A 72,089-nucleotide genomic window follows, 5' to 3' on the forward strand; every position below is an offset into this window, starting at 1 on the left:
ACTAAAAGGGTTGTTTATTTGGGATTGTGTAATTGTTGTACAGCTTTTTACATCGGCCGTACTGAAAGGCCTTTGAAAAATAGGATTTATGAACATATATATGCTATAAGCAGATTAGACTTGAAAAATGCCTTGGCTAGGCACATTAAATCCTACCCCTCACATGAATTTAATTTCTTAGTTTTGGAGAAAGTTAATGAAAATGAAAGAGGGGGTCCTAGTGATCTAAAACTGGATGAAAAAGAACTGATTTGGCAAGTAAAACTGAATGCTGTTAGCGAACCAGGTTTAAATGAAGCTATTTCCTTTAAAAGTATTTTAAAATTGAGGGCTTTGCTGAGATGAATTTTCTTTTCTTTTATTTGTATATAAATATTTTTATATTCATAATTATTCTTGTACCTATATGAATATATGTACATATATTTCAGGAGTGTGTTGGTTTTGTATATTTAAACACCCGTATCTTTACGTATTTGTATACTAATATTTCTGACATCCAAAATGAATTGTTTATGGGTTCTTTAAATGTTGGCTTATATTTATGTACTTAATATATGATGTCATAAGGTTGATTGTCTATTTAAATGGTAATTAATTTGATTGTCAGTTGTCTGAAGAAGTTTTCTGAAACAGTAAACGAAAGCACTAACTTTATTCCTGGTATTGGAGTGTTTTCTTTCTTTTTTTGGATTTAGTTCATTGTTTTTAGTTTTTTCTTACTTCTGACTTAAGTACCATGAAGTTGGTTTTGGAGAAGTTTTTTACAGAGGTTTCCTTACTGGGGGCGGGGGTGGGATGTGGATGTCAAGGGTGATTTGCTTATGGTCAGACCTGACCAATAAGGGGGTGACCACTGGTGTGGAGCATCTATCTCCCATGTTGGTAATGACCAGGTCTAGAATATTGGAGCCCTTGGTGGGACAATGGATTAGTTGATCCAGGGCATTGGAATTTATGAATTCCAAGAACCATTGGGAAAAGGTGTTGGTACCCAAGTAGTTTTCCCAGTTAATGGCAGGGTAGTTGAAATCACCCAGTATTAGGGTGTTTGGTTGTATCTTAATATTTTCCAGTATGTTTACAAAGGTGTAGTGAGAATCTTGGGGCATGGTGGGGATCTGCAGCAAGCTACAATTTGGATTGGAGTCTTACCTACTGTTAATTACACCTGGAGAATTTCAGATGCATTGTGTTGAGCAACTAGCCTGGAGGTGTGAATATCCTTGATGAATATGGACACTCCTCCACCTTTAGTGCTTCGGTCTTGGTTTGGTGGCCGAAAAGTGTGGTAAGAGTTGTAGCCTGATATTGCAGGGGTGCTCCCTGTAGTCTTGAACCAGGTCTCAGTTACTGCACAGATATCGATGTTCTCCATTTTTAGGAGTGCCTCGAGAGAGTGCATTTTGAGGTTTAGACTTTTAGCATTGAGTAGCATTACTTTCAGATTTTGCATGCTTGCATCTGTTATGGTGGTGGTTTTGTCCTTGAACCTTGCCTAAAATAGGCACCATAGGGGTGGCAAGTGCTTTAGCCAGTAACCTGAATCCCAGGGGTGACAAGTGCAGACCATCTCTGGCAACCATCTTGGTTTGTCGATCATGTCATCCCAGGCAGACAGATACTGGATCCCCTCTGAATGACACAAGAAGCTCAGCCAATTGTTGAAGTCAGTCATTTTGTCCTTATACTGTGATATCATTGTGGGTGAAGGCAGGATGCTACTCAAAGCTAGGGTCATACATACCTGGGCCACATGATCCGAGAGCTCTTCCATGTCTCTTTTCATGTACTCCAGGGAGGTACATCTCAAGTCATTCACTCCAACATGGACAATGACAGAGTCGTATTTGTACTTGTTGTGGAGTGACTTGAGTGCATGCATTATGTGGTGGATCCTGGCACCTGATAGGCAGCTGACTGTAATTTTCTCCTTGCTCAGCCTGGTGAGTGGGATATCAGTGTGCCTGACTATAGCATCACCTATGACTAAAGTGTTGGGTACGTTGTCTTGCCTTAGGGGCTGTTGTTGGGTGGCACACTGGTGTTGTGAGCTATGTATCACTTTGGTTGTGACTGGTGTTTGGGTTTCAGCTTTGGAGGTCCTTGTTGCTTGGGCAGGTTAATATTAATGTTAAGGGCCTCCGCATATGTGGGTTTAGTGTTTCTATGTGTGGGTGTTGATGGTGTGGGTTTTGAAGGGCTATGTGTTGCTTGAGGTGTAGTGCAGGGGGTTAACCTTCTCCTCTTGACTGTCTAGCACAATCTTGGCTGGAGAGAGCTTTGCTTCCAGTTTGGCTATGTAAGTGCATCTCTCACAGGTTGTAGTGTTGGGTGGTAGGAGAAGAGGGTTGTCTGTGTACATGAGGCAGTTGCTGCATTGCCCCAGTATGCCCAGATTCACCAGGTGGACAGGAGAAATCACCAGAAACTGACCCTTGGACATGCCTGTTTAGGTGCTTTTCTTGTAAAGTACAAGAGCTGTTTTCCCTTACCTTTGCAAGGTACTTTGCAGTTATAGGCTGTTTAGTGCCTACGATTAATTTCTCCTTATTAACAAGGAGAGTTGAGTGCTTATATCAGTTTAACACTTCCTAGTGCTTTCCAGCCGTTTCTAGAAGAAGTGCTAATCACAGGGGTTCAGATTTTAGTGCTACTACTGAGAAACAAGCTAGTTCTAAGGGAAAATTTGAAGAGCAGACTTTCTGGCACCTGGAATAGTTTAACCATAGCCCCACGGTGCTGCATGATGTGAAAAATGCACAAACACACATGTTTTTAACGAACCAGATAAACGAAAGGCCACAAACTGTTTTTAAGAAAGAAAGTTGAAAGGGATAGAAAACAGCCTAAAATGGCTAATAAAATTACGATTTCAGAGCTGGAACCCACTCCTCTAGTGTTAGATAGACAGTGCAATGCTCACCACTCCCACTGGTAAGCAGTAGGACTTCCCTCTACCACAGCAAGGTCTGGATAGTTCTGAACACAGAAAATAAAGTTCTGAAATCAGCAAAGCCTGGGATCTGGACTATACTAGCTAGGAAAGGTGGGAAACAAGAAAACAAGATTTTTTTGTTTTATTTGTTTTGTTTTTTTTTGGTTAAAACAGGCTAAACAGGCTAAACAATGCAATAATAAAGTAAGTAAACACAGAAAAGGCTAACCCACTTGAGCGTGTAGCCCTAAACAGTAAATGCAATTAAAACTCTACAAAATTAGCAATTTAAAACTTTTTGAATGAAGCAAGGCAAGTGCACAACTGAAAACGATTTAAGAGGCAGTAATCCAGTAGAATAAGTAGCTAGTCTACATATACAGAAAAGTATATATATACAGAAAAGCAGCTAAAACACACTAAAACAATTCAGATGCAGTGCAACCTAGAGCACTTGAGTTGTAGAAATATTAAGGCAAATGCCATTTTAATAAATGCACTAAAATATACTCTATATTTCCAAAATGTTTGAGAAGCACAGTAAGAACACAAGGAGGTTCAGGCAATTTTTTTTTTGTAAGAAAGTGAGAAAGGAGGAACAGAAGGATAGAAGCTAAGTGGGGTGGCCTTCTCAGATGTTCTCTCTGTATTAGGTAGAATAAGCTAATGACCCTAGACTGGGAAGAGTGTCCCAGATCAAATTTACAGTAGGGACGGGCAACTGCAAAGCCACCAAGTATAACAGCAAGACACCAACAGGCAGGGAGGGTGAGGAACAATACTAAAGCTAGAAGACTACACTCTTTTAGACAGTAAACACTACAGAAATGTTTATCACAGCAGTAGGCCACAAAATGAAAGTTTTTAAACAGATAAAGGAGTAAGAAGACTCTACAGAATGCTTTTAACTGCAAAAAATCAGTTATATGATACACTCCTTGGCAGGAAATCAGAAGAAACAAATAGGTGCTTAACAAGTACAGAAAATACCTTTCACATAATGAAACTAGCTATAAAGCTTTACAAACAGTGTGACAGTAAAAAAAACATATTTCTCAGGCCCTGTAAGGCAGTCAATTTTAGTTTAACCATGCAGATTAGTTAATAGCAATAAAATACAGTAAAAAGTATGTAGCAGGCAGTAAAAAGTGCTATATATAAATTGCTCGAAGCAATAACCAGTATAAATAAGCCAAAAAAACAGGATACTTATTGTTATATATCTCAGATCAGAGTTGCAGTCAATGCCCCTCCTCCACTCGGCATCCCAGAATAGGGCATCCTTTTGCTCCGCCACGCTCTGCAACATCCTTCCATGAGGGCCTCCCAGGTGTTTAGTAGCTGGGGACTCTGTCCCATAAGTTGAAGATCAAATGAAGACAACTTCAGACAAAGAAGTTATGTAGTCACCATAACGTTCCATCTGAGTTGTTCTTCATTTGTCTTTAACCATCCCTCCCTCCTTCCCCCTTCCTTGCACAGACTATGTGGTGGTCTAGCGAGTAGAGGATGTGGTCACCTCCATGGTGCCTCTTACTCTTTTCTTATTTGCTTTGGCAGACTTTTGGTATGGAGCAAGGGATTGAGTTGGGTGTGACTGCTAAGTTGGGCAGCAAACTTGATCTGAAGGGAGGAAGGAGACAGCGACTTATGAGTAAGGGGAGGAGCTTTGAGCTCAGATCAGATGCTAGATATGCAACCAAGTCAGATCTGAGACAGATCCGGTAACCCACAGGTTGAAGACAGATGAAGAACAACAAACTCAGATGGAACATTATGGTGAGTACATAACTTATTTTTTTACTAGAATAAATGAAAACAATACAGTAATAGACTCCCAAGAAAAATGAAAAGTTTCATTAAGAAATATAGTAAGAAAAAATTACAGATCTATTTAATCTTATTGGCAAACCTATTTCAATATCTATATTAAAACTACACACTAAAAATTTAAAAATAAACAAAGCTCCTGGTAATGATGGTATCATTCCTTAAAGTTATAAGTTAATGCCAAAAGATCCTTTAAATATATTACTTAAAGTCCTCAATATGGTTAAGAATTTAGAAAGTGTCCCCCTTGATGGAAGTATTCTCATATTACTCCAATAGTAAAAACAGATAAAGATCCAATAAAATGTTCGACGTGCAGACCAATTTCTTTGTTAAATGATGATTATAAACTGTTTATGCCCATGCATACAGATAGCTTGAAACAGTTTATTCCTCTTTTAATTGATAATGATCAAACAGGTTTTATTTTAAATAGAAATGTATATGATAATATTAAAAGAATAGTGTCTCTAATTGACCTCGCTAACAAAACAAAAGAAAATGTAACTATAGTAATTCTCAATATTAATTGTGCTTCGATTTGGTAAATTGGAATTATCTTTCACTAGTACTAGAAGAAAGTAACTTTTCCTATAAATTTATGCAGCTCATTAATCTTGTATATATTAACTCTCAGGCATACATTAAAATAGGCTCATTTCAGAACCAATGACATTTTCTAAAGGTACTAAACAGGGATGCCCACTTTCACTTTGTTTACTTTAGTTATTGAACCATTTGCTAATCTTATAAGATCACATCCAGACATTAAAGGCATTTCTGGAGATTAAGATCTAATGGTTAAAGTCCAATTATTTGCCGATGATATTTTATTGACCTTAAATGATTATAATAAATCTCTCACAACTCTTATTACTCTAATAGAGACTTTTCAAAGAAAATCCAGACTTACTTTCAACAAAAATAAGACAAAAATATTACCTATAAATTATGGTAAAAAGGACATATGAGAATATTTTAATAAATATGTAGTTCAAGAAAGAGAGATAAAATATTTAGGAATAGTTATTGCAGTAAATGTTAAAAAAAAAAGAAGTTAACATTCCATCTGTGTTGTTCTTTCATTCATCACTGATGGGTTCAGTTCCACTGCTAAAAACAGGGATTTCCAAGACAAAAACTTTAGGTCGCACTCCTCAGCAGGTTCAAAAGGTTTTTGAGTCAAAGACTGAAGGACTAAAGTGAGGTTTCATAGTTCCATAGGCTGTCTGACAGGAGGCCTGATATGAGAGGTTCCCTTCAGGGAGGCCTTGCAAAGGCATAAAGAGATAAGAAGAGTACCATCTATACCACTGTAAAAATAAAAAATTGCCACTAGGTGTACTTGTACAGTAGAGGCAGAGGCTCCATTATCAAAAAACATAGCCAGGTATTGAAGTAGCGCAGTTACTGGAGCTGAATAAGAATTTAGCCTGTTACCCTTATACCAGATGGAGAACCTTTTACATTTATCCTGATATAGTTTTCTGGTGGATGGTTTATGAGAGGCCAGAATGATGTCTCGAACTCGCGAGGAGAGATTTGCTTGCCTGGCAGTTGATGGAAGTGGAGAAACCAAGCAGCCAGCTTGAGACTGGATAGATTTGGGTGACTCAGCTCTTGGGGGTGAGTAATTAAATCTGTTGAGGGTCCAGAATCCATGGTGGGTATATTAGGTGGGGCCGAAGAAAGGGGACTCAAACTTGCTGAGGCCAGAATGGAGCTATGAGGATCACCTTGCATCTCAACTGAAGAGCTTTCTTGAGAAATTGTGGAATCAGGGGGAATGGGAGGATAAGTGTAAAGATGTCCCGTGGGCCAATCATGGATTAGAGCATCCCTCAGTGACTCCACCTCTGGGGGAAGTAGGGCAAAATAACTGCTGCACTTGTTTGATGGAGAGGCGAACAGGTCGCAGCAAGGCTGGCCCCAGTGCCTGAAGATTTCTGTCACCACCTCGGGGTTGAGAGACCACTCGTGAGGCATGAGGATGCATCTGTTCAGTTTGTCCACAAACACATTGGAGTTTCCCGGGATCTGTATTGCTATTAGAAAGAAGTTGGAAGCTATTGCCCCACTGCCAAATTCTCATGGTTTCTCGACATAACGGGTAGGACTTGGTTCCTCCTTGTTTGTTGATATACCTGACCACTGACATATTGTCAGACTGAATCGCAATTGCCCTGGAAAAGAGAGAGATGAATGAAAGGCATGCAACACTAACAGCACAGCTGTCAGTTCCAGAACATTGATATGCAGGTGGGCCTCTGAGGTGGACCATGTGCCTTGGACTGTCTTCCCCTAGAAATAGCACCCCCTACCCGATCAGGGAAGCATCCGTGGTCACAATGGCTCTGGGCTGAGGGGATTGGAATGGGCGACTCCAAAGTTCTACATCTGGCCTCATCCACCAAAGGAAGTTCTGTTTGCAGGAGTTGATTATTTGAATCTGGTAATAGATGGGGTGATAGTTTGGGAATCATTGACAAAGAAGCAGCCATTGCAGGATCCACATATGTAGCTTTGCTAGAGGCACTATCGGGATGGAAGCTGCCATAGAACCTAGGGCCTGAAGAACTTCTCTTACTGAGACTTTTGTTTGAGAGAGTATCACTCGAAGCTGAAGCCTCAAATGGTGGATTCTGTGAATTGGGAGTGATACTAGACAGGACTGAGTATTGAACACTGCTCCAATGAACTCTATTTATTGTGTAGGAGTAAGGTTTGACTTCTCCCAATGTATCGTTATTCCCTACAATTTTGCCAGAGAGAGAGAGAGAGAGAGAGAGAGAGAGAGAGTATAATGCAGTGCTATTACCAGAAGATGCTTGGTGAGGGCAGTGAGGAGTCAGTCATCCAGATATGGAAACACCTGGAATCCTTGTAGTCTCAAGTGAGCTGTGACCACTGCCATGTACTTCGTGAACACTCTGGGGGCTGTAGAGAGACCGAACGTCAGGGTGCGAAATTGATAATGACTGGCCTCTAGCCAGAAGCAAAGCAGACTCCTGGAGTGTTTGTCCATTTTGATGTGGTAATATGCATTGCCAAGATCTATCGAGCATGTTCAATCGCCTTCCCTTAATAAAGGGAGAATGGACTGAACCATGACCATCTGGAATTTGGTTTGGGGGACAGACTTGTTTAAACTGCTGAGATCCAAAATGGGTTTCCTGTCCCCTGTCTTTTTTGGCACTAAAATGAATCTTGAGTAGAATCCAGATCCATGTTGGTCTGGTGGGACTGGTTGGATGACTCTTTTTTGAGACAGCTTTATTATCTCTGAAGCTGCTTCTTCCCTTTGACTGGGTGGAATGTCGGGAAGTTTTTTTGGAAGATTTGGCTGACAAGAAAGGGGAATGGTGTAACCTCTGTGATGATACTCTGCACCCAACGATCAGTGGTAATGGATTGCCAGGCAGCTTGGTGCAGAGAGAAATGACCCCCGACTGCTTCCAGAGGTAAGCAATCGGGCTGCTCCTCAGGAGTGCTGATAAGGATGTCCAGAGAAGGAGTCCCTGGAGCCATGGTTATGAGGACCCCTTCTGCCTCTGTATGGGCATCTTCTGGAATTGTTACCCCCTCTGCCTCTGTGGGTATCATCACCAGATGCTGCACAGAAAGGACCCTGAGATTTTTTTGTGCCACATTTTTCCCACTCCTCTGATTCCCAGAGAAGGTATGTTGAGGTTTGAAAACCTTAGGCCTACAGTAGTCAGGGTCTTTCCATCTTGCTCGCACCTGGCTAGCATGTTCTTTACTTTGGAGCCAAAAAGGGACCACGCTTCAATGGGAGCATTCAGAAAAGAAGACTTGAAGGGATCTGCAAGGTCACAAATGTGCATTCAGGCATGACGCCTCATGACAATGCCTGAACCCGCTGCTCTAGCCACCCCCTTCAGTCGTATGTGAAAGCAACCTCATGGACGAGTTGGATATCAATTCCAGGGTTTTGAGCTGTGAGACCACTTTGTCCCTGACCTCATTAGACAACTGTCCTGTGAGTGTCCCAGAGAGTTCAGAGATCAAGTCCCACTGGAGCCTCATAAAATGTGCCAAATAGTTCAGGGACTGTATGGCAAAGGTACCTGATGCAAAAACACACTTCCCAAGTCTGCCCACTGCCTGGGACTCCCTGTTGGGTGGATGGACAGTGGGACTTTTCCTCAGCCAAGTCCTTTTTTGTGGCCACTGCCACCAGCATGGCATCAACTGGTAACCCTTTGGACCAATGGGGGTTCCCTTGGGAGGGGAAAGAATGATGTCTGGTCTCTGAGGGATCACCTCAATGGAATCAGGGTTCTTCCAAGCATGTTGCATGATGAGCTGGATGAGTTCATTGGCAGGCGGGGTCACCCAAGAGGTATAAGACTGGACATGGAAAGCCTGCAGGAACACAGACTCCTCAGACAAAGGATTGGAGGGCTTCCAGTCACCTCTCTGCTTAAGTATTTCCAGGATGTCTCTGAAGAAGACATCATCAGGAGGCAACCGAGGGGATCATTCACCATCATCATAATCAGTGTCTTCAGTTAAGGACTCCTTGGGTGAGCCAACATGCTTTCTCTTGCATGCCCTCTTCCGAAGGGGCTCCTCAGTCGGGGTCTCTGAGGAGGACTCGGAAGAGGGGTGTCCTGCAGCTTTTCTGCCCGGAATCCCAGGTAGGTGGTCTGTGACAGCTGTAGCTAAGGGGGCAAAAACTGGGGTTCCAACATCAAAGGAGTGCTGCCAGAAGCAAGATCCCTCTCCATCATGCAGAAGGCAGGCCCACCTGAAGAGGGATGGGAACTCAAAACCAAGAAAGACAACCTTATAACCAGGGTCACACCCCCACTCCCATGAGCCTGCCTCCATGGATGGAGCCTCAAACAGGATTGGTGTGGACGTGTTGCTATTGGTGCCGAGGATGGAACCGAAGAGAAAGACAGCTCCGTGCCACAGGTCAAAATGCCCATCCCCCAATCCCCAGATTGAGGAAGGACCAGTTCCACAAGAACCGAAGACCAAAGGGATAAACTTGGAGCTGGAGTGATATGCACTGTAGGTGCTGAGGAGGTGGGTTCCAAGAAGGATGTCAGAGCAGAGGGCTTTGGAACTGGAATGGTTGAAGGAGGAGAGTAAGATGGAGTCCGTGGATAAGTCAACCCAAATCCTACAGGTGGATGGGTCTTAGAACGTGTGGGTAACCCCCTGGCTAACAACAGCTGGTCCACAAGACACACCACATCATGTTCAGACAGGCTTCTCATAGATCTAGTGGATACTCCAGATGGAGAGTCAGGACGTTCAATGACAGGGCTATACACTTGGCCCAGAAACAGATCTATGGAAGGGGAGGATTGGGTCCGTAGTGCAAGGTCTACCGGCACTGAGGTCTCAAGTTTCAAGACCGGTAGTAGAGGAGCCAGTTCCAGTGAAGTCGGTAAAATGCTCAGTGCCAAAGTGGCACTCGGAGCCAAAATGGTCAGTTCCAAAATGGTAACTAACAAAGTCATTGAAGGTGTGCCCTGAGCCGAAGTGGCTGCAGGTGCTGAAGTCAAAATGGGAATAGTAAGGTCTATAATCGGTGCCAAAACTGGCTCCAGTATCAAAGGTTTTGAGATGCTCGGGGACAAGGAAGATGGAGCCATAGAGGCAGATTTATGCTCCAAAGACAACTTTGGGGCCTTAGATTTTGCAGGCTTGCCTTGATCACCTGATGGTGAGGAAGGAACCAAGTTGGACCTTTTTTTGTCTTTAGTAGGAAGGGTTGAGACCTCCATTGCAGAAATGGCCTCTGAAAAGGGGGTCTTGAATAACCCCTTCAGAATAAGTTTATTTTTGCATCCATTAAGAGTGGGTTGATGGAAACTCTGACAAATGTCACATGGAGGCTGCACAAAAATGTGGAGCACTTCCAAACAGTACACACAGTCATTGTGAGAATCACTATTAGGTAGCTTGCCATTACATGAAACACAGTGCTTAAAAGCTGAAGTACCCTTCTTATCAGACATGTTTAGAAAGAGACACTACAGGCCAACAGTATGATCCAGTTAGTCAAACAATGTTCAACGAAGTCACAATTATCAATACAGATGTGTAGAGAAAATAGAAAAAACCTTACTAAAAACCAAAGCCAATAGGTGAAACAGAAAATACAATACCAGGAATGATATTGAAGGAATACCACAAGGGTAAGGGAGGAAAAGTCTTATGAACAATGCTACTTAAAAGTTTACCAATGTTAATACGGATAGAGTAGAGAAGAAAAAATAAGATTAGACAGAAGAAAACACTCTAGAAATACTAATCACTCAATAAAATATGAAGATTTAGAAAAACATTCACACAAATATCAAACAAAGTTCCACTTAGCTGAGAGCTCGGTTAAAACGCGGCTTTACAGCTAAGTGCCACACGAGATCTGAGGTAACAGTGAGAAGGGCATTCTGGGTACAGACTTAGCTCAAGAGTATTTTTGGCTGGCGCAAGCTTGGTAAAAAGGCCGACTCGATTCCGAGGGCTTGGAACCAAACCCATCAGTGATGAATGGAAAGAAGACTAACAACATCAGATTAATAGATATCAACTACAAAGCTAGTTTGTCACCTGTAGAAAGTCTTATAATTAATTGGAATAAATACCTTTTTACTATGGACGAGAGGCTCTCTATAATTAAAATGATTATTCTCTCCAAAATGTTATACACAGTACAATCCTTATTTTTATCTCCTTCTAAAACCATTATAAAAAAGTTACATTTTTTAATTTTAAGATTCTTATGGTTTCCTAATAAACCTAGAATAGCACTAAGTAACCATATTAGAGATTGGTCAAATGGAGGTATTGGGTTACCAGACTTAGAATTATACTCTATTGCATCTATTAGCAAAACAATAATTCTATGGTCAAATAGTTTTTATATTGTTAAATAGAAAGATATTCTTGGAAACTTCTTGACTCGATCAATTTTTTTGAGGCATCCAAACCAATCTTTAACCCCAAATAATTCTATGTATTGGTTATTAAAAGAACAACTTGCAATTAATATCAATTCTAAAGTCAATTCTGACACTATTAATATAACAAGTACTCTGAGAAACTTCATTTATAAAAACCCAGTCTCTAAAGCATGTTTTTTCTCATTTTTCCAATAGCTTATACTCAAAATATTACTTCTTTAAATTTATCTGTAATGATTACTTTTAAAGAAAACAACCTCATTTATTGGTCTCAATTGCTAAATAAAGAAAATGTTTTCTCCGTACAGTATATAATCAATAGGTTTAATTTATATAAAGCTCTATGACTACATGTTCAAAACTGTGTACATGTTGAATGAAGAATTGAAGTTATGCAACCATCTGTAAGAAGTCTGTACCTAACTTTATTTTTATAATGATTCTTGTACAACAAAAATAAATGGAAATAACATATTATCCAAAATATATAAAACAGTAAGAAAATAAGTACAATATGTTGAAGAAGTGCATTGGAATTATTTAAAACTTACAAATAATAAATCTCCCAGTGAAGAAGATAAACAATTATTTCTATTACCATCCAAACTAACATCTTTACTTAAATGAAATTGTTTTTGTGGAAATTTTTTATACAGGTCTTTTTGCATACCACATAAAATAGCAATAATATCTAAAACTAAAATTGCTTGTTGAAGGTGAAAATTAGACATTAAAGCTGATTGGGAACAAATATTTTTGAATGTGTTGAAATTAAACCATATTGGAAAAAAAATCAATAATTTCTTACAGGCTTTATTTTCTGACAAATTCATCCTAACCAAATCCTTGGCTCTTTTTAATACTCCAATACCCATGTGTGTTACAAAACTGAAATATCCAATTCTGTGAAGCTTATTGACAATAACAAGAAAGTGGAAAAGTGATAGTACTCCCTTCTTCAATTAATTTCAGAACATTGCCTCTGAAGTAACTCATCTGGGGATTATTATAATAAGATCAAGATCCACAACAATCACTTCCTCATACAATGCATGGAAAAGACTAAGTGAACTCTTAAACAAGTAATGATTGTTTTCTTAGGAATAATTGAAATTGTATATTATGTATGTACATATGAGTTAGCAGACACCCCTCTAAATAGTTGTTTTAATTAGTTGTTTTATATGTTTTTTATGATAGTTAAAGAATTGATTTATGTTCAGTTTTTCCTTTCACTATGTTAATTGTTTCCTTTTTAATGAAATGTTATTATTGTTTGTTTTCAAAAAAATTCAAATAAAATGTTTGAAGAACAAAAAAGAAAGGTCTCCTTGCCCAATGCATGTGCAAGGGATTTTACAAATGGAAAAGTCACTAATAATAGCAGATTTGCCTAAATAGTTGGAATCATGAATTACAACAGGGAATTTATAGAGGATTACGCAGCTGTGGCAGCTCCTCTATACAAAATGTTGCAGGAACAAAATAATTCTACCCTTTTAGAGTGAGGACCACATGAGGACAAAGCATTTTCACAGATAAAGGTAAAGTTACCATAAGCTACAGAATTAATAGCACCCATACCAAAGTTGACATTTGTGTTACAAGCAGCAGCCGGAAAGAAAGCATTATCTGTTGTATTGTTACAGGAATGGCCACATGGTAGTGACAACAAGATAAAAAAAATTACGTCCTGTCAGCTTCTGTAGTCGTAAAATGACTCCAGTGGAAATGGGCTACCACTTTATGTATACAATGATTAGCCATTTATTAGGGTATTAAGCAAAGTGAGTACTTAACTATATTTTCCAGAATTATAGTACAAACATCACACCAAGCAGTCAAAGCTCTGGTAGACAATTTTGAAATAAATGAAATAACAGATGGTATTATCCAAGCAGTCTTTACAAAATGGATGGCACTTTTTGGAATAAAAACTGTCACCATACAGACATGGGACAGATATTATTTGTCAAATCACATGGGCTATGAAGACAGACAGCATAACTGCTTAGACAAAATAATGACACCTGATGTACAATTTTTGGCATCTGACTTTGACCATTTTAAGCCATCTGTCTTTGTCAATGGAGCAAAGTTTTGTGACAAAGGTAAATACTGGACAGGATTTGCCTTGGTTCCAGAAAATCACAAGTTGGGGTCTCCTGAACTACTCAAGTTACCAGGACACATATCAGCTCAGAGAGCTGAATTAGAGGCAGTACTGTATGTGCTTAAATATTACAATCCTGTTAACTTTTTCTCAGACAGTGCCTATGTTGTAAATTATTTAAGACTGCACATGGACACTTGGTTAAGGCGAAAATTTGTAGACAGTGCAAGCAAACCACTGCAACATGCTGAAGTATTAAAAGACATATATAAAATAATGACAATGTCAAACCAGCAGGGGCAATACAGTATCTTAAAGGTAAAAGCACATCAGAAACCAACAAGTAAAACTTTCAGGTTAAATGTATTAGCTGACACATTAGCAAAACAAGCAGCACAGAATGGAAAAGAACTTTCAGGATATGCATATACTAATACAGAAGTCAGTGCCTTAAAAGACCTAGACATAGAGTCAATTGAAGAAGGTTCATAGGTAAGTACTAGGCTATTAGCCCTAGGGCCTATATAAGCCTAGCCAAAAAGGTACCCTGGCTTTCACCACCCAAGAAAAGACCTTATAAATATCCAAAAACAACAGGACTTAAAAGAAGAAACTGATCAGTAGATGCTAGCAGGAATACCACCAGAGGAGTATTATGCATACACTACTTCTAAAGGATTGCATTTGCCATATGTGCCTTTTCAGTTGGCAAGGCAGTTGGTCAAGTTAAATCACCAAATACTGGGATATCTATGAGCTGATAAACTATGAGCAGTTGTAAAAGAAAAATACTGGAACCCAAGTTTAAAAAAGATCTGTAGGTTAATTGTAGAGGAATGTCTAATCTGTCTGCAGGTAAATGCTAAAAGTAAAAAAAAAAAAAAGTTATGTACCTACCATAACGTTCCATGTTAGTTGTTTTCATCTCGCCTTCTTTCTTGCTGGTTGGGAATGGAGCTGATCCTCGGCTCTGACTTGGTCATCTTCAATAGCTCGAGAGCTGTTCACTGGCTCGAGGCTACCCCTTATCCCATGATGCGTAGCGATAGCTACCCAGATCTCGTTTGAAATAGCTAACTCCAGACATAACAACAGAATAAACCAGTCCAAAAAAAATAGGTTGACTTTACCTGCCATATTCTCTAAGTCAATAGAGAAAAAATAAGAGAACACACAGCCAGTGAAACAGTAACTCCTCTCGGTCCACTAGGACAGGAGAACGGAGGGTGGGACGCAAGAAAGAAGGCGAGTTGAAGACAACCGACATGGAACATTATGGTAGGTACATAACTTCTTTATGTTAAGTTGTCTATCTCACCTTCATTCTTGCTGGTTGGGACAGCATCCCTAGCACCTAATATCCTGGGTGGCTCAGTGGAACAGACTCTTCAGAACAGTGGAACCAAAGTCGGCTCTGCTCCTGGAGACCATATCCAGCTTGTAATGAGAAATAAAGGTATGAGGGTTTGCCCACGTGGCAGCTGCACAGATAGAATCCATGGGCAACCTAGACTGGAAGGCTACAGAGGTGGCCAAGGCCCTAGTAGAATGACCTTTTGGTTTAATAGGTAACTCCTTGTTTCTTAAATGATAAATTAAAGTAATAGTGTGTGACAACCATCTAGACAAGGTTACCTTGGAAACTGGGAGACCTTGTTTGCCTAAGGCATAAAAAAGGAATAATTGGTCCGACTTCCTTATTTCTTTAGTTCTGTGCAGGTAAAAACACAATTATCTATGAAGGTCCAATTGGTGCAGTTTGTACTCTGCCTTGTTGGTATGATTAGGAAAAAACACAGGAAGATCTATAGATTGGTTTAAATTATTTTCTGAGCAGACTTTAGGAAGAAATGAAGGATTAGTCCTCAGGGCAATCCTGTCCTTATGAAAAAACAAGTAGGGAGGATGAACACATAGTGCCTGAAGTTCGGAGATGCATCTGGCTGAAGTAATAGCTACCAGAAAGAGTGTCTTCCAAGATAGAAACTTGATGGAGCAGGACACTGCTGGTTCAAAAGGAGGCAGAATTAAGGAAGTTAGGACTAAATTAAGGTCCCAAGGAGGAGGGGGATCTCTCACTGGAGGCCTAAGAAGAATTGTCCCTCTCAGAAAAGCTTTACAGAGCTTATGAGATGTAATCTTAGAATTTGACAAATCAACATGAAAGTTAGAAATGCCGCTAATTGTACCCTGATCGTAGCGGAAGTGGACCCGGAGTGAAACAGTTGTGCTAGGAATTCCAGAATTTCATGGACTGGGGCTGAAAAGGGATCCACATTCCTAGCCTCTGCCCAACAAGAAAAACATTTCCATTTGCTAGCATAAGTTTTTCTCATTGTAGACTTGTGAGAGGAGACGATAATCTCATGTACTGCTGGGGAAATGCTGGGAAGCCTGGCTAAGGTTGGAAGTGGAGCAACCAAGCTGTGAGCTGGAGAGTTTGGAGGGATTGATGCAACCCGCCTGATTGATGAATCAGGAGATCTGGAATTGGGTCCAGAGTCCAGGGTTGGTCGAGAAGGTAATGGTGCAGGAACAAGAACCATATCTGTCGAGGCCATTAGGGGCCAATGAGGATCATTTTGCAACCCAACGATTTTGCTTTCTGTATGAGTTTCGGTATCAGGGGAAATGGAGGAAAAGCATAAAGAAGTCCCTGAGACCAATCGTGGACTAAAGCATCTCTGGGTATGTGACCTGGAAGCAGAAGAAGGGAGAAGTAGTTGCTGCATTTGCTGTTGAAGGGGGTGGCAAAAAGAATGCAGCAAGGCTGTCCCCATTTGCAGAAAATAAGATCCGCAACTTCCTGATTCAGAGGCCACTTATGAGGCATGAGGATAGCTCTGCTGAGCCTGTCCGCTATGACGTTGGATCTCCCAGGGATGTGCATCACAATCAGAAAACGTTGGGAGGAACTCACCCACTGCCAAAGTCTGAGTGCTTCTCGACACTGGGGGTAGGATCTGGTTCCGCCCTGCTTGTTGATGTACCACACCACTGACATGTTGTCTGTTTGAATTGCAATGGTCCCGGAAGGAAGAGAGTTTTGAAGGGCTTGCAACGCCAGGAGCACGGCTCTTATTTCTGGGACATTTATGTGCAGATGGTACTCGTGAGGTTGCTAAGTGCCTTGGACTGTCCTGCCCAGATAATAGCCCCCCACCCTGTCATCATTGTGGCTACCGGAGGGGGTTAAATGAAAGGTCTGCCCTGAGTAATTAGTGGGGAGACCATCCACCAAGAAAGATGTCTTTTGCATGCATTCATGATCAGGATCATGTGAATCATGGGTAGCTCTTGGAAGGACTACTGAGTGAACAGAAGCCACTGAAGAATTCTCATATGATAGCGCACTAATGGGATTAGAAGAATGGCTGCTGCCATGGAACGTTGAGTTTGAAGGACGTACCTGACTTGGATCCTTTTGCTCTGCATCAGAATCTGTACTTGCTGATGAATTGCGGACAACCTTTCTAGTGGTAGCCTTGCAAACATATCCCTTGTGTCTAAGGCTGCTCCTATGTAAGCGATAGATTGACAGGGCAACAAAGCAGATTTTTCAAAATTTATTGTAATGCCTAGCTGGGAGCAGATTGTGATTGTGTAGTCCCGTGCTTGCAGGGGTTGATGCCTGGTGGTAGCAGTGAGGAGCCAGTCATCTAGATATGGAAACACCTGGAATCCTTTATGTCTCAGGTGAGCCGTGACCACTGCCATACATTTGGTGAGCACCCTGGGGGCTTTGGTGAGACCAAAGGGCAGAGCTCTGAACTGATAATGACTGGCCCCCAGCCGGAAGTGAAGATATCTCCTGGAGCGCCTGTCCATCTTGATATGGTAGTACGTGTCCTGAAGATCTGTTGAGCACATCCAATTGTCCTGACCCAGAAAGGGTAGAATGGACTGTAGCCTGACCATCTGAAACTTTGTTCTTTGTACAGACCTGTTTAGTCTGCTGAGATCCAGAATCAGTCTCCAGTCCCCTGTCATTTTTTGGTACTAAAAAGAACCTTGAGTAAGTTCCAGATCCGTGCTGGCCTGCCGGGACTTCCTGAATGGCTCTTTTTTCTAGCAGTTTTGAAACTTCTATTACTGCTTGCTCCTTCAGATTGGGTGGGACATCTGGAAGGGTCTTCCTTGACTGTACGGGGAGTTGATAGAAGGGAATTTTGTAACCTCCGTATATAATGGACCGCACCCATTTGTCTTGTGTTAAACTTTGCCAGGCTTTTGGATACAGTGAAAGTCTTCCCCTGACTGCCTCCAGAGGTGAGCAGCCAGGCAACCCTTCAGGGATGCTGAAAGGGCTTATCAGAGAAAGATTCTCTGTTGCCCTGGTTCTGAGGACGCCCTCTGCCACGAGGGCGGCGTCGATTATTGTTGTTTCCCGCTCTGCCTCTGGAGGAAAATTCACTACCTGTGTCAGGCAAGGCTCCCTGAGATTTACAGAACCACATCTTCCCACTCTTCTGACCCTTGGGGTAAGGTCTAGAGGGAGTGGAAAAATGGACTTCTATGGCAGAAAGAGTCTTGCCTTCTTGCTCATACCTAGTCAAAGTGTCTTTCATCTGTGGTCCAAAAAGAAAGGAACCATCAAAAGGAGTGTTGGTGAAGGATGCTCAAAAGGGTTCCATAAAGTTACACAGCTGCATCCACGCATGCCTCCTAAAGGCCACACCCATACCTGCGGCTCTACTCGCCCCATCGGCTTCATAGGAAATGAACCTCATGGAGGAGTTAACAACAGAATTAAGTGTCGCTAGCTGGGAAGCTACTTTGGCTTGTGCTCCCTCAGCTGTTGGATCTTGAAGGGTAGGTATCTCCGAGCTCTTTAAGGAGATCCCTTTGAAGTTGGGTAAAATGACATAAGTAGTTCAGTGACCTCATAGAGAAGGTTGCTGAAGTGAATATTCACTTCCCGTATCTGTCCATTGTCCTAGACTCCTTGTTAGGGGGATGGACAGACGAAGAGGTCTCCACTAACTCTTTTTTTGGTGGCTGCTGCTATCACCATGGCATCAACAGGAATACCTTTAGAAAGGAATTGCTTTAGCTGAGGTGCTGTAATGAATTTACCAGGTCTCCTCGGAGTTGGTTTCACTGTATCCGGAGCTGACCAAGCCTTTTGAGCCACCACTGTCATAAGTGGATTGAAAGGCAGAGAAACCCAGGAGGTGGAGGGTCGGGTACCAAAAGCATCCAGAAATACATACTCATCCTCGGTGGGGGCTAGGGGAGTCCAGTTCCCCCCTCTGATTAAGCATTTCTAGGATGTCCGATAAGGAAACATCTTCATTGGGGGATCTCGGGGACCTTTCCAAATCATCTAAGTCTATATCAGAAGTGACAGACTCGGGGGAGTCAATGTGCTTCCTCTTACACTTTTTCTTCCAAGTTGGCTCCTCTGAGTGATCAGGAGAGGCCTCAGAAGAGGAGGAAACACCCAATGGGGTGTCCTGGAGCATTGGTTCCCTACGCTTAGGCTCTGGAGGAAGAGCAGAGGTTGGCACAGGCACTACAGGGGATGGAGCCAGTGGGGCTGAAAGTGGAGCTGACTCAGAGGACAGCACACTCCACATGACATCAAAGGCGTCTCTGCCATGATGCAGAGAAAGCTCTGGTTCCAAAGAAATAGGAATCTTTCTCCACACTGAGGGGGATGGCTCTGAGGCCGATGTTTGAGCTGAGCTCACCTACGTCGAAGCTTCGAGAGGGAGAATGGGGTTGGACAAGGGTCCGATGCCATTCACCCCCTTGGAGCCAACAAGGGAGCCATGGTTCCCAGATCCCTCGATGGAAGGTACTACCGAGGGAATCAGAGCCGATGTCAGAACCGAAGGAGATAGAGTTATCGGAGCCAACAGTTCCACTATTTGAACCCCAACGAACTCCGGCTCCGAACTCATTGGAGTTAGAGGAGGAACATCAAGAGAAGTGGATAAGCCGATACCTGTTGAGGAGGGCTGGACAAAAATTTAGCTAGTGCCTGCGACTTTAGCTACCTACTGACTACTCTCTCCACATCATGATCTGACAGCCTAGAGGATCGAGAGGAGTGAGAGGATAGGTGACTACGCTCGCTCTGAAGCAAAGGATACAGAGGAGCCGAATGCACTGACTCTAAGGAAGGGGACCTCAGCCTTTTGTGGCTCCACGATGGCTCCTAAGCCTCTGATGGAGCCGATAGGGAGATTGTCTTGTCGGTGCCAGCTGGAACCGACGTAGAAGGTAAATCCTGTATCGAAGTAGGCTCTGAAATTGGAGCCAATGGCTTAGTGGATTTAGGGGATTTCACTGGCTGTGAACTCTTGGCCGGTGAATCCTGGGGTTTTAACAGACCCCTGAGAATCAACTTATTCTTACACTCCTGAAGGACTCTTGGACTAAAGGCATGGCAAACAGAACAAGAGTCCTGCAGGTGCACAGCGCCTAAACAATAGACACAAGAAGTGTGCCCATCTGTCAGAGACATCTTCTGACAGAATGAGTCACACTTCTTAAACCCAGAAACCTTAGCTTCCTTGGACATACTGTAGTGGATAAGGAGGCAAACCAATTTAACCAACAATAAAAAGAGCAATTTTCAGTTCTACAAGAACAAAAAACACACCTACTGAAAAGGCACACAAAAGGATATAGATAAAGTTTTTTTTTTAAAAGGTAACAGGAAAGCCTCTAATTTAAATGGCTAGCCTATAAGAAAAAGCAGAAGGGGAGGGGTGAGGGAGAACTCTCTAAGTTAAATGAGTTCTACAAGAGGAGGGATAGTATAGAATAAACAATTACCTACTACAGTAAAAACACTATCACTAAAAATAAGATATTAGAAGAGTTAAACTCTAATAAGAATTTACACAAAAAACTCTATAAAAGCCTGAGCCAGAAAAATGACACCTCGCAGCTGAAGTGGCAAATGAGATCAGGGTAGCTATTGCTAGGCATCATGGGATAAGGGGTAGCCTCGAGCCAGTAAACAGCTCTCGAGCTATTGAAGATGGCTAATTCGGAGCTGAGGATTGGCTCCGATCCCAACCAGCAAGAATGAAGGCAAGATAGACAACTTGACATCCTCAGTTACATCAAGTACAGTCAGCATATGGGCCATGGTATGCAGTTCAAATAGATTATGCAGGTCCCTTGTCAACTACAAAGGGAGGGTACAGATACCTACTAGTAGTAATGGACTTTTTTTCAAAATGGGTAGAGGCAATTCCCACTAAAACCATGACAGCAAAGGCAACAGCAGAAGCTTTATGGAAAAATATTTTCTGTCATTGGGATGGCCAAGAATTATTGAATCAGACAATAGTCCACAATTTGTCAGTGACCTAATAAAGCAAATGAGTAACCTGTTAGGAATTCAGCAAAGATTTCATGTGCCTTATCACCCACAGTCAAATGGAATTGCAGAGCAAATGAATCGTATGCTCAAGGAGCATGTCAGAAAAGCATGTCTTGAAAAGGGAAATGCATGGGTGCAACATTTACCATGCATACTTATGGGCATAAGGGCAACACCTAACAGTAAGACAGGAATATCTCCTTATGAGATCATGACAGAAAGAAAAATGCCATTACAGTTACCTTTTGATGCTGATACACCAGACGGTAGACCTATGTTAGAAACCAGTAAGCATCAGCAATGGTTAAAACAGCTTACAGAAATATGTGACTATAGTGTAAGAGAGCAAGCTTTCCACTTATGAAAAAAGTCCCACTATTATCACCAGAAGAAATCCTTCCCTGTGGAACAAAGGTATTAGTAAAAATGTTTCAGAAGTAAGGACCATGGGATAGCAATTGGCAGGGACCTTTTGAAGCAGTGAAACAAATAGGTCCATTGGTGTACAAAATAAAAGGCAAAAAGAAAAACAAAACAGTGTTAGTGCATAAAGATCAAATGAGAATAATCAAAAGCAGTAAAGAGACAGTCACACTGCCTAAAGTGCACCTGTTTGGAATACAGAAGAGCAAAAGGCAGATAGCAGATGTAAATAATATAAATGTTTGTGGTTTTAAATGTGTGTTAATTAAGCCAATATCTCTTGTGTTTTTTACAGTTTTCTGTAATTGTATAATAGCACCATGAGTAGCAGACACCCCAGCAGAAAGAGCATACAAGACTAATGCTACTAACATAAGGTTGTACTGGGCAAATGATACTACAAATAGAATTCAAGGTAATTTCTCTTGTCCAGGGGGACAAAATGTCATGTTGCAAATCTTTCCTTAGACCAGAGTGTCATGGTTTGCAAAACAGCCAAAGGGCAAACATATATTTGATTTTCACACTGTAAAGCAAATATATCTTTACTAAACAATACTGTAATGAAATGCTGCATACTACAGGGGGAAAAGGCACTCTTTCAATTTTACACTAACTGTGTAAACAGTACTGCAGACGGGACTAAAATAAAAGTACAAGAGGAAAACATATTGATCTGTATTAATGACTCAGTAATCATTGGAAGACATCCTTGCCTTTTTGTTATCAGAACTTTTAATAATAATCCTATAGCCAAGTTTGATCAAGTAAGCATAGTGCCATTAACATGTACGGTAGTGGGGCAAAACTGCCAAAAACAGTAGTTGTATCTTTCGGCTTTTCCCGGTTAGGGGTCGTCACAGCGGAACTCAGGTCCGCTAATGATTGGCAGTAGATTTTTACATGCCGAGTTGCCAGCTCTGACACACAACCTTCAACTAAGGTACGCCCATTCATGTATGTCTCCACACAGAAGACGCTTTAGCTGAGAATCGAACAGGACGTCTTACTGTGAGGCGACAATGCTACTGCAGCACCACCACTGCAGTACGTAGAGAACATTTAGTATCCTATTTTCTCCTGATACTACTGGCTGTAGAAGACAGAGGGCTTGGTAGGGCACTCTTTTAGGGGGTGTGGGTACAAGCCTAGGGGCATTAAATTTAGTTGACATAGAAATACTGGCAAACAGATTAAAACTGACAGGTCAGGATACATCACAAATTGTACATCTACAAGTCACAATGATTACCTACTATATGGCATCACAAAAAGAGCATGTTCATTTTCAAAAGAAATTCCTACAACATTTTAATGATTCTTTAATTAGTAGATTAGGGGTTGATGTTAATGTTACTAAATTTGTAGACTCGATTAAATGTACTTTACAGTCTTTGTATGTACAAATGCAAAAAAAAAATAAGTTCAGAGTAAACTAATATCTAGTAATGAATATATGTGGAAAACCATGTTTGAAAAATGGATCCCAAGTACTAACTGGATTGAAATGCATGGGCAGCAAACAGTCTGCACAAATGATTACTGTACAGGAAAAGTTACACATTATAATGTAATAAGCTCAAAAGTAATATGTCAAATCGTAGTTTTACCACTGGTTTTTGGACCACCATTCTTTCCATATCAGTATTGGTTGCCCCAACTATTGGGAAATTATATTGATTTACAAAATAGAGCTCAGAAAATTGAACATTGCACTAAAAAAGCCAATGGACTGGCGTGAGGTCAGCACTCACCAGTATATGAACCATACTTTTACACATTCCATACATCTATGTAAATGGACAATTTTACCTTCTAGTTTTGAAATGTTTTCAGAAATAGGCCCACAGTTTGTATGCATCATCACAAATCAAAGTTTAGCATTTACTAAACAACATCCTTTCATAGAGTGTCTCAACAAACTTATCCGTTTAGTATGGCATAATGACACATATGTGTTTACTCCAGAAAACAAGGCTGTAATGCCTTTGCAATGGAATCAACAAGCATTGTCAATGATTAATGTACGAATTTCACTAGAATCGCTATATAGAGCCATAAATGAAAGTAAATGCCTAACTGAGCAGCTGCAAAAGTAAATAAAACAATCCTAAGTCATGAATTAAATTTTGTAATTGTAAAAAATAAGCTAATCAAGCTCGCAGAAAAAACTGAAGCCGATACAGTTCATAACTGGTGAAACATTTTCACATGATCATCTACAAAAGGAAAACAGTTGTTAGATTGGATAATTCATCCAATTCTAGTTGTAATGGTTATCATTGTGTTAACCATATTAAAAAAACTGTGTTTAAACCTGCTGTATCAAAAAAAAACTAAAGGTTTTGTTTCCCAATGTGTTCCCTGTAAACCATAATAAAAACTAAGATTTGACCAAAAGTATATACCAATGTAAACTGTTTTGTGTGTTTTAAAACAAAAAGGGAGAACTGTTAGATATATGTTAAGACATTTATAACAGTGCATATATATTTTTTGTTTATTAGAATATATGTGTAATAAATATAGCAGTGCAGGTACACTTCTGTTAGTTAGTTAGCTCCATGTACACTTCTGTTTGCTAGAATACATGTAGGAAAATATAGTCAGACTGCTCTTAGCTGAAGGCATCCAACTGTGTATGTAATACAAAATATCTTTGTTTCTGGTACAGCTTCAAGGAAATGCTGATAAGGATAACTCCTTAATTCCTGAGACACAGGTGCAAGAAATGAACAACTCCCTACTGGGTTAGAAAGAGGAACAGGAACGACTCCCTAGATTGTCACATCACACAATTCACCTTGAAACAGACACAAAATAGCTTAACAACAGACTGCATTACATCAACATCAAAAGACTGCTTTTATAAAAAAAAGTATAAACAGAGCAGTGACTGAATAATATCTGATTTCTTGTTAGATCTGTATGCTGGAGATCATCTGTGCTGTTTGAAAAACTTAATTTTAGATATTAAAAGCTGTAAACTGTACAGTATTGTACGTGTTGTCTGTTGCATAGACAAGTTATTTTATTAGTACTACACAAGAAAGTTAATAATATAGTGCTAAAAAGGTTAATAGTCTGCAATGTTCAGTGTATTAATCAGACTTTTATTTTAACAAGGCACCAAAGCAGCAATACAGACATCTCCATTTAATTTTTCACTTTTCAACACAAACATCTGTACACATCAGTTTGATATACACATAACATACAGTTCTAATATATTTGTAACACAAGCATCCTATATAAATCAGTCTGATATTCACAAATGACATATAATTATTTACAAAATTCCAGCTAGCTGTGCTGGCTGTACCTCCTATCATCACATCTGCCACTTGTGAAACACACTCCGTAGCATATGAGATCAGTCACACAGAGATGTTTGACAGTGACCAAAGGGTGGCCAATTGCAAAGAAATGGTCTTTTTATCCTCTGCCAAAATGGACCCTGAGAGGAATTTGGTAATCTCTTCAGTCAAATCCCACTGGAACTTTGTAAAATGCACCAAATAATTCAGAGACCATAGGGCAAGTGTCGCTAAAGCAAATATTCTTTTCCCAAATCTGTCCAAGGCCCTAGACTCCCTGTTAGGATAACAGACAGAAGGGCTTTCTTTGGCAAGTTCCTTTTTGGTGGCTGCTGCCACCAGCATGGCATCAAATGGGGGCTTCCTGCTTCAATGGGCATCATCCTTGGGTGCAACTAGACTTGTCCAGTTTTCTAGGAATGGGTTCTGATATATCTGGATCCTTCTAAGCCCAATGTGAAATGAGCTCTACCACTTCATCCTCCAGTGATAGCACCCAGGATGTAGTTGAACCAGTTCTGAATGCCTTGAGAAATACCAACACCTCCTGTGAAGAGGTTTCATCTTTCTGTCTCAAAAGTTTGAGAATTTTTCCAAATGAGGCATACTCAGGGGATGATCTAGGGATCTCTCCCCTTCATCAAATTAGGTATCTTCCATTAAATGTTTCTGCAGGAATTAATGTTCCTCCTCTTGCACTTACACTTCTTGGGGACTTCCTCATGGTGGATTCAGGGAGGACCCAGAATTGTGTGGAGAGTCCTGCAAAAGGGCTAGCTCAAGTCTAGAAGTGATCAGCTGCCCTGATGGGACAGAATGAACAGACTCAGGATTCAAGACAGAAAGCTGAGGAGGGGTTGGACCCAAAGATGGCATGGATGTCCTATTTACAGTTATGAAGAGTGCTGTCTCCACTGCCTCAAAGAGGCAGAAGCTGATGGGGAGTACAGAACCATTCAAGTAGAAGCCAAAGCCACCTGCTGGAGAAATCCAAGACTTCTCCATTACCTGCCTCAAAGCAGAAGTAAGAAGGAGCCAAAACAAAAGTTATAACTAAAAAATAAAAAAGTCACCACCACGTCAAATTCCAAGCAAAATGGATATTTATTAAAACACAATTCCCAACAAGACATAGCTCTTTCACCTGTTTCATATAAGCATAATCAGAGTCATTGTTCTTGGCATTAAGTCTACTTAATATAGTAACAAGACACCAATCATAGGTTCATAGGTAGGTACTAGGCTATCAGTCCAAGGGCCTAAGTAAGCCTAGCCAACAAGATTCCCTGGCTTACATCACCCAAGAAAGTTATTTTCCTGTGCCACTGTCAAGTAGAGCCACAGAAGTGATCCCTGGGGTGTATTTCCTATTTCCCATCCACTCATTAAGATTTTTCTTGAAGAGTGCTAATGAGGAACTTTGCTTGACATAGATGGGTAGCTTGTTCCAGAGTATGAGAAGTCTCTGGGAAATGAATCTATCCCTCCAGCATGTCCTGTTTATTGTGGTGACAACGTTTAGGTCCGTAGAGCATGTAGCTCGGAGGGATAGGGATTTCTTTAAGTGTAGCATGTCCAACAGCTCTGGGTTTGACATAGCTTTATATATTAGGCAGAGATTGCCTACACTGGAGTAGGTAATATGCTATGGAGTAAAACTAAGTAAGTAAAAGCAGTCAATTTTAAAGAAACATTACACAGGCTGCCTACCATCAAACTTGCAAGACATAACCAGTTGTACAGAAAAAAGAAATTATGTCTTACCATAATGTTCCATCTGTGTTGTTCATCTTCTTTCATTCATCACTGATTGGTTCAGTTCTGAGTCTTTGGAAGCGAGTCAGCCTTTTTACCAAGATCGCACCAGCCAAAAAAACTCTTGAGCTAAGTTTCTACCCAGAATGCCCTTTTCCTTGTTACCTCAGATCGGGTTTGCTAGAGAAAGAGAAGTAAAGCCAAGGCCACATCTGCGTAAATACCCTAGGACACCACTTGGACCCAAAGCATCCCCAGGAGCCTTTGGATGGGAAGGATAGTGGAAAGTGATGAATGAAAGAAGATGAACAACACAGATGGAATGTTATGGTAAGACATAACTTCTTTATCTGATGTTGTTAATCTTCTTTCCATTCATTACTGATGGGACATAATCCAAAGTTATCTTGAGGTCCATGGGCGGACCTTATGGAAGAACATTCCTGAGTACCATGACCAAGTCCAATTTGTAATGATTGATAAAGATATGAGGCTTAGCCGAAGTAGCTGCTGCGCAGATGTCATCCACGGAAGCCCTGGAATGGAAAGCTATGATGTTGCCATATATCTAGTGGAGTGAGTTTTAACTTTTAGCATAGGTTCGTTACTGAGGGAATAGATGAAACGTATGCAGTCCCTTAGCTATTTCGATAATGTAACCTTGGAAACAGCATCTCCCATTCTGGGCCCAAAAAAAGAGATGAAAAGCTGTTCAGACTTATGGATAGGTTTAGTCCTATCTAAGTAAAATCTCAGTTGCCTATGTACATCCAAGGAGTGAAGGCAGTACTCTCCTCTATTGGAAAAATTCGGAGAAAACACTGGTAGGTCAATGGTCTGGTTAATGGAGAATTCAGAAACAACTTTGGGCAGGAAGGATGGATTCGTCCAAAGTGATACTCTGTCTTTATGGAAGACCAGATAGGGCCTCTTGATACACAATGCCTGTAGCTCCGAGACCCTTCTGGCAGACGTGATGGCTACCAAGAACAAACATTTCCAAAAACAAAACTTTAGGTCACAATTCACAGCAGGTTCAGAAGGTTTTTGAGTCAAAAACTGAAGGACTAAAGTGATGTTCCATGGTTCCACATGCTATCTGACAGGAGGCCTGATATGAGAGGTTCCCTTGAGGAAGGCCTTGAATAGACGTAAAGAGATAAGACTGGTGCCATCTGTACCACTGTGGAAAAGAGAAATTGCCGCTAGGTGTACTCATACAGTAGAGGCAGAGGCTCCATTATCAAAAAACTTAGCCGAGTATTGAAGTATCGCAGTTACTGGAGCTGAATAAGGGTCTAGCATGTTGACCATAGGCCAAATGGAGAACCTTTTCCAATCATCCTGATATAGTTTTCTGGTGGATAGTTTATGACAGGCCAGAATGATGTCTTGAACTGGCGAGGAGAGGTTAGCTTGCCTGGCAACTAATGGAAGTGGAGAAACCAAGCTGTCAGCTTGAGAATGGACAGATTTGGGTGGCTCAACCCTTGGGGTGAGTAATCAGATCTGGAAGAGGGTCCAGAATCCATGGCAGGTATACTAGATGAGGCCAAAGGAAGGGGAACCAAACATATTGAGGCCAGAACAGAACTATGAGGATCACCGATCTCAACCGAAGAGCTTTCTTTAGAAATTGTGGAATTAGTGGAATGGGGGAATAGGTGTAAGGAAGTCCTGTGGGCCAATCGTAGATTAGAGCAGAGGAAGAAGGGCAAAATAGCTGCTGCACTTGTTCAAAGGAGAGGCAAAAGATTGCAGCAAGGTTGGCCCCAGTGGCTGAAGATTTCTGTCGCCACTTGGGGTTGAGGAACCACTCATGATGCAGGAAGATGCATCTGCTCAGTTTTTCCACAACTATTTTGGAGCTCCCCGGGATATGCACTGTTATCAGAAAGCGGTTGGAAGCTATCACCCACTGATAAATTTGCATGGCTTCTTGACACAGGGTGTAGGACTTGGTTCCTCCTTGAATGTTAATATACCAGACCACTGACATATTGTCTGACTGAATTGCTATTGTCCCAGAAGGAAGAGCCAAATGAAAGTCCTGCAATGCTAACAGCACTGCTCTCAGTTCCAGAACATTGATATGCAGGTGGGCCAATGAGATGGACCATGTGCCTTGGATTGTCTTCCCCTGTAAATGGCCCCACCCACACAATCAGAGAAGCATCCATGGTCACAATGGTAATGTGCTGACGGGATTGAAATGGGCTGCTCCAAAGTTCTGTATCTGGCCTCATCCACCAAAGGAGGTCCTGTTTGCAGGAGTTGGTTATTCGAATCTGGTAATAGAGGGGGTGATAGTTGGGGAATCATTGACAAAGAAGGAGCTATTGCAGGATCTGCATATGTAGCTTCACTAGAGGCACTATTGGTATAGAAATTACCATAGAATCCAGGGCCTGAAGAACTTCCTTTGCTGAAACATTTGTGTGACAGACTATCACTCGGAGCTGGAGCCTCAAATGCTGGAGTCTGTGATTTGGGAGTGATACTAGACAGGACTGGGTATTGAACAGTGCTCCAATGAATTCTATTTGTTGTGTAGGAGTAAGGTTTGATTTCTCCAAATGTATCATTATTCCTAATAATTTTGCCGGAGAGAGAGAATATAATGCAATGCTGTTACCAGAAGATGCTAGATGTAGTGAGGAGCAAGTCATCCAAATATGGAAATACCCGGAATCCTTGTAGTCTCACGTGAGTTGTGACCACTGCCATGCATTTTGTGAACACTCTGGGGGCTGTAAGTCTGAATGGCAGGGCATGAAATTGTTAATGACTGGCCCCAAGCAAGAAGTGAAGCAGACTCCTGGAGCATTTGTCCATCTTGATGTGATAATACGCATCCCGGAAATCTATCGAGTACATCCAATGCTCAAAAAGGGGAGAATGGACTAAACCATGACCATCTGGAATTTGGTTTGGGTGACAGACTTGTTTAAGCTGCTGAGATCCAAAATGGGCTCCAGTCCCTGTCTTTTTTTGGCATCAGAAAGAATCTTGAGTAAAATCCAGATCTGCTTGGTCTGGTGGGGAATGGTTCGATGACTCTTTTTTGAGACAGCTTTATTATCTCTGAAGCTGCTGGTTCCCTTTGACTGGGTGGAATGTTGGGAGGCTTTCTCGGAAGATTTGGCTGAAAAGATAGAGGAACTGTGTAACCTGTGGTGATGATACTCTGCACCCAGTGATCTGTGGTAATTGATTGCCAGGCAGCTTGTTGCAGAGGGAAATAACCCATGTCTGCTTCCAGAGGTAAGCAATCAGGCTGCTCCTCAGGAGCGCTGGTAAGCTGTCCAGAGAAGGAGTCCCTAGAGCCTTGGTTAAGAAGACTCCCTATGTCTCTGTAGGAGCGTCTACTGGAATTGTTACTCCCTCTGCCCCTGGGGGTATCATCACCATGTGCAGCACGGAAAGGACCCTGAGATTTTTTGTGCCACATTTTCCCACTCCTCTGATTCCTGGAGAAGGTATGTTGAGAACTGGAAAACCATAGGCCCACGGCAGACAGGGTCTTTCCAACTTGCTCGCACATGGCTAGGCTGTCCTTCACTTTGGAGCCAAAAAGGGACTATGCTTCAATGGGAGTATTCAAAAAGGAAGACTTGAAGGGGTCCGTGAGGTCACAAATGTGCATCCAGGCATGACGTCTCATGACAGTGCCTGAACCTGCTGCTATGGCTGCCCCTTCGGTCTCATGTGAAAGCAACCTCATTGACAAGTTGGATATCAATTCCAGGTTTGCGAGCTTCAAGACCACTTTGTCCCTGTCCTGTGAGTGTCCCAGAGAGTTCGGACATCAAGTCCCTCTGGAGCCTCATAAAATGTGTCAAATAGTTCAGGGACCATATAGCAAAGGTCCCTGATGCAAAAACTCACTTCCCAAGTCTGTCCACTGCCCGGTACTCCCTGTTGGGTGGGTGGACAGTGGTACTTTCCTCAGCCAGGTCCTGTTTCATGGCTGCTGTCACCACCATAGCATCAACTGCTAACCCTTTGAACCAATGTGGGTTCTCTTTGAGAGGGGAAAGATTTTTGTCAGGTCTCCGAGGGATCACCTCAGTGGAATTGTGGTTCTTCCAAGTGCGCTGCATGATGAGCTGGATGAGCTCATCGGCAAGCAGGGTCACCCAAGAGGTAGAAGGCTGGGCATGAAAAGCCTGCAGGAACACAGTCTCATCAGACAAATGGTTGGAGGGCTTCCAGTCACCTATCTGTTTTAGCATTTCCAGGATGTGTCTGAAGGAGACATCATCAGAAGGTGACTGAGAGGATCCTTCACCATCATCGTAATCTGTGTCTTCCATTAAGGACTCCTCGGGTGAATCCATGTGCTTCCTATTGCACATCTTCTTTCGAGGGGGCTCCTCAGTGGGGGTCTCTGAGGAGGACTCGGAAGAGCGGATACCCTGAACAGGGGTGTCCTGTGTCTTCTCTGCCCAGTGTTCCGGGGGGGGGGGGTCTGTGGCAACTGTAGCTCAGGGGGTGAAAACTGGTGTTCTGACATCAAAGGAGTGCTTCCAGAAGTGACAGCCTTCTCCATTGCACAGAAAGCAGGTCTGCCAGAAGAGGGATGGGAGCCCAGAACCAAAAAAGACAACCTCGGGATCAGGATCACACCCTGCTCCAATGAACCTGCCCCCACCGATGGAGCCTCAAGCAGGATCGGTACAGATGTGGCTATTGGCACCGAGGATGGTACCGAGGAGAAACATGTCTCCATGCCCCAGACCGAAGCACCCGCCCACCAATCCCCAGATTGAGGAAGGACTGGTTCCTCAGGAATCGAACATCAAAGGGACAAACTTGGAGCCGGACTGAGATGCACTATAGGTGCCGAGGTAATGGGTTCCGAGAAGGATGTCGGAGCAGAAGGCTTCAGAACTGAAATGGTCGAAGGAGGAGTGTAAGATGGAGTCTGTGGAAAAAACAACCCAATTCCTGCAGGCGGATGGATCTTAGAAAGTGTGGGTATCCCCTGACTACCAACAGCTGGTCCACAAGACACACCACATCATGTTCTGACAGGCTCCTGGTAGATCTAGTGGATACTCCGGATGGGGAGTCAGGACATTCAATGAACAGGCTATACACCTGGCCCAGAAACAGATCTATGGAAAGGGAGTATCGGGTTTGTGGTGCAAGGTCTGCCGGCACCAAAGTCTCAAGATTTGAGACCAGGAGTTGTTTGTCTTTCGGCTTTTCCCGGTAAGGGGTCACCACAGCGGAACTCCAGTCCGCTAATGATTGGCAGTAAATTTTTACGAAACGCCGAGGTGCCAGCTCGATGCTCAACCTTCAACGAAGGCACGCCCATTTATGCATGCATGTCTTTCGAACGCTACCCAACCGTGGGGAGGACATGCAGACTTCACACAGAAGGCACTCTCAAGCCCAGCTGAGAATCGAACGGGAGAACCTCCTGCTGTGAGGTAACAACGCTACTGCTGTAATGGGGTCAAATCCAGCTTTGTCGGTAAAATGCTTGGTGCTGAAGTGGCACTCAGAGTTGAAACAGTCTGTTCCAAAATCATAACTGATGAAGGTATCGAAGGTGTGCCCTGAGCCGAAGTGGCCACAATACCAAAGTCAAAATAGGCACGGTGAGGTCAATAATCGGTGCAGGAGGCAAGGCCTGTGCCGAAACTGGCACCGGTATTGAAGGATTCAAGATGCTCAGAACTGTGGAAGAAGGAGCCGTAGAGGCAGATTTATACTCTGAAGACAATTTTGGGACCTTTGATATAACAGGCTTACCCTGATCACCCAATGATGAGGAGGGAACCTAGTGGGACCTCTTTTTGTCTTTAGTAGGAGGGGTTGAGACCTCCATCACAGAAATGACCTCTGAAAAGGGAGACGTAAGTAACCCTTTCAGTATTAGTTTATTTTTGTGCTCATTAAGAGTGCATTGACTGAAGCTCTGACAAATGTCACAAGGAGGCTGCACCAAAAGGTATGGCACCCCCAAATAGTATAAACAATCATCATGAGAATCACTATTAGGTAACTTGCATTACATGAAGCACAATGCTTAAAACCTGAAGTACCTTTCTTATCCAAAATCTTGATAGAGAGACACCACAGGCCAACAGTATAACCAGTCAGAACAAATAAGTCAACCACTGTTCAAAAAAGTCACAATTGTACCAGTGCAGTGATATGTAAGAGAGAAAATAGAAACACCTTACTAAAACCAATCCTAACAGGCTAGACAGGAAAGAAAAATATCAGCTATGGTATTGAAGGAATACCACAAAGGTAAGGGAGGAACAGCCGTACCAGCAATGGTACTTGAAAGTTTACCAACGGTAACCACGGTAGAGAAGAGAAGGAAAAAAACAAGGTCTGACAGAAGAAAACAGACTAGAAATACTATTTACTCAATAAAAATTGAAGATATCAAAAAGTTTCCACAAAAATATCAAATAAAGTTCCATTTAGCCGAGAGTTCAGCTGAAACATGGCTTTACGGCTATATGGCAAACGAGATCTGAGGTAGCAGGGAGATGGGCATTTTGGGTAGAAACTTAGTTCGAGAGTTTTTTTGCCTGGTGCAAGCTTGGTAAAAAAGCCGACTCGGTTCCCAGGGCTCGGAACCGAACCCATCAGTTATGAATGGAAAGAAGACTAACGACATCAGATCTAATTGTATCACATCATTAACATATTAACAATACATAGAAACACCAAAAAGTAATAAAATAATAAAAAATATTAACAATACATATAAAACTGTGTCAGATGCATGTTGCCCTTAGATTCAATACACTGTCTATGGTACAGTTGTCATTAATGCCTGGGGACACTGTGGCATTTAGTCTCTATGAATTTACCATAACAATAGATCTGTGTTGTCTTCTTTTTGTCTAGTTTAACATATGAGTTGTCGGATCTGGCTGGATCCAACCTGTGTGCTTTGTATCAAAGTTTTAGATCTCAGGGCTCTGACTCCTCCCCTACCCACAGTTCCCCTCTCCTGCCTGAACTACCTCAGATCAAGTTTGCTGACTGACCATAAAAGTCATTGTGTGTGTGTGTGTGTGTGTGTGTGTGTGTGTGTGTGTGTGTGTGTGTGTGTGTGTGTATATAGATATATAGATAGGTAGATATATGTATATCCCTCTCTCTCTCTCTCTCTGTATATATATATATATATATATATATATATATATATATATATATATATATGTATATGTGTGTGTGTGTGTGTGTGTGTGTGTGTGTGTGTGTGTGTGTGTGTGTGTGTGTGTGTGTGTGTGTGTGTGTAAGTGTCATACCTCTGAACTTATTGGAGCAAGTAATCTGGACAAAGCCTTAATGGGGGGACAAAGGCCCAAAGATAGAGAAAAACTCAGAAAGTTGATAGAATAACAGAATTTGAATCAGAATGAGTTTTCTGAAGGGTATAATGTCTGAAACTCAAATGTCTGTCATTATATTCTGATTTGAATCCCCAATGAGTTGCTAGTGATTTGCTAAAAAAACACAATTTTATGAGAAACAGACCAAAAACATGAGGCAAAAATCTGAATATTCTGTGAATATCAAGACAGTGTTTTATATATATATATATATATATATATATATATATATATATATATATATATATATATATACATATATATACATACATATATATATATATATATATATATATATATATATATATATATATATATATATATATATGTATGTATATAAATATATTTATATATACATATATATATATATATATATATATATATATATATATATATATATATATATATATATATATATAGATATATATATATATATGTATGTATATATGGGTCTACTTTCCTTCAGTGAAAGCACACATTACTGAAACTCAAATTGCGGGCACCAAACTTCCAAAAAAAGAAGTTACGTCTTACCATAATGTTCCATCTGTGTTGTAGATCTTTGTTCATTCATTACTACTAGAACTTCTGTTCTGTCCTCAGAACCGATACGGCCATTTCCAAGCTCGCGCCAGCCAAAAACTCTCAGCTAAGACCTACCCTTAATGCCCCTCTCCTAGTTACTCCATATCGAGTTTGTCTGCCCCTATATAATAGATGTAGTAATAGAAAAATAGTAGAAGGCTCTGTCTGAGCAAATACCCTGACCAGGAGTTCCTAAAGTCCACCAGAAGTCCAGGCAGGGGGAAGGAGGGTGGGAAATAATGAATGAACAAAGATCTACAACACAGATGGAATGTTATGGTAAGACATAACTTCTTTACCTGATGTTGTAAATCTTTATTCATTAATTACTATTAGGACCGAGTCCCCAGCTACTTGAGTCCTGAGTGGCCCTAAGGAAAGATATTCCTGAGCACCATAGAACCAAAAAATCCTCATCCCCTGGAGGCCAAATCCAATTTCTAATGAGAGATAAAGGTATGAGGTCTTGCCCAATTGGCTGCTGCGCAGGCATCATCCATAGAGGCTCTGGAATGATATGCTACAGAAGTAGCCATAGATCTGGTAGAATGAGCCTTTATTCTGGAAGGTAAGGATAGCTTATTTTGTTGGTAGATAAAGATATAAAGATAATGACATTTCTAAGCCAGGAGGATAAAGTCACTTTGGAAACAGGTTTATCCAATCTGGGTCCTGCAAAGGCCACAAACAATTGATCTGTTTTCCTGAAAGATTTAGTCTTGTCCAAATAACAACAAAGCTGCCAATGCACATCAAGGGTGTACAAAAGGTACTCCCCTCTATTAGAATGCTGGGGGAAGAAAACCGGCAGGTCAATAGATTGATTAATGGAAAATCCAGAAATGAGCTTGGGCAAGAAATAAGGGTCAGTACGAAGGGACACCCTGTCCATGTGGAAGATCAAGTAAGGTCTCTTGACACTCACGGCCTGCAGATCAGATACTCTTCTCACTGAGGTAAGTGCTACTAGAAGTAAGGTTTTCCATGACAAAAATTTTAAATCACATGAATCAAAGGAATCAAAGGGCTCAAAAGGATGACCTGTGAGAGACTGAAGTACCAAAATCAAGTCCTAGGGTTCTAAGGGAGGCTTGACCGGAGGTTTAACATGTAATATTCCTTACAAAAATGTCTTGCACAGGCGGTGTGACATAATCGAAGAATTATCAAGTCCATTATGAAAATTTTCGATAGCTGCTAAATGTACAGTGATCGTCGATGCTGAGGCTCCTGCATGTAAAACAGTAGTCAGGTATTGTAGGATTTTTTAAATAGGCATAGAGAAAGGGTCTAAGTTCTGATCTTTGGCCCTAATAGAGAACCTAGTCCATTTACTAGAGTAAACTTTCCTGGTGGAAGGTTTGTTTGAAGCCAGAAATATTTCAAGAACAGGAGATGGGATGTTAGGCAGCCTGGCAATCATTGGAAGTGGAGGAACCAAGCTGTGAGCTTGAGACTATGGAGGTTCAGATGAATCAGTCCCTGAGGATGAGATAACAGATTTTGGGAATGATCCAGGATCCATGGGCTGTGAATCAGATGAGGCCATAGAAATGGGAACCAGACTTGACGGGGCCAGTAGGGGACAATGAGGATCACTTTGCTTCTCAACCTCTGAGCTTTCTGGAGAAAGTTTGGAATGAGGGGAAACAGGGGAAAGGCATACTGAAGACCCAGGGGCCAGTCATGCGACAGAGTGTCACTCGGGGGTTCCCCCTGAGAGGGGATCAGGGCAAAGTAGCTTCTGCATTTGTAGTTTATGGGAGAAGCAAACATATTGCAGCAAGGCTTGCCCCAGCATTGGAAGATCACTCCTGCTCAAGTGCGTTGGTAGTACTAAACTATGAACCTATGAACCTATGAAGATCCAATCTGCTGTTACAGGGTTGAGAGACCACTTGTTAGGCATCAGGATGTTCCTGCTCAGATTGTCCACAATAAGGTTGGAACTCCCGGGAATGTGCGTTGCTATAAGAAAGTGGTTGGGAGCTATCCCCCAGTGCCAAATCCTCATGGCTTCCTGACACAGGGAGTAAGACCTGGTTTCACCTTGCTTGTTGATATACCAGACGACTGACATGTTGTCTGACTGAATTGCAATGGTCCCAGAGGGTAGGGATGAATGGAACACTTGAAATGCTAAGAGAAATGCCCTCAGTTCCAGGACATCTATGTGCAAATTGGCCTCCATGGGAGACCAGGTGCTTTGGACCATCTTTCCCTGGAAATGCCCCCTCACCCTAACAGGGAAGCATCCATGGTCACCGTGGTCGTGGGCAGGGAAGACAGAATGGTCGACACCAAAGATTTGTTTGTGGCTTCATCCACCATAGCATTTCTTCTTTGTAACGGTTTGTAAGATGTATCATGTGGTCGAGTGAGTGAGTTAGAATGACCATTGTGTGAAAAGGAGCCACTGCAGGATTCTCATATGCAGCCTCGCCAGTGGTACTAATGTAATGGCAGCTGCCATGGAGCCTAAGAGTTGCAGTACAAGACATGCTGGTACATAGGTCTGAGGAAGAAGGTCTTGTATTTGGTGTCTTATTTTCAAAAGCCTGTGAGGGGGGAGAGAAGCTTGACAGGATGTTGTGTTGAAGACCACTCCAATAAATTCCAGTGTCTTCACTGGGGCCATTTGAGATTTGTCCTTGTTGATTGTAATCCCCAAGCGGAGAGTGAGACCTTGAGTGTAAGAGAGGCTGTGGACTATAAAACCGGATCCTGTCTTGTCTGGTGGGACTGGTTGGATGACTCTTTTTCTTAGCAGCTTTTCTATTTCTAAGGCTGCTAATTCCCTCTGATTGGGTGGTACATTGGGGATTCATTTGACGGGTCTGGGAATTAAATAGAATGGTATTTGGTAGCCTCTGGATATTATTCTCTGCACCCAAACATCAGTAGTAATAAGATGCCAGGCTGGTAGGTGCAGAGAAAAATGACCCCCGACTGCTTCCAGAGGAAAGCAATCGGGCTGCTGCTCAGGAGCATTGGTAGGGTCTGTCAGAGAAAGAATCTCTAGTGCCCTGGTTATGCAGACCCCCTGTACCCCAAAAGGGGTATCTTCCATATGAGTTGCCCCTTCTGCCTCAGGGAGATTGTTCACCATGAGTGTCATGCAAAGATCCTTGGGAATTTTTGAACCACATTTTTCCTCCCTTATGGTTCCTGGAGTAGGACCTCTGTGGGTGGGAAAAGTGTATGCCCACAGCAGACAAGGTATTTCCGTCTTTCTCACTACATGCAAGTGTGTCTCATACTTTGAGTCCATAAAGTGCAGATTCGTCGACAGGTGCATAGACCAAGGAAGATTTAAAGGGGTCTGCGAAGTCACACAACCGTATACAAGCATTACGTCTCATGACAATGCCTGATGCGGCAACTCGAGCTGCCCCCTCGGTGGTGTGAGATATCAAATGCATCATGGAGTTGGAGATGGATTCAAGGGTTGCTAGCTGTGAGGTGACAGTATCATGCACCTCATCAGGCAGTACCCCCACCAAAGAGGAAGACATTTCGGAAATTAGGTCTCTTTGGAGGCTAGTAAAGTGTGCCAGATAGTTCAGTGACTGAATGGCAAAGGTCGCTGAAGCATAGGTCCACTTCCCTAGTCTGTCCATGGTCTTGGACTCTCTGTTTGGAGGATAGAAAGTGGAACTATCTTCTGCCAGTTCCCTCTTGGTGGCCGCCGCCATGACCATAGAATCAACTGTCAACTGTTTGGACCAGTGGAGCTGGTCTTCAGGTGTAGATAAAATTTTTGTCTGGCTTTTGGGGGACAGGTTCTATGTTGTCTGGGGCCTTCCAGGCATGCTGCACAATGAGCTTAACAAGGTCATCTGCCAGTGGGGTCACCCAGGAAGTAGATGGCCAGGCACAGAAGGCCTGCAAGAACACCGATTCCTCAGAAGAAGGGTTAGAGGACTTCCAGTCTCCCCACTGCTTGAGGATATTGAGAATGTCTTTGATTCAGATGTCATCTGAGGAGACCAAGGGGACCCTTCCCCTTCATTACAATCAGTGTCTTTGGTGATAGATTCCTCCATGGAATCAAGGTGCTTCTTCTTTCACCATTTCTTCCGGGGTGGCTTCCCAGTGGGATCTTCTGAGGAGGACCCTGGAGAAGGGGTTCCCTTCAAAGGGGGGTCTTGTAACTCCCGTGCCTGGGGTCCCAAAATAGAGGGTTGGGAGAGGTGCATGCTAGGGGGTGGGTAAAGGGTATTATAGGCAACAGTGAGAAAAGGCTAAATTGACTAAAAAATAAAAAAAACTTTGAAGAGAAACTATCTTAAAAATGACAATTTTCTACTTAGCTTTGAGAGAGATGGCTAGCACATCTGATTAGGAATGTGGCAAATGAGATCTGAAGTAACTAGGAGAGGGGCATTATGGGTAGGTCTTAGCTGAGAGTTTTTGCATGGTGCGAGCTTGGAAACGGCCGTATCGGTTCCAAGGACGGAACAGAAGTCCTAATAGTAATTAATGAACAAAGACTTACAACATCAGATCTTTAGTTCAATGAAACAGCAACTTCTATGAACAACAATCACCACTTCCAGCCTTGTATTCAACAAAATGCAGTGTTTTTCTTTTTTTGTTTAAAGTATTACTGGGAATGGATGCTATACAGCACTCAGAGCTTCTTGGTGTAGATTGTGGTACAGTGCGGATAACAAATATTTACTGTTTTCCCCACTATAGTGCAATCACAGAGTTGTTATATATAATTTGCAGGGGGTGTGGGTGCAAAGTTTAGTTTTGTTTAGTTTTGGGGTTTTGTAGGTGTGCTTCGGTAGAGTGATGTTTCGTTCACCTGCTGTTTTGGTGTCCACAATTTGACTTTCAGCAATGTGTGCTTTCGATGAAAGAAAGTAGACTCGTGTGTGTGTGTGTGTGTGTGTGTGTGTGTGTGTGTGTGTGTGTGTGTGTGTGTGTGTATATATATATATATATATATATATATATATATATATATGTATATATATATAGATTATGTATGTATGTGTTATGATGTGAAGGGATCAGAAAGGGTCCAAAAAGATCTAAGCAATCCCTAAAGCACAATGACAGTTTAAATGGGGGAAGGAGGGAAGGGAGTTGAACCAGATGAAAAGCAGACAACACAGATCTATTGTTATGATAAGTTCATAATGTTCATTTCAGATGCTTTCTGTTTGCATCTGATTAAATGTGCAGGACAGATTCCTGAGCTACTCACTGGGTAACTGGCTGGAATCAAGGAAGGATATTTCCGGTATGGTAGAGCCTAAAGATGTGCACATCCTGGACTGCACATCTAATTTGTAGTGAGCTACAAAGGTATGAGTTGAGGACCATATTGCTGCTGCACATGTCACTTATAGGATCTCATTCAGCAAAGGATGTTGAGATTGCCATTGTTCTTGTAGAATGCACTTTAAGCTTTGAATGTGAGGCTTGTCTAGTGATTCATAGACAAAAGAAATGCAATTAGCTAACCATCTTGAGAGGGTTATTTTTGGAAACTGATTGCCCAAACTTTATCTTGGAGAAGGATATGAACAATTGATCCAATTTTTTGGTAGTCTTGGTATAATGGAGGTAGAATGTGAGTTGCCCGTGCGGTTCCCATTCAGAAGCCTGAAACATCATAAGCCTGAAAATCAAAATCCTGAAACCAAAAGCCTGAAAATTCAGAATCCTGAAAACTCAAAATCCTGAAAGCCCAAAATCCTGAAAACACAAAATAGACATACTGATGTCATTGTGGCTTTGCTATTGTTAGCCCTGTGGTGTTAGGTCATGCGTTGGGGTCAGGTAAGTGTGCGGTTGGTTTTATGTTAGGGTTAGGGGCGGTTTAAGTGAGTTAGGGTTAGGGCGCAGGTTAGGCATGTATGCAATAGTGACAAATATTGGGGTTAGGGGCGGTTTAAGTGAGTTAGGGTTAGGGCGCGGGTCAGGTGAGTGTGCGATAGTGACGGACCTTAGGGTTAGGGTTAGGGTCAGGGTCAGTTGGTAGATATTAGTGTCTTTATAGTGACATATTAGCATTATTTGTGTTTTCAGGATTTTGAGTTTCAGGATTTTGGGCTTTCAGGATTTTGGGCTTTCAGGATTTTGAGTTTTCAGGATTCTGAATTTTCAGGCTTTTGGTTTCAGGATTTTGATTTTCAGGCTTATGATGTTTCAGGCTTCTGAATGGGAACCACCTGTGCACATCTAATGTATGTAACATATGTTCGCCTTTCCTGGAAAAATTAAGGAGGAAAACTGGCAAGTCAATTTCTTGGTTAAAATTGATTTCAGAAACCGCTTTTGGGAGAAAGGAAGGATTTGTTTTTAAAGACACACTGTCTTTATGAAAAAAAAACAGGAAGGAGGCCATACCTGAGAGTGCTTGAAGTTCTGATATCTGTTTGGCAGACTGACCCTGTGGACAGATGAGGTGAAAGAGACTTCTGCATTTGTTGTTTAGGCATAAAGGAAAAAAGGTTGCAGCAAGTTTGGCCCCAGTGGCTGAAGATCTATGTTGCCACTGTTTTGTTGAGAGACCAATAGTGAGGGAGTAGTATAGTTCTGCTCAGTTTTTCCACTAGGAAGTTGGACATCCCAGGTATATACATTGCTACTAGAAAGTGGTCGAAAGACATCACCCACTACCAGATACTTATGGCTTTTTGAAATGGTGGATACAATTGGATTCCACCTTGTTTGTTGATATACTATACCAGTGACATATTTCTAAATGTATGGCAATCACATCCTTATGTAGATGGCCCTGAAGTGCCAGCAGTATAAGGAGGACTGCTCTTAACACCAAGACATTGATGTGAATGTTGATCTATTGAAAACCATGTTCCTTGAACAGTTCTTCCACTGTGGATTTGGATATTGGGTGATGGAAGAGTTTGCCCTGAGTAACTGAGTCAGAAGAAATCCATCTGCCCCATGTAATTGAATCAGATGAAGTCCGTCATTAAATGTGGTCCTTGTAAGCCTGAGTTACAGGTAGTCTATAGTGAAGAGGATGAATTTTCTGAGACCATTGTACTACTAATGTCCATTGTGGAACACTTGTGATATCTGGCTAAAGGGACCATCAAAATTCAAGAAACCATTAGACATATGAAGTTTAATATTAGTTGGGCCTGGGGATTGGAATAATTTATTACTTGAAGAGCAACAGATTAAATTGATTTGTCCCACGACAAGGATAGTTTTGCTGTCTGATGTACAGTGTCTATGTGGCAGCCTATGAACTCTATGGACTGATTAGGCTGTAGTTTGCTCCTGTTGGTGTTTACAGAGATGCCCAGGTGGTTTGATAATTGCAACAGAAATGACTGATGTGCAAGCAGTAGATCCCTGGATGTAGCAGTTAGAAGCCAGTCATCAAGATATGGGAATACTTGGATCACTTGATGAGATAGGCTGTTAGGGCTGCCATTAACTTGCCAAGCACCCGGTGGCTGTGGTGAGATGAAACAGCAGCACACTGAATTGATAGTGATTGGCTCCCCAAAATGGAGGAATCTCCTGGAGTGCCGCTAAATCTTTATGTGATAGTAGGCATCCTGGAGATCTGCAGAGCACATCCAATCATCATTTTTGAGCAGAGATAGAATGGACTGTATTGACCATCCAGAATTTTGTCTATTTTATGAATTGATTCAAATTGCTGAGATCCAAAATTGGTCTTGAGCCCCCTGCCTTTTTTAGTACTAAAAAAACCTTGAATAGAATCCAAATTCTAAGTGGTGTTAGGTGACTCTTTTATCCAGCAACTTTTGAACCCCTGTTGCTGCAGATTCCAACTGATTGGGTGGATTGTTGAGAATCTCTTGTTTTATTCTCTTGGTATTTCTTAAAAAGGTGTAAGGAGAAGCATCTCCGACTGCCTCCAGAGTGCAGCAGTTGGGCAAGTTTCTAGGGATACTGATAAGTTTTCTTTTGAAATGTCCACAGAAATCTTGATTCTGGTGCCTGCCTCTGGGAGGCCTGTCCCCAGAAGTATCCTAATGAAAACCTGAGGATTTTTTTGAACATTTTCTTCCCCCTCTTTGATTCCTGGAGAATGATCTCTGAGGAGTTGAAAAATGAATTCCAGTTGCAAACAAGGTCTTACTGTCCTGTTCAGTTCTGGTAAGCATGTCCTTGACTTTCAGTCCAACAAGGTGAAGCCATCATATGGGGCATTTATGAAGGATGTTTTAAAGCTTTCTGCTAAATTGCAGAGCCACATCCAGGCATGAAGAAGCATCATAATGCCTGTACCAGCTGCTTGGGCTGCACCAGTTGCTGTATTAGAAAGCAGTTTCATGGCTACATTCAAAGAAGAAGAAAAAGACTGTAGGGCAGACAACTGGGAATCAACATTTGTTGGATATCTACCAATAAGTTACTCACCAGAGAATTAGAGAGTTCCTTTATCAACTTCCTATACAAGGGCATCAAGTGAGTATATAGTTCACTGCATGAATAGAGAAGGTAGCTGGAGCATATGTCTTTTTCCCCAATCTATCCTATGCTCTAGACTCCCTGTAAGGGGGATGAAAAGAGGAACTCTCCACAGATAGTTCTTTTTAAGTGGCTGTTGCAACCACCATGGCATCTACTGGGGGACCCTTAGCCCACAATTTCCTTTCTTTATTGGCAACTAAAATTCTGTCTGGCTTCTTTGGAATGGGCTCAGGTTCCTTCCAGGCAATCTGGGTGATAAGGTCAACCAAGGAGACAGGAGGGGGTCCACCCAGGATACTGAAGGGCTGGACTCAAATGTTTTGAGAAACACAGACTCATCAGAAGAATGGATTTCAGTGGGCAATTCCCCCACTATTTCATTAATTTGAAGATGTCTCTAAAAAACATGACTTCAGTGGGAGACCTTGATGAACCTTCTCCCACATCTAAGTTGATGTCTTCAATGACATACTCAGGATAGGAGTCAATATGCTTCCTTTTACGAGTACTCTTCCAGGGAATGTGTCTTGGGACTCACAGTGGGGACACAGTGGATTTGAATGTGGGACACTTGTGCTCACTAACCTGGACGCGTAAGAGATCTATCTATCCCTGTGAGAAAGCAGGTGCATACTTCAGAGGGGGTTTGCATGCATCTGAACTCTGGGAGGGTACCAGTCACCTGGTCTAGCCAAGGCCCTCTCCACAGCCTTGAATGCTGACTCAGCCACTGGAGCCAAAAAAGACCCATCAGAAGCCATCTTGATTGCAATGGCTGACTGCCCCAAGGAGGACCTTGGAACTGAGCTGTCAAACAGTGAAGCCTAAAGTGGCAGTAATAGCTCTGAGAGTTGTGGAGTCAACTCTACAGCCAGAGCTCTGACAGCAACTCTGTGGCTCCTGGACTCTACTCAACCAGAATGCATCAGAGTTGAGTGGACGAGGGAAGATGTCAAAGCGAAAGACTCTAGTGCTTTCAACTCTGAAACCGGTACCATGGAAAGTTCCAGGAGTGGAGATGGTGTAGGAAGCTGAGAAGACTGAGATGTCAGGGTGAAAGGGGCTGATCCTGGACCTTTCCTCATGGACAGAGCCAAAATGACTCGCAGCTGAGTATCTTTCCTCAAAAAACCTCATCTTTTAGTCGACATCAAATTCCTTGAGGTTCCTACTAGATTGGCCTGATCTAGAGGATGAGGCTATTGATGCAGGCTTTGAAGGTACCTTTTGTAATATAGGAAAATGAAGCCTGGAAATTATTGGTGCTGGCATAAAGAACAACTTCAGAGAAGGATTCTGGATCCAAGCAACATTCAGATCAGACTGTCTGGGTATTTCAGGTGCTGGACCTGTACAAATTGTGTGGTTGGTGAGACCTTTTCTTAGCTATCTTTGAATGATCTGTGGATCTCTTATATTTCAAATTTTCTTTGCCTTTTTCCTTTTCTTTCTTTCTGTCTCTCTCTCTTTGAATTTCTCCCTTTCTTTGTCTCTCTTCTTTTTGGAGGAAGAAAAAGAGGTGGATGTCTTCAGGTCTCAAGACATCTTGGACCCTGTCTGTGGAGGGAGAAGGCCTTTTAAAATTAACTTCTTTTTATGTCCTTGAATCCAAAAGTGGCATAGATAGAGCATGAGACTTGTAGATGAGAAGGCTCCAACCAGTAAACACACTACAAGTGTGGGTCTTGGAGTGGTATTTTATGCCCACAGAACGAGCACTTTAAAAACTTGCTGATATTAGAAAGAAAAGCATTCACTTATCATGAATAATTTTGGAGCTCTTGGTCCACACATCTGGCTTAGACAGGAGGCAAATAAGATCTGAGGTAGTTCAGGCAGTAGAAGGGAATTGTGGGTAGGGGAGGAGTCTGAGCTCTTAAATCCAAAGATTTGCTACAAGGTGCTGAGGTCGAATCCAGAAGGATACAACCCATACATTGAATCAGATGAAAAAAGACAACATTGGATCTGTCTGGTGCTGAAGCCTGAGGGGAAGGGTTGGTTCTGACGATCTCAGAGGTGAACCCTTACCCCTGGACCCAGCACTAAAGCTAGGGCTTTCAGATCCTTCCAGCTCCAACAAGATAGGTGACACTTGGGTCAGAGAAGTTGATGGAGGCAAGAAAGACCAGGCCTTCAGATCCAACCCAGACAATCCCAGAATTCTCAGATACAGTACCACTAATGCCAGGGTATGGATCAAAGAATGAGTTATCAAGGTTATTTGGGCAAGTTCAAAGCTCACAGATCCAATGGGAGACACAGGCAAGAGAACTCCCAACTGAATTTGAGCCCTGAGAAATCTTCTCATCATCCTGTCCATATCTGCTTTGGACAGGCTTCTGACAGACCTAAAGGATAAGAAGGTAGATGGAAGCCTAGAAACCCTACATGGAGTTTCCTGCAAAATGGTGAATGAAGTGTTGAGATCAGCTCAGGAGAGAAATTGGGTTGTCTATGAGAAGGAGACTTAGTCAATGAAGGTTTCGGATCTGAAAGAGTGGATGGCTCTAAGGACTTGGATATTTTGGCTGGAGGAGCCGAAACTGGAGCTGAGTAAGGTAAGTGGGAAGGGAATGCTTCCATAACCCCCATGGCTTTTCTCTGGGCTTCTCTCTTTTCTCAACTTGAGATTTCTCTATTGTTTTTGACATAGAGAGGGAAGCTCCAGATATCAAAAAAGATGAGAAAGGTAACAAACCCTTAAGATTTAACTTGTTCATCCATTCAACCAAGGCTCTGTGGTTCAAGCCAGAAAAAATCTCACATTCCACCTCAAAATGTGCAACCCCAAGACAGTATCATCCCCCTTTTCCCATTTTTTTCTACATGGGGTCAGGGTATCATGTTAACTATCTCCAACTCTCTCTGTTCATTGCCACACTCCTGCCTTCTTCAACACTCATGCCTGACTGTCACAGATCTTCTTTCACACAATCCATCCACCTCTTTGATGGACATCCTCACTTCCTCTTATCTTCTTCCTGTTTGTCCCAAATCTTCCTCACCAGATTGCCTTCTGATTTTCTGCACATGTCCAAACCACCGTAATCTGTTCTCTTTGATCTTTTCAGCAATTGGAGCTACTTGGGCTTCTGCTTTTATGTCCTCATTTCTTTGTCTGCCCCACAGTATGCATCCTACCATCCTTCTCAGGCACTTCATTTCCATCACCTCTAGCTTCTTTAACTGTTCTGCCTTTATTGCCCAGGTTTCTGTATCATACAATAGTACTGGTTACACCACTGTCTTGTACACCTTACTTTTCAGCATCTTTGGTATTCTTCTGTCATAGACTACACCTGATACTACACCCCTCTGATTCTAGCTTTGACCTCGTCATTCAGACTGCCATTCTCCTCAACCATTCCTCCCAGCTACTTGAAGCTGTTTACCTGTTCCACTATCTTCCCTTCTATCTCTATTCTCAGCTTCTTCTGATTTCCCAATTTGTTGCTAACACTGTCTTTTCTGTGCTTAGTTAAATCCGTGTGCCTTCAGTTTTACATTTCATTCCCCCATCCATTGGTGATGTTCTAACTCAGAGTCAGCCTGTAATGCCACATCATCTGCATACAGCAACTTTGTTGATCTGTCCTTTCTGACCTCTTTGCTAATGTAGTCCATCACCAGTATGAACAGCAGTGGGCTCAGAGCTGAATCCTGGTGTACACCCACTCCTACTGGGAACCCCTCTGTGAGGCCAAACACTCTGTGCTTGAGTCATTGGGTCCTTGTACATAGCCTGCACTAATTCTACCAATGTTTCTGGGACATCAAACCATCACAGTACTGTCCAGATCAGCTTTCTTGGGACCTTGTCATATGCTTTCTCCAAGTCTGGGAATGCCCAGTTGAACTCTATCCCCATCCCTAGCTTCTTCTCAAGTATCTGTCTCACTGCAAACAGCAGGTCCATTGTGCTGCATCCTGATCTGAATCTGAACTACTCATTTTCCATCTTACATTCTACTACTTTGCATATTCATTTATCAATCACCCTCTCCGAACATTCATGCAATGTGATAGGAGTTTGATGCCTCTGTACTACCCATGGTTGTAGATTTCCCCTTTGTTCTTGTACACTGGCACAAATATACTTATTCTCTAGTCATCTGGGATATGTCTTTTTCTTGTAAACTACTATTAGTACCCTCAGAAGCCATTTCTCTCTTATTTCACCCAGCATCTTTATCATATCTGCTGTGACCTCATCTGAGCCTGCTGCTGACATTGACTTCATTTTCCTTGGAGCTGTCCTTACTTCTTCTAGGATGGGATCCTCTTCTTCTCTCATTGTAGACTGTTTCTAGGGCAGTACAGCGTCTGTGGGGTTTTCTTCATTCAGAAGCTGCTGGAAATATTCTTTCCATCTGCCTTTGATGTCCTGTGGACTGGTGAGCAGGTTGTTACTGGCATCTGTTATGAAGGGTGTCTGACTATCTTCTTTATCTTTCTCTCTTTGCCTTGCAACCTGATATAGTTTCTTTGTGCCATTTACTGAATCACTTTCCAGAAGTTGCTAGAGTGCCTCTGATGTCCTAGTCTTTGCTATTGCAAATTCTTTCTAAGCTTCTTTGATAGATAATCAGTAGTCCTTCCTACCCTGGTCAGTCTTTTCTGTCTCCCACTTCTTCCTGCACTCCTTCTTTCTTTTGATGACTTCCTGGACTTCTGCATTCCACCACCAGATTTCCTTATGTACCTTATTCCCATACTGGCTCAGCCACATATCTTTTCTGTAGTCCTAACACATGCTGTTTTTAGGCACTGACATTTTTGTTCATCTCCAGCTATTTCCTCCTCTTGGGGTGCTAGAGACCTGAATAATTACTTGGACTTTCTCACCAGTCAACTTCCAGGACAAGAAAGTATAAGCACTCAGAATGGGCATCCGAATTGGGTATCCTGTTCCCACAAAACAAACATTTTTTAAAGCCATTTGGTTTATCAGACATTCTAATGGAGAAAAAAAGTTGAAAATGGCAACTAATACAAAAGGGATAAAGAATAAAGTAGTTACAATTACCAACAATGTTAATTAAAGAAGCCCAACAATCTGGGATAAGAAATACCAGCAATGATAAAAGAGACTACTGTAAAAAAATAGAAGAAGAAAAGGAAAAAGGGCACAATACCCAGGTAAGCAATAGCATTACCAACTAGTAGTTCAAAAATATAGATAACAGCCCCTTTTTTTTAAAGATGGGAGGGGGAGTAGAAAAGCAGAATAAGGTCAAAGTCCCTATTGAAAGATGAAAAAAGGCAACAACAAAAAAACTTATCTCCTAAGACCTTCAGCCATATCAACCATGTCTGATGACTGGAAATGAAAAACAAGGTCTGAGGTAATTTGGGACTTGAGAGAGGATTGTGGGTAGGAGGAGGAGCTTGAGCTTTGGATCCAAAGTCTGAGAAGTTGCTGAAGTCAGATCTAGGGTTGGATCTGAAACTCAATAGTTGAGGAATGGATAAAAGCCTAAACATCAGATCCAGTATTTGTTTAATGGAGTGCTATTATTTTTTTAATAAAAGCAGTGAAGGCTCCATGTTGTGATGGTCTTTCATTTGTTCTGATAAATGTAACTGGACCACAGATAAATACCATCCAGCATATACTAGCTGTGATGTTCCAGTCAGATTTAATTGTCATAGTCTTCCTGCTTTGAATCCATGTTATTTTAATAGCCATAAAGGATACTTACTTATTTCCGAGTGATGACATCAATTTCCAGCTGTGGAGACTAAGCTAATTGGGCTGTAGTTTGCAGCTTATATTTTGATCCCACTTTAGCAATGTAGAATTATGTCTCCCTAGGGACTACCCCACCCCTCTGTGATTTGTTAAAGAATGCAGTCAGTACTGTCACTAGTTCAACACATTATTCTTTTAGAGTTCTAGGATGAATCAAATTAGATTGCACTACATTGTCCATATTCAATCCTCAGTGATTATCCAGAAAACTACAATGTTTATGGGGAACAGAGCAAAATTATGAGTAAAAATCTGGACATTCTGCAAAAATCTGAATGGTTAAGAGCTATGCTACCACATCCTCCTTTTTATGTATACTGGACACAAATACCTATTATTTATTTCTTTAGTTATTCACATTATACATTTTCCCTTTTTACATTCCTAGTAAGTTGATATTAGCCTTTTTGTCCAGTGATGTATTTATAATAGGTTTCATTACCCTTCTGATAATTTGCAGTAATTTGGTCAGTCTATGCCTTTCTGGCCATAAATGCTTCCCCTGTCTATTTCTATTTGGTTATGACTGCTCTCTCTCTCTCTGTCTCTTTCCTCTCTTCCTATTGCTCATTCCACATTTTGTTCCATCTACATTTCTTTATGATTATTTTATATATTTCAACCTCATGTCATGGGATTTTAACAGCGGGTACCATTTGGTGTGTCTTAACCCTTCACTCTAGCCTACAGACCTGCACTTGTCCATTTCTCTGAAGTAATTTACTCAGTGACCCTAAACCAGTGTAAGTCAAGGATAAGTGGGTTGAAGGCATTCATTTTGAACCTACATAGTGGAGTTTTACCTACCTTTCCTTGGTGTCATTTGTACTGTGCTCTGGTCACCTGATTTGTGCAGTTTTTTTCATCAAAGCATACTACTCTTGCCTGCAAAGATTTAAAATGAAGTATGGCAGACTTATACTTTCTACATTACAAAACAAACTATTAAGAGATTTTCAGCAAAAAAAGGATGTACTGCTACAGCTAAACTTTAAGGCAAATTAAGGTACATTTTGGATGGCTATAAAATTGTTTAAGTATACTGGAACTCATAATGTTGAACTTCTCTTGCTAATTCAGCCACCTCTATAGCTGTGATGTGAGCTATGCAAACACATTTATTTATGAATTTATAAAAGTAAAATTAGTTAATAATGAATGCATATAACACTACCAGCACTTCTATACAGCAATTGGGGAATTAGGAAAGAAACAGTCTAATACTTTCTTTTGAAAATTAAATTGAACTAACAATATCTAATCTTTGTGCTATGGGAAAAGATAAATGAGTTACTACTTTATGAGAAAATACATTTTGTGAGCTCATTTTTCCCAAATGCATGAATCAAAACTTATTATTCTATACAGAAAACACTGGGACTTATGCAACATATCCTATACACTACATGCAAACCAGCACAATTTACATGCCATGTATTGATTCACACATACAAACTATTTCATGCTGGATTTACTTCCACCCCCTGCCACAAACATTTAAGTTGCATCACCACTATCATAAAAGAAAAGGCATGGTGACTACTGCAGTTTCTCAACCTGACAAAAACACACCATATCAACCATCATTCCACATTCACAAAAGATCTACACTGCATTGCCATCCACAGCATAAATACACTACATTAAAGTACAAGTGGAAGAATTTAGCATAGATGAAGACGATACCTGTAAACAGATCTCATCTTTGTTACGATCACTTGTTCATAAGAAAAGGGTTGCTTTATTTTTTTGTATCTGTAAATTAATTTAAAAAATTCTTGGAATGCACAAAACTGAAGCCTGAATGGGTGCCACTAAACTATCCTGACTCAACCAGTATACTCAAGCAGGATGCATTGTCATTATTTTTAGAGCAAAAAAAAAAGTCATGTACTCACCCTAATGTTCCATTTGTGTTGTCTGTTTTCATTTTTCTTCAACTGTTGGGTTCAGATCTGACTCAGCCATTACTAAAGCTCATGGTAACCAAAAAGCTCTCAAGATTCTTCCTTACCCATAATGCACCATCCCTGACATACCTCAGATCTAGTTTGCTGATTTTACCAGAAGTTGTATGCAGTAACATGCATAAAAGATAAAGTTGTATGTGTCCTGTAGTGGAAACTATATCAGGAGCTCAATCAAAATGACAGTGGTGTCCTTATAACATCTCATTCATCTAGAAGTCTGTAGACATAAGGAATAAGGCTTCTAGGTTGGGAAGTTGAGGAAGAATAAAAATGGACAACACACATTGAACATTATGCTGAGCACATATCTTCTTTATCTAATGTTGCCAATTTTCATTCTATCCTCAACTGTTGGGACAGAGTCCCAGCTACCTAGAATCCTGGGTGGACTCTAAGGAAGGATACTCCCAAGCATAGTTAAGCTAAATTATGCTTTATCCCCCGAGGCCAGATCTACTTTATAATGAGTAATAAAGGTATGATGATTGGCCCAAGTTGCTGCTGTACATATCTCATCTATGGAACCTCTTGATAGAAAGACTGAAGCAGTTGCCATGAATCTAGTTGGATGGGCTTTGACAGGTTTTGTTAAGGTAAGACCCAGTTTATTATAGATAAAAGAAATACAATCAGTTAGCTATCTGGCTAAAGTCACTTTGCAGCTGGTTTACCCAATTTCAAATCTGCAAAAGAAACAGATAACTGGTCTGCTTTTCTTATTTTTTTTTTCCTATGCAAGTAAAAGCATAATTGTTTGTGAATATCCAATAAATGCAACATGTATTCACCCTTATTAGCAAATTTAGGAAAGACTACTGGCAAATGAATGGATTGATTGATATTGGATTCTGACACCACCTTGGGAAGGAAAGAAGCATTTGTTCATAATTTAACTATATCCTTATAAAAAATCAAGTAGGGATGATTTGAAGACAAGCCTTGAATTTCTGAAAATTTTTTAGCTGAGGTAATGGCTACTAGAAAGACAGTTTTCCAAGTAAGAAATTTAAGTTCATATTTAGCCGCTGGATCAAAGGGGGAATGTTTTAATGCTTGCAGTACCAAGTTCAGGTTCCATGGTGGAGTAGAGTCTTTAAACAGAGGTCTCAAAAGAATATTGCCTCTCAAAAATGCACTGCACAGTTTAGCACAAGCTACTAAAGAGCTTTCAAATCCAATATGGAAATTAGATATTGCTGCTAATTGAACCTTGATGGTAGAGGAACTAGCTCCTTTTTTAAATAGTAAAGCTAAAACTTCAAGTATGCTATGTATCAGAGCTAAAAAGGGATCCATATGATTTTGTTGTGACCAGCAAACAAACCTTTTCAATTTATTTGAATTAGAAGTTATGTACTTACCATAACGTTCCATCTGAGTAGGTGGATTCATTTGTCTGCAACCTGTGGGTATGGATCCGATATCGGATCCAAACCGGCATGGTTTATCCAGCTATGGATCCGAGCTCCTAGCTCCTCCCCTCACCCATAATGCCCTGCTCTCCATACATGACCTCAGATTGAGTTTGCCTTGTACCAAATACCCTAACCAAAGGGTAACACATTCTATGCAGGAAACTGACAAGGCCAGGGGGATAGGACGGCGGGATGGTTGCAGACAAATGAATCCACCTACTCAGATGGAATGTTATGGTAAGTACATAACTTCTAAATCTGAAGTAGGAGAATTCATTTGTCAGCAACCTGTGGGACAGAGTCCCCAGCTACCTGAGTCTTGGGCGGCCATCATGGAAGGATATTCCGGAGCACTGCGGAGCTAAAGGATGCACTACTTCTAGACGTGATATCCAGCTTGTAATGAGAAATAAAGGTATGAGATGAAGCCCAAGTGGCTGCTGAACAAATGTCATCCAGAGGAACCCTAGCCTTAAAGGCCACTGAGGTAGAAACAGACCGGGTCGAATGGGCATGGACTCCCTCCGGTGCGGACCTCCCAGAAGCTTGGTAAGCTAATAGAATGCACTGAGAAATCCAGCGTGACAAGGAGACTTTGGAAATTGGTTTACCCAGATTGAATTTGGCAAAGGAAATGAACAATTGGTCGGATTGTCTATGACCAGCTGTCCTGTTAAGATAAAAACGAAGCTGCCTGTGAACATCCAAGGAATGCAGCTTGTATTCACCCTTGTTCTGATATTTGGGAAAGAAAACAGGGAGGTTGATGGACTGATTAATGTTCGCTTCTGAAGCTACCTTAGGAAGAAAGGAAGGATTGGTCCTGAGGCACACCCGGTCCGGATGGAAGACCAAGTAAGGAGGTTTCATGGACAGGGCTTGAAGTTCAGAAACTCTCTTAGCTGAAGTAATGGCTACTAAAAATGCAGTCTTAAGAGACAAGAATTTTAGATCTACTGTGGCCGCAGGCTCAAAGGGGGGAGCAGTCAAGGCCTGAAGAACCAAAGAAAGATCCCACGGTGGAACCGTCTCCTTGACAGGGGGTCTAAGTAGAAAGGTGCCTTTTAGGAAGATTTTACATAACTTGGCAGACATAAGAGGCCCAGAGTCATGACCAACATGGTAATGAGAAATGGCCGCTAGCTGAACTTTGACCGTGGAGCTACTGGCGCCATCATTAAATAGAGAAGTAAAGAAGTCTAGAACCAAAGGAAGGGGAACCATGAAAGGATCTAGACCTTGCCGCTCCACCCAAATGGAAAAGCGCTTCCATTTACTGCGGTAAACTTTTCTGGTAGAAGGTTTATGAGCCGCTACCAGAATGGCCTTAACTGGGGACGAGATACCGGGAGTCCTGATTAGGAGTGGAACTGGAGCAGCCAAGCAGTCAGCTTCAAGTTGTCCAGGTTCGGAGTTGGTAGGTTTGATGGGTGTGATATCAGATCTGGAATGGGATCTAGAATCCAAGGCGGATTCACTGAGTGAGACCTTAGGTAAGAGAACCAGATCTGTCGAGGCCAAAATGGGGCTATGAGGATCATTCTGCACCCCAACTGAGAGGCTTTCTGAAGTACCTGGAGCATCAGAGGCAGAGGGGGTAAGCGTAAAGAAGACCGGGAGGCCAAGCATGCACCAGAGCGTCTCTCGGGGAATCCCCTGGAGGTGGGATTAGAGCGAAAAAACTGTCGCACTTGGTGTTTAAGGGAGAAGCAAAGAGATTGCAACAAGGAGTCCCCCACTGTGCGAAGATACGTTTCGCTACTTGAGCATTGAGAGACCACTTGTACGGGGAGAGAATGGTGCGACTGAGCTTGTCCGCAAGGATGTTGGACTGACCCGGGATATGCATTGCGATGAGAAAGTGGTTGGTGGAGATCGCCCATTCCCACACTCTCATGGCTTCTCGACATAAAGGGTAAGACCTGGTTCCCCCCTGTTTGTTGATGTACCAGACCACCGACATGTTGTCTGACTGAATCGCAATTGTCCCAGGGGAAGAAAGGCTTAAAGTGCTTGCAACATCAAGAGCACCACCCTCATCTCCAGAACATTGATATGCAGGGAGGTCTCTGAGTCGTTCCACGTGTCTTGGACCATCCGGCCCGCAAAATGCCCCCCCACCCAAGGTGGGAGGCGTCCGTGGTCACTGTGGCAAGAGGGGGGGATGCACAAAAGGGGCGGCCTCCGTGGAGATCCGGGGAATGGAGCCACCACAAGAGAGACCACTTGCAAGCTTTGCTGATTGCAATGGGGTGATGCAGGGGGAGAGAAAGATATGACCATTGTACTTGAAGCGTCCACTGAAGTACCTGCATGTTCAAGCGGGCAAGTGGGAGAAGAGAAATCGCTGCCGCCATAGATCCTAGTGCCCTCAGGACCAATTCCGCCAGAACTGAGCTGGAATGGAGGATGGCCCGCACCTGGAGTCGCAGATTCCGAATTCTGTCAGTTTTGAAAAAGGCCCTTAAATTCCTCATGTCTAACCTGGCTCCTATGAATTCTATCAACTGAGTAGGGGCCAGGTTGGACTTTCCTACGTTTACCGTGATGCCTAGCCGGGGAGCTAGATGAAGAAAGGAATCTCTTGCCAAGGAAAGTAGATGCCTTGTTGGGGTGGTGAGAAGCCAGTTGTCCAGGTACGGAAAGACCTGCACCCCCTGAAGCCTCAGGTGGGCCGCAACCACTGCTAACACTTTGGTGAACACCCTGGGGGCTGTGGTGAGACCAAAGGGGAGGACCCTGAATTGGTAGTGACTGGCTCCCAGCCGGAAGCGAAGAAACCTCCTGGACCGTCTGTCCATTAGTATGTGGTAGTACGCATCCTTGAGGTCTATAGAGCACATCCAGTGATTTTCTCCCAGAAGGGGGAGGATGGATTGTAAAGTGACCATTCGGAACTTCTCCTTGGGAACTGCCAGGTTTAATTGGGACAGGTCCAGAATGGGTCTTAGGTCCCCCGTCTTTTCTGGCACTAAAAAGAACCTGGAGTAGAACCCTGATCCAATCTGGTCTGGGGGGATGGGCTGGATGGCTCTTTTCCTCAGCAGATAGCCAATTTCTGCTGAAGCGGCCTCCCTCTGATCGGGTGGAACATCGGGGAGGGATTTTAGTTTTGGGACATGAAGAAATGTGATTTTGTATCCTCTGGATAATAATTCGGCGGACCCAGCGGTCTGATGTTATGGACTCCCATGCCACTAGGTGCTCCGAAAAACGTCCCCCGACTGCCTCCAGAGTGGAGCAGTCAGGCAACTCCTCAGGGTTGCTGTGTGGGCCATTCAGAAAAAGGTTCTCTGGACCCAAAATTCCTGGGAGCCCCTCTGCCTCTGGGGCGGCGTCCTCCCTGTCCTCCTCTGCCACGGAAGGACTGGTTGTCCGGAGCGGGTTGGGATTGCTGCGACTTCCGGAACCACATCTTCTTCAGGCCCTTTTGGTTCCTAGAGTAGGACCTCTGGGGCACAGAGAAGCGGACTCCGATGGCAGACAGCGTCTTCCCATCCTTCTCGCTGTGGACCAAGGTGTCTCGAACCGTCTTGCCAAAAAGGGCAGAACCGTCAAAAGGGGCGTTCGCGAATGACACCTTGAAGGGCTCCGTGAAATCGCAATGGCGGAGCCAGGCCTGGCGTCTCGTGACTAGGCCTACTCCTGCAGCTCTAGCGGCTCCCTTGGTAGCATGGGAAAGTAACCGCATAGAGGTATTGGTCATGGAACAAAGAGTGGCCATACAGGTGGAGTGCAAAAGTTTGTCCTCCTCCGACATGGACTCTGGGGGGGATGCAGCGTATTCTTTGATAAGATCGTGCTGCATCCTAATGACATGTGCCAGGTAGTTGAGCGCCCTCACTGAGAAGGTCGCTGAACTAAACATATGCTTCCCCAAGTGGTCCATCATCCGAGACTCCTTGCTCGGAGGATGAACTGAGGGACTCTCTTGAGCGAGTTCCCTCTTAGTGGCTGCTGCCGTCAACATGGCATCTACCGGGGGTCCCTTGCACCAGTGGGCATGGTCAGCAGGGGGGCTAAGAATCCTGTCCGGCCTCTTGGGGATTGGCTCCACGGTGTCCGGTTCCTTCCACGCCCTGGTGGTAATGAGGTCCACCAGGGGGTCGGCAGGAGGGGGCACCCAAGAGGTAGACGGGCCCGCTTTAAATGCCTCCAAGAACACGGACTCGTCCAAGGAAGACTTTGGGGCAGACCACCCACCTCTTATACGAAGCATTTCCATGATGTCTCCAAAGGAGACATCCTCAGGGGTGATCTTGGGGAGCCTTCCCTTTCCTCCAAGTCCGTGTCTTCGGTTAAAGACTCGGGGGAGTCTATGTGCCTCCTCTTACACGTGTGCTTGCGAGGTGCTTCCTCGGGGGGGCTGTCCGAGGAGCCCTCGCCAGTGATGTCTAGTTCCAAAGGAACTGCTTGGGGCAGTGAAATGGGCTGTCCCAGTGGCCAGGTGACAGAAGTCTGACCCAGAGCAGATGGAGTGCGGGACGGAGCCGAAGCAAGGGCCGGGGGTCTGGATGCCCTCAACAGAGCCCTCTCCACTACATCAAAAGCCGAAGGGGAGCCGGCTTTGACCAAAGGATCTGACAGTCGGCTCCCCCTGGGATCCAAGGAGTGGATCGGAGCCGGTGCCGAGTACCTCGGAAGCGAGGGCCCAGTGCGCTCCGACACGGACGGCGCCAAAGGCACACTGAGTCCCTTGGATCCGAAGCTCGGACCAAGGCTCCAAGAGGTCGGATCCGACACACTCGAGGGCAGGGTTGGATCTGAAGTACCTAGTAGTGTCGGCACAGACCCACCCCCGGCTCCGAAGCTGCCTGGCTCCGAGCATTCCGAGCCCGGGTAGCGGGTTGGAGAAGGAGCTATGGGCTTGAAAAATGGGGTCGAGCTCCCCCCCAGTGGGGGGGGGGGGAGGCAGGAGCACTCCCATCTGCATCTGGGCCTGGATGAACCTTCACATCATCTGGTCCAGATCAGCGTCAGAGAGACTATAGGTAGATCTCGACGAGGCTACCGAGGTAGGCCTTGAGTACCGCCTCGATAGCCTCGAAGGAGATTGGGTCTCCTCCTCCTCAGGCCCCGGTGAAAAGGAAGGGGACCGGAACCAAGGAGGAGGAGAGCCAGCAGCCAGAGAGGCCGGAGGAGAAGCCCGCTTAGCCGGCGGGGCCGAGACGGAGGTCTCGGCCCGCCGCTTGTGGTGCTTCTCTCTCCGGTCCTTCTTCCTGGCTTCCCTCTCCTCCGAACCCGTAGAGGGAGTTTGAATCCCGGGAAAAGGAGGGGGAGCAGGTAAGGCAGGAACCACCGGAGCGGTAACTATCAACAGGGCGGAGGCCGAAGCCGAGTCCGGGGGCAAAAGTCCCACCAAAACCAGCCTCGACCTCCACTCCTTCAATGCCCTGGGGTTGAACCCTGCACAGATTGAACACCCAGAGGTGAGGTGTTCAACCCCAAGGCATCGAACGCACCGAGTGTGGCCATCAGCAGGGGATAGCTTATGGCCACACTCGGAGCATTTTGAGAAGATTGCCTTTGGGGCCTCAGACATACTATACTTTTTTTTTTTTTTTTTTAAAGAAAAAAAAACTAACACACACACCGAAGGCCCCAAAGAAAACACACACTCACACTAGCTACGCGCCAGAGAGGGGAGGGTACACAAAATTAAGTTAACTTAACCCAAAAATAATATATATAGAAAGGGAACCTAACACTTTCACACAGTTAAGGTATTTTAAACCAGAAAAATCCCTTATAAAATACTGAAAAACCACTTAGCTTATGGAGCTCGAAATCTAGGCTGTCACCATGAACATGGCAAACTAGATCTGAGGTCATGTAGGGAGAGCAGGGCATTATGGGTGAGGGGAGGAGCTAGGAGCTTGGATCCATAGCTGGATAAACCATGCCGGTTTGGATCCGATATCGGATCCATACCCACAGGTTGCTAACAAATGAATTCTCCTACTTCAGATTAGAGTTTTCATGTTTAGAGTTTATGGGAAGATAAAATGATATGGCAGACAGGGGAAGAGAGCATTGGTTTTCTGGCTATTAATGGAATTGGAGAAACCAGACTGTAAGCGTGACATTTGTGATGTTAAGGTGACTCACACCTGTCAGGTGAGACAGGAGGCTGGTACAGTAGGCGAGGCCATATGAAGAGGAACCAAACCTGTCGAGGTCAGTAAGATGCAATGAGGATGACTTTGCTTTTCAACCTGATAGCTTCCTGCAGAAATGTTGGAATGAATGGAATTGGCAGGTAGGCATAAAGTAGACCAGGGAGGCCAATCATGAAGTAAGGCATCCCTTGGTAATTCCCCCTGTGGGGGGATTAGGACAAAGTAGCTGCTGTATTTGCTGTTCAGAAGAGAAGCAAAAAGATTGCAGCAAGACTAGCCCCATTGAAAAAAAGTCATTTGTGTCACTTTCTTGTTGAGGGACCTCTCGTGAGGTAGGAGAATGTACTTGCTCAACTTATCTGCTATCATATTGGACTTCCACGGAATGTGCACTGCTATGAGAAAGCAATTAGATGAGATTGCCCACTGCCACACTCTGAGTGCTTCTCAACACAAGTGATATGAATGGTCCCTTCTTGCTTGTTGATGTACTAAACTAATGACATATTGTCTGTTTGAATAGCAATTGTCCTGGAAGGTAGAGCATTCTGGAAGACTTGCAATGGTAAGAGCACTGCCCTGATTTTTAGGACATTTATATGCAACTTGGTCTTTTTGGTGGACCAAGTACCCTGGACTGTTTTCCCCAGAAAGTACCCTCCCAACTGAGAAACATCCGTGGTCACTATGGCCGTGAGCTGAGGGAGAAGGAATGGGTGACCTTGTAGAACCTGATCTAATTGAATCCACCACCCGAGATCTCTCTTGCATGCCTGAGTGATTCTTATTTGTGCTGAAATGCATTGGTAAAGAATAGACCACTGTGTTGCTAACATTCTTTGAAGAATTCTCATATGAAATCTGTAGCGGTATCAAGTGTATTGCCATTGACAATAATCCTAGAGCTTGAAGAACCAAGTGGGCTGAAGTCTTGGTAATGCAAATTATTTTTCTGACTTGTAATCTGACAGACTGTACTCTTGCAAGAGGAAGTGAAGCTATCATTGACTTCATGTTGAAAACTGCTCCTATGAATTCCAAATTTTGAGTTAGTTGTAGGTGAGACTTGTAATTTATGGATATTCCCAGATGACAGCAAGTGTGGAGGATTGGATTTCTAACCCTTATCAACAGATGCCTGGTCGGGGAGGTAATGAGCCAGTCATCTAGCTATGGAAACACCCGGAATCCATGCAGTCTCAAGTGAGCTTCTACTACTGCTCTACATTTGGTGAACACACTAGGGGCTGTGGTGAGACCAAAGGGAAGAGCTCTAAGCTGGTAGTGATTGGCTCCCACAAAGTAAAAACTGGTAACCAAAAAAAAATTCCAGTAACCTTGAATCGTTGGATGTTAAAATAAAGTCTTTATTTCACCACAGGACCACAAGACCAAAACAGAAACAACGAAACCATGGAACTAAGCGCTTTCACCCTCTCGTCCTAGGGCATCATCAGAGTACAAATTACAGAAAAAACATCATCCCTTAAATACAGATACAACTTAATTAATTAATTAAATAATGATATAATCAATCAATTATACAATGTTCTAATTAAAATAATAAAAACTCTTGTCTTTTAAAGTAACAGGTCTAGTAAATAGTAGAATGACTAGTTTAGAAAACACATAGACATGAACTAGAGCGTAATGTATAAAACTGACAGTATTGCACATGATATAAATATCTAAATTAAAAATATACTTCCTTTGTATATGTACAATCAGTAAAGCCATACTAAATGTATAATATGTGACAAAAGATATGAAATTTATAACATAAAAATTCCAAATTAAATTGTAAATTATACTGATGTTATTACAATGTTGTATAATGAAATTAAAATTAAAATTATTAATTTTATTTAAATGCTAAGTATATTTTTATATTTAAAACTACTATGTTAATAATTATTGATAAATAGATAAATAATTGTAGTATAAATAGAAAAATATAAAAAATATAGAAGCATTATAAAAATGAATGTATAAGGAATTTCTGATATTGTATTAAATATTGTCAGATGATAATCAGTTACAATAACAATTGATTAATAATATTAAAAATGTGTTATAAAATTTTGTATTTATAATTTAATTAAGAGATCTTATTATATAAATTAATAAATATTTAATAAATATTCAATAACTTAAATAATTTACCTTAAAACAGATGTTGTGGAGACCAGTTAAAAAATTGACATGTGAAATCATAATAACTTATTCAATATAATTTATGAAACATTTACTTACACTGCAGGTAATAATCAATTTGTATAAAAAGTTGTGAATAATTGTAAAATATGTTAAAAATATGTTGAATATATATATATATATATATATATATATATATATATATATTATTATATATGAAACTATAAATGAATATGGTAGTTTAAATAAATTTGATGAAATTTGAGTAAATTTAATGTAAAAAATTTAGTGGCTAAAAAATTACTAAATAAACTGCGATTTAAGCTTTAGTATACTAGCAATAGAAATTTGATCATTAATTCCTGGATCTTTACTTGCATTTAATCTAAGTTGCCAAAGGCATTCTTTGGCTTCTAATAGGCTTTTAATGTCACCACCTTGTTGTACTTTAGTGTGAACAATTCTATCGATGACGAAAAACAGGAATTTTTTAAAATTAAGGCAACCAATGCTATGAGTGTATAAAGCACTAGTCTGCTTGTGATTTCTAATATCACTCACATGCTCTATAATTCTTGTTTTCAATTTTCTGTTGGTTTTCCCTACATAGAAAGCTTGGCATGCTGTGCACGTGGCTACGTATACTGCCATAACTGTATTACAGTCACATACTCCTGGACATCTGATGGTCTTCTCATAGTTGGTAATTGAGAGGTATGGTCCATTATTAATGAATCTACATATGTGGCATGCACCACATTTGTTCATCTTAGATTTCATAAATAAGTCAAAGTTCATACAATTTTCAAATATACTTTTAAGACTTTGTCCTTTACTAAATGTAACCTTGGGTTTGTCACCTAAAATATTTACCAATTCTTTATTATATTTTATGACAATATTCCATGAATCATATACCGCTTTGACAATTTGGTCTGATTTTTCATTGAAAGGAATGACCAAAGTGTCATGTCCTATGCCCTTAGATTCAGAAACTTCTTTTGAATTTAATCCATATTTTAAAATAGGTTTATATAAAACCAATCTATTCATCCAAATATCCTGACCTATATTGTTAACCAAATCTACTGGGTAGGCTCTACTTATAAACATGTTTTTTAATTTTTCAAGTTCCATTTTTAACATGTCATCATTGCTCACTATCCTTGACAACCTCACCATCTGTCCTTTTACCAAATTTCTTTTCTGATGGACAGGGTGACAGCTGTCAAAGTGTAAAAATGAATTGTGGAGTACGTCTTCTTCCTATAAATATTGGATTCAAATATATTGTCTTTCAAGGTAATTGTAATATCCAAAAAGTTAATTGTATTGTTGGAAATGTGACTCGTAAATTTTAAAAAATCAGTTGTTTGTCCTAAATATGTAATAAATTCATTAAATTGTGCCTCAGTACCTCTCCAAAAAATCAAAATATCGTCCAAATAACGTAGGTATAATAAGATCTTACTCCAATAACTACTAGTGAATACATATTCGTATTCCCATGCTGCCAGAACAAGATTAGCGTAAATAGGGGCACATTTTGCACCCATGGCCACTCCTTTTTGTTGTCTAAAATAACTACCATTAAAATAAATGAAATTATTCTCCAAGACTAATTCTAACATCTCAGATATCAATCGATTCTCAGTTCTGTTATTGTATTTATGTGTATTAAGGCATGTTTCAAACAGCTCTATACCTTCCTGATATGGAATCACAGTGAAAAGATTGATTACATCCACAGTGGCCATCACAAAGTCAAAGTTAACATCAACATTATTAATAAATTGTCTTATAGAATCAAGACAATGCCATGAATCTCTTACAATGTGTGGTAATCTCGTTAACAAATCTTTACATTTAAAATCAATGTAGGCCGCTAAAGCTTCGGCCTTTGAACCTATTGCCGAGACAATTGGTCTAAATGGTGGGTTATCAGTGTGTTTATGAATTTTAGGAATTCCGAAAATAGATGGTATTTTAGGGAATTCCACAGAAATGTATTGATAAACCATTGAATCAAGCCTTCCATCCATTAAATATTCGTAGATTAACCAATCAATTTTACTGTAGGCTTTGTTTACCTCATGCCTACTAACCTTTTCATAAGTTGCCTCATCCTCTAAAAGTGTGAGCATCCTATTCTCGTAGTCAACATTTAACATAATAACCACCCCCCCACCTTTATCAGGTTTCATGATTCTGAATTTATTAGAACTTGTTAATTCCTGTAAACAAAATTTTTCGGCTGACGTTAAATTATATTTAAAAGTATTCTTCTCATTCAACGTTCTTCTAATATGTATTTCACAAAGTTTTTCAAAAACTTGTATCAAGTAATTCTGGGGTGGAATATAAGTGTTGTGACGTTTTAGTGTAAAGTTGTTGGAATCCTGAGACAGAGCATTTGAGTCTTGAAAAAATAATTTTAAGTTTTAAAAGCTTTGTATATGTTTTTAAATTTATTAAAACTTTACCAATATCTAACTTAAAATTGGGAACAAAGGTGAACCCTTTGCTAAACAAGTCCAAATACTTACTATCAAAATTCTTTTTAGTATAGTTATATAAATTAAAACCCAAATGTGTGACAATTTGGCAGTCAGACGAATTCTGAGTTACTGCCTCATGTTGACATAAACTCATAGTGTTAGAATTTCCAATATTAATCAATTGTACTTGGATTATAACTTCAGTAGGTGAATTATTCACTATGTCAATGTTTTCGTGATCAATATTATGATTAATTACAGTTAATGTCACCATCTGGACATTCTCGGGCCTCGATTGTTGTAATTTCTTGGGATATATTGATTGTAACTGCCCTGTCTCTCCCTTATTCTTTCCGACCTTCTTAATGTGGGCTGGTCTAAAAAATCTGACTCTAAACATTCATCGTTATGATTAATGTTATTATCATTGTTGATGTTACTTTGATGTGTATTGTCCTGATTATTTGTTGAATTAAACCGATTTCTAACTCTTTCATCACTAAAATTAACATGATTCTGACTAATACGTTTCATGTTTTTGTACTCTCTAAAGTGCACATACGCTCTATTGTTTCTGTAATCATGGCTATCTCTCTCAATCTTAATATTTTTAATTTCCAGGCCTTTATTAATAAATCTGTCCATATCTTTAAAAATATTTTCCATTCTGAATTTATTATGTTCAAATAGTAAATCCATCTTAATGTCGTTATCTAGACTACATAACTTTTCTTTTAAAACTTGTAACTTATCTGTGTTATTACAAATAATAAGTTTCAAAAGTTCCAACCCAGTTTTATCAAACAGTTGTATCAATTTAGTAAAAAATGGTGTACCCTCCAAAAAAACATTAGGCAATTTAAATATACGTAGTCCCTTAGGGACCTGTTTTAATTCCATACAGCGTTCTAGGAATGCATTGTCCATCTGTAAGGATTTAAAATTCTTGAGTGTTTTTTCAAACTCAGAAAAACGTGAATTCAAAGTACCCAAGTCTCTTGTTGCTGCTGAACCATCTCTGTTTAATGATGGAGCAGAAAGAAAATTGTGTAGGTCCAAATGCCTGTCCAAGGGAATGTTCCTGTTCATAACACCCCATTGTGATGTCTGATTTTGATTTGGACCATATGGTGTCTGTTGTCAATGTTGGAGTCAGTGTTCAAGGGTGCTCCAGCTACACACCCTCTATCTTGCACCACTACTTGCCTGAGAGGACTGTTGGAATATTGTCTTACACCACACCCATGTGAACTGGTGTTGGGCGTTGAATTCAGGGTAAGAAGTTGTTCCTGTGATTCAGTGATAAACAGATCACCTTCAGTCCCTGCATTATGTTGTTGATCATGTAGTGCTTTAATGAGCTTATTAGTGATGTCCAGGTACTCTTGCAATAACCGCTGCATGATAGAAGGTGTAAAGGATGAAAACACTGACTGTAAACCTGGGCACAACCCCACTGATGAATGTTAATGGTCGTAAAACCTGCAGCTCAAAGCAGAATTTGGCACAAAAACCTGCCTGGTGCTAATGTGTGATCAGCAACTGATTGCTAAAAAGGTCGACAGTCAGCTGAATACAATCCCAATAGATAAAGTAGGTTATCCTAAAGGATTGCTGGTCAAAGCAATATATAAGCCCAAGAAACTGATTGATGTTAATTTAATGTTTGATAACTAAGAGCTTTATTTGTAGAAAATGACCAGCTGACAAGTCATCAAAAACGTAATAAGTAACCAAGTAAAGCTAGTTGTCCATATAGCACTTGTAACAGGTCTAACAAAAAAGCAAACTGACACTGAAATAAGCTCCGTAAATGAGTACGATATTCCTTGAACAGTGTCAGTTAGATTGCACTCATTAAAAGACTGTGTAAACGCGTAAATAGATGTTTGTTAGAATGACACACCACAGCTTAATGTTGTCCGTAAAACGTTACAGCTCTTGTGCAAACAATCTGCCAGAAAAGCTAGCTGACACTGATGTAAAGTCCGTTACTAAATACGGGCTTTTTAAGTAATGTTAACTGAACCAAATAAACTGTGTGTATGCACAGGTAATAATTCCTTTAGTTGACACACACGGCTGTTAAAGGAAAATTAACCAGATGGAAAACCAAAAAAACTTTGCCACTTTTACTAACTATATTTAAATGTGGTTCACAATATAAGTGTTCATAAAAAAGTAAAATATCAATAGACAATTGTCAATAGTCAAAAAATCCAAAGAAGCTGTATTGTTGTAGGATGATGTTTTCCTGTAAAAGGATGTTTTTCTATAAATGTACAACCCACATGTTGTATTTCAAATATCCAAAAAACAACGCTGAGATTGCAAGAGAATCAACCGTCGCTGTATCTCAAAAATTACGAATTGTAGCTCTTAAATGAAGCACAGCTGACACAGTGTATCAACAGAGAATTACTTAGTAGTTACCTCAAATAGATAAAACTTGCCAAACGACTTCTCGCATATATGTAAAGTAGTTTGTAGAGATAAAAATATGCGATATAATTGTCAATAATTCAGCAGCTTCATTGTGCTCACCAATATTCAACAAGGCATCTTACAAATCTTGTTGGTCCGTACGACTACGACAGTCCAAGATCAAACAGGTTACTGAAACAATTGTAGATAACGAACCACAAAGTACAAACTGGTAACCAAAAAAAATTCCAGTAACCTTGAATCGTTGGATGTTAAAATAAAGTCTTTATTCCACCACAGGACCACAAAACCAAAACAGAAACAATGAAACCATGGAACTAAGCGCTTTCACCCTCTCGTCCTAGGGCATCATCAGAGTACAAATTACAGAAAAAACATCATCCCTTAAATACAGATACTACTTAATTAATTAATTAATTAATTAAATAATGATATAATCAATCAATTATGCAATGTTCTAATTAAAATAATAAAATCTCTTGTCTTTTAAAGTAACAGGTCTAGTAAATAGTAGAATGACTAGTTTAGAAAACACATAGACAGGAACTAGAGAGTAATGTATAAAACTGACAGTATTGCACATGATATAAATATCTAAATTAAAAATATACTTCCTTTGTATATGTACAATCAGTAAAGCCATATTAAATGTATAATATGTGACAAAAGATATGAAATTTATAACATAAAAATTCCAAATTAAATTGTAAATTATACTGATGTTATTACAATGTTGTATAATGAAATTAAAATTAAAATTATTAATTTTATTTAAATGCTGTTAAGTATAATTTTATATTTAAAACTACTATGTTAATAATTATTGATAAATAGATAAATAATTGTAGTATAAATAGAAAAATATAAAAAATATAGAGCATTATAAAAATGAATGTATAAGGAATTTCTGATATTGTATTAAATATTGTCAGATGATAATCAGTTACAATAACAATTGATTAATAATATTAAAAATGTGTTATAAAATTTTGTATTTATAATTTAATTAAGAGATCTTATTATATAAATTAATAAATATTTAATAAATATTCAATAACTTAAATAATTTACCTTAAAACAGATGTTGTGGAGACCAGTTAAAAAATTGACATGTGAAATCATAATAACTTATTCAATATAATTTATGAAACATTTACTTACACTGCAGGTAATAATCAATTTGTATAAAAAGTTGTGAATAATTGTAAAATATGTTAAAAATATGTTGAATATATATATATATATATTATATATGAAACTATAAATGAATATGGTAGTTTAAATAAATTTGATGAAATTTGAGTAAATTTAATGTAAAAAATTTAGTGGCTAAAAAATTACTAAATAAACTGCGATTTAAGCTTTAGTATACTAGCAATAGAAATTTGATCATTAATTCCTGGATCTTTACTTGCATTTAATCTAAGTTGCCAAAGGCATTATTTGGCTTCTAATAGGCTTTTAATGTCACCACCTTGTTGTACTTTAGTGTGAACAATTCTATCGATGATGAAAAACAGGAATTTTTTTAAATTAAGGCAACCAATGCTATGAGTGTATAAAGCACTAGTCTGATTGTGATTTCTAATATCACTCACATGCTCTATAATTCTTGTTTTCAATTTTCTGTTGGTTTTCCCTACATAGAAAGCTTGGCATGCTGTGCATGTGGCTATGTATACTACCCTAACTGTATTACAGTCACACACTCCTGGACATCTGATGGTCTTCTCATAGTTGGTAATTGAGAGGTATGGTCCATTATTAATGAATCTACATATGCGGCATGCACCACATTTGTTCATCTTAGATTTCATAAATAAGTCAAAGTTCATACAATTTTTAAATATACTTTTAAGACTTTGTCCTTTACTAAACGTAACCTTGGGTTTGTTACCTAAAATATTTACCAATTCTTTATTAGATTCTATGACAATATTCCATGAATCATATACCGTTTTGACAATTTGGTCTGATTTTTCATTGAAAGGAATGACCAAAGTGTCATATCCTATGCCCTTAGATTCAGAAATTTCTTTTGAATTGAATCCATATTTTAAAATAGGTTTATATAAAACCAATCTATTCATCCAAATATCCTGACCTATATTGTTAACCAAATCTACTGGGTAGGCTCTACTTATAAACATGTTTTTTTAATTTTTCAAGTTCCATTTTAAACATGTCATCAATGCTCACTATCCTTGACAACCTCACCATCTGTCCTTTTACCAAATTTCTTTTCTGATGGACAGGGTGACAGCTGTCAAAGTGTAAAAATGAATTGGATTATGTCTTCTTCCTATAAATATTGGATGCAAATATATTGTCTTTCAAGGTAATTGTAATATCCAAAAAGTTAATTGTATTGTTGGAAATGTGACTCATAAATTTAAAAAAATCAGTTGTTTGTCCAAAATATGTAATAAATTCATTAAATTGTGCCTCAGTACCTCTCCAAAAATCAAAATATCGTCCAAATAACGTAGGTATAATAAGATCTTACTCCAATAACTACTAGTGAATACATATTCGTATTCCCATGTTGCCAGAACAAGATTAGCGTAAATAGGGGCACATTTTGCACCCATGGCCACTCCTTTTTGTTGTCTAAAATAACTACCATTAAAATAAATGAAATTATTCTCCAAGACTAATTCTAACATCTCAGATATCAATCGATTCTCAGTTCTGTTATTGTATTTATGTGTATTAAGGCATGTTTCAAACAGCTCTATGCCTTCCTGATGTGGAATCACGGTAAAAAGATTGATTACATCCACAGTGGCCATCACAAAGTCAAAGTTAACATCAACATTATTAATAAATTGTCTTATAGAATCAAGACAATGCCATGAATCTCTTACAATGTGTGGTAATCTCGTTAACAAATCTTTACATTTAAAATCAATGTAGGCCGCTAAAGCTTCGGTCTTTGAACCTATTACCGAGACAATTGGTCTAAATGGTGGGTTATCAGTGTGTTTATGAATTTTAGGAATTCCGAAAATAGATGGTATTTTAGGGAATTCCACAGAAATGTATTGATAAACAATTGAATCAAGCCTTCCATCCATTAAATATTCGTAGATTAACCAATCAATTTTACTGTAGGCTTTGTTTACCTCATGCCTACTAACCTTTTTATACTAAAATTCATAAACACACTGATAACCCACCATTTAGACCAATTGTCTTGGCAATAGGTTCAAAGACCAAAGCTTTAGCGGCCTACATTGATTTTAAATGTAAAGATTTGTTAACGAGATTACCACACATTGTAAGAGATTCATGGCATTGTCTTGATTCTATAAGACAATTTATTAATAATGTTGATGTTAACTTTGACTTTGTGATGGCCACTGTGGATGTAATCAATCTTTTCACCGTGATTCCACATCAGGAAGGCATAGAGCTGTTTGAAACATGCCTTAATACACATAAATACAATAACAGAACTGAGAATCGATTGATATCTGAGATGTTAGAATTAGTCTTGGAGAATCATTTCATTTATTTTAATGGTAGTCATTTTAGACAACAAAAAGGAGTGGCCATAGGTACAAAATGTGCCCCTATTTACGCTAATCTTGTTCTGGCAGCATGGGAATACGAATATGTATTCACTAGTAGTTATTGGAGTAAGATCTTATTATACCTACGTTATTTGGATGATATTTTGATTTTTTTGGAGAGGTACTGAGGCACAATTTAATGAATTTATTACATATTTAGGACAAACAACTGATTTTTTTAAAATTTACGAGTCACATTTCCAACAATACAATTAACTTTTTGGATATTACAATTACCTTGAAAGACAATATATTTGAATCCAATATTTATAGGAAGAAGACATACTCCAATTCATTTTTACACTTTGACAGCTGTCACCCTGTCCATCAGAAAAGAAATTTGGTAAAAGGACAGATGGTGAGGTTGTCAAGGATAGTGAGCAATGGTGACATGTTTAAAATGGAACTTGAAAAATGAAAAAAAACATGTTTATAAGTAGAGCCTACCCAGTAGATTTGGTTAACAATATAGGTCAGGATATTTGGATGAATAGATTGGTTTTATATAAACCTATTTTAAAATATGGATTAAATTCAAAAGAAGTTTCTGAATCTAAGGGCATAGGACATGACACTTTCGTCATTCCTTTCAATGAAAAATCAGACCAAATTGTCAAAGCGGTATATGATTCATGGAATATTGTCATAGAATCTAACAAAGAATTGGTAAATATTTTAGGTGACAAACCCAAGGTTACATTTAGTAAAGGACAAAGTCTTAAAAGTATATTTGAAAATTGTATGAACTTTGACTTATTTATGAAATCTAAGATGAACAAATGTGGTGCATGCCGCATATGTAGATTCATTAATAATGGACCATACCTCTCAATTACCAACTATGAGAAGACCATCAGATGTCCAGGAGTGTGTGACTGTAATACAGTTATGGTAGTATACGTAGCCACGTGCACAGCATGCCAAGCTTTCTATGTAGGGAAAACCAACAGAAAATTGAAAACAAGAATTATAGAGCATGTGAGTGATATTAGAAATCACAAGCAGACTAGTGCTTTATACACTCATAGCATTGGTTGCCTTAATTTAAAAAAAAATAGAAGTTATGTTCTTACCATAACGTTCCATGTTAGTTGTCTTCTTCTCGCCTTCTTCTTGCTGGATGGGTTCGGAGCCGACCTCGGCTCCGACTCGGCCACTCTAAAAGCTCGAGAGTTGGTTCCACCGGCTCGAGGCTCCCCTTATATCCCACAATGCTAGGCGAGAGTTACCTCAGATCTCGTTTGTAAGCTAACCCCAGCTTATAATAGTAATAGAACAACTCTAAATAGAGTCCACCTCTAACAACAGGGAGAAAGAAAGGTGACCTACATCCTGATTCAGGAAATATGCAAGCAGCATATGCCTAAGAAAAGAGGTGGTAGAAAGAGAGGTCACAATCACAACTCCTCTAGGTCTGTCCAGGCCAGGGGGAACGAGCGTGGGACGCAAGAAGAAGCGAAGACAACTAACATGGAACGTTATGGTAAGAACATAACTTCTATATGTTAAGTTGTCTATCTCGCCTTCATTCTTGCTGGATGGGACCGCGTCCCTAGCACCTTGTCCCGGGTGGCCTAACGGAACAGACTCCTGAGAACAGTGGAACCAAAGTTAGCTCTATGCCTAGAAGCTAAATCCAACTTATAATGAGAAATGAAAGTGTGAGGAGTAGCCCAAGTAGCCGCTGCACAAATGGTGTTAATAGGCAGTCTGTCTTGGAAGGCTAAAGAAGTAGCCAAAGCTCTGGTAGAATGGGCCTTAGGTTTATTAGGCAGCTTTTGGTGTCTTATCTCATAAACAAGGGTAATCAGAGATGTAAGCCATCTAGATAATGATACCTTTGAAACTGAAAGTCCTTTTCTGCTTTCTGCATAGGAGATAAACAGTTGGTCAGATTTTCTGAATTGTTTTGTTCTATCCAAATAGTACCTCAACTGACGATGAACATCTAGCCAGTGTAATTTTTGTTCAGACCTATTGGAATATTCTGGTAAAAAGACAGGGTGGTCAATGCTTTGATTTAGATTTGGCGTCGTGACTACCTTAGGCAAGAAGGACGGGTTGGTTCGTAGGATACCCAGTCCTTATGGAACAATAGATAAGGAGGTCGACAGCTGAGTGCATGAAGTTCTGAGACTCTTCTAGCTGAAGTAATAGCTACCAGAAAGAGAGTCTTCCATGATAGCAATTTTAAAGAACAGGAGGCTGCAGGTTCGAAAGGGGAGAATCAAAGAAGTAAGAACTAAATTTAGGTCCTAAGGAGAAGGAGGATTTCTTATAGGAGGTCTGAGAAGAAAAACTCCTTTCAAAAAGGCTTTGCAAAGCTTGTGGGACATTAAGGCAGATTCAGAAATACCTACATGAAAGTTAGAGATAGCTGCCAATTGAACTTTAAGAGTAGAAGGGGATGAACCTGCATGGAAGAGTTCAGCTAGAAATTCAAGGACTATTTGGATGGAAGCAGTGAAAGGATCTATGTCCCTTCCTTGAGCCCAATATGTGAAACGTTTCCACTTACTCAAATAAATCTTCCTAGTGGAAGATTTATGGGAAGCTATCAAAATATCTCGAACAGAGTGAGATAAATGAGGAAGCCTGACTAATGTTGGAACTGGAGGAACCAAGCAGTGTGGTTCAGAGAGGGAGGAGCGATGTAACTGACCCGATTGATGGATCAAAAGGTCTGGAACTAGGTCCAGATGCCAAGGTCGCTCCAGTAGAAATTGATGTAGAAAGGGGAACCACACCTGTCGAGGCCAGTAAGGAGCAATGAGGATCAACGAGGCCTTCTGAGTGATAGCTTTCTGTATCACCTGAGAGATTAGTGGGAAGGGAGGAAATGCATACAGAAGTCCCCGGGGCCAAACTTGGACTAGAGCGTCTCTGCTGGGTTGGCCTGGTAAAGGGAATAGAGTGAAATAATGTCTGCACTTGCTGTTTTGGGGAGTAGCAAAAAGATCGCAGCAAGGCTGACCCCACTTGAGAAAAATCTCTCTCACAACAGAGTCTTTCAGAGACCACTCGTGAGGCATGAGGATAGCTCTGCTCAATTTGTCCGCTATTTGATTGGACTTCCCGGGGATGTGCGTTGCTATCAGA

Source organism: Protopterus annectens, chromosome 11.part0 (genome assembly GCF_019279795.1).
Source record: "Protopterus annectens isolate FY-2018-M chromosome 11.part0, PAN1.0, whole genome shotgun sequence".
Taxonomy (NCBI): domain Eukaryota; kingdom Metazoa; phylum Chordata; order Ceratodontiformes; family Protopteridae; genus Protopterus; species Protopterus annectens.